Source organism: Corvus moneduloides, chromosome Z (assembly GCF_009650955.1).
Source record: "Corvus moneduloides isolate bCorMon1 chromosome Z, bCorMon1.pri, whole genome shotgun sequence".
In the NCBI taxonomy this organism is placed as follows: domain Eukaryota; kingdom Metazoa; phylum Chordata; class Aves; order Passeriformes; family Corvidae; genus Corvus; species Corvus moneduloides.
The window spans coordinates 6,926,138-6,998,226 of NC_045511.1; the positions used below are offsets into that span (position 1 = coordinate 6,926,138).

The 72,089-nt window shown below is 42.0% G+C and overlaps 1 long non-coding RNA gene across 1 annotated transcript; it reads right to left on the reverse strand.

The window, feature by feature from the left end:
• Positions 1 to 16,850: 16,850 nt before the first annotated feature.
• Positions 16,851 to 26,950, reverse strand: LOC116438537. Its single transcript, XR_004237798.1, has 3 exons — positions 26,839 to 26,950; positions 20,324 to 20,467; positions 16,851 to 20,229 (listed from the first exon to the last, which is right to left on the reverse strand). It is a non-coding gene; the product is annotated as an uncharacterized LOC116438537 (long non-coding RNA).
• Positions 26,951 to 72,089: the final 45,139 nt, after the last annotated feature.

Consider the following 72,089-nt stretch of genomic DNA (forward strand, 5'->3'; position numbering starts at 1 on the left):
ATGAGACTGAAGGGAGAATCACCCTAACATAAATCCTTAGGTACAGTATTCTATGTACTTACTTTCAAGAGCTTGTTTGCGCTTCAAAGTTCTTGCTTAGTAGTAAGAACCACAGCAGCCTAATGAGAATGGCTGTGTGGGACCTGGCTGCATGGATGGGCTGATGGGGTTTTCTGACGATGACAAGCAGAGGGGAGAGAATATCTGATTATGAGAAGTCTTCGTGTCTTTCCTTTATGTAAAAGGGTTCACTTATGGTTTGCAGAAGCGCAAACTCTGTTCAACACACATAAGGACCAGTTTTAAGCTGGGAGAAAGAGAAGGACAGTTGCAGTGGTCAAACTGTCATGTTGGCCAGAGTGTTTAGGTGCACACAGATGCAGAGAAAAAGAACAGCTTGTCCACGACCCTTCTTACCTACCCCATACTTACACCAAAATAACTTTGTGGAATTCTTGCTGATTTACAGCAGCTTTACAGAAACCAGCCCCCAGCTTGGGAATGCCAACCCACATCCCAGTGCCATGACTTTCAGGATTTCTAACAAAATGCAGTATATTCTCACTGGAAAAGTTGAGGGGCATTGTAAAAGAATCTGTAAACACATTAACTGAATCAGACATTAGCAGGAAAACTACTTGTCATGAAATAATTAATGTCATGTACAAAAACCACAGCATGCTTCATATTTTCCACCCAATTCTAATGCAGTTTGAAACACCTCATGTCCTAAGAAAATTGTGCTCTCACCAGCCAGCCTTTTGTGGATGTCACGCCCTTTAACACATGCAAACGCCTTATCAAGTTATCACAGCATATCCTTTCAAGGACTCGGAAGGCAGCTGCCACCCACGATGGCTCTCGCTGCCTGTAGCATTCCAGGCGCTTGCCCCTCACTTAATACAGTAACAAAGACAGCTTGGCTGCCATGCAGCCTACAGTGTGCTATTACAGCTGTGAAACAGCTAACTTTGGCAGCCATATATCATTAAGGCTTTGTTTCAGAAACTCTCAGAATAGATTTTTGCCATGAAGCCACCAGCATTAAGCCAGTAAACTGGCACAAATGATCAGAGTGCCTGGTGTATGGCTGAATGATAGACTTGGTTTTGCAGATGACGTAAGTAAGATGGAAACCAAACCACCACCAGGCAGATACACCAATAGCAGTCATTTAACAGCAGCTCCTCCTAGGATGTCAAAGTTTTTCAGCTCTTGTAAGTGACTGGACAAACCTAGTCTGGCTGCTACAAGTCACTAGGCTGAAAGAAAATGGTTCTGAAATGGAACAGAAGTAATGTATGTATAAACCATGATATATTCTCACAGAAAAAGGCTTTGATGTTTATTGCCTTCAGGATATTACAAGAAGAAAGAAAAAAAAAAAAAAGGGGGGATCCTTTTGCAGGGGTAAAGTAGATCGTCATCAGAAAGAAAATGGGTCAGATATCACAAAGCAGCCCCAACAAATAAAATGCCACCTGCACTGAGAATGCTGAAGAGGACAGGACTCAGAGCACAGGTGCATCCTTGTAGGCCAGGCTAATATTTCCTGTTAGTCCTTGTTCAGCCGCAAAGGCAAGAATAAGGGGTAAAGGCATTCCCTCCCCAGGGATGCACCTCTCCCTGCAGGGACAGCACTGTCATTGAGGAGTGAGCCTGTAGGAGGGGCTTTCCTCGGGACTTCCCTCTCCAAACATCGCACAGACACACAGTCTTAAGCATCCCACATACCTCAACAGCTGCCAGGCTGCAAAGAAGGGAGTAGAGTGAATAAGCTGTGATTTTTAGGACAAATTTAGCGGACTGATTTTTCAAATGGACTTAGCAATCTAGAGCTCTGTAGTGACTTTCAGACATGACCTGGACCAAAGAGAGTATGCACTGCATGTATCTGGTTTTGTATACATGTGTGTGTGTGTGTGCACATTCAGGAGACCAGAGTGCCTTGGCACAGGACAGCTGAGCCCTGCTACAGCTAGCCTGGGCAGAATAGCCCCAGGTGGCAGCGCACCATTTCCCTGTCCTAACCCCACTCTTGTTGCAGTGCAAGGCAGTGGCTGGGCAGAGGTCACATCTTCCCCAGCTCTCTGGACTGTGACTCACTCCACCACAGGCAGGAGAAAGTTCATCTCCTCTTCTAAACTTTTCTATACACTCTTGTATTCACCTATGAGTCATGCAGACTTTCATAATCCAATCCACACATTTTTATCAATAAAATTAGCATTAATCAAAACCAAAATAACTATCTTGTACTGGAGAATCCCTAAAATTGCAGTTTCTCCTGACTCAGAAAATAGTCTTGCCTCTACAGGCCTCAGAAGAAATGGTCTTTCTTTCTTGCTTTTAGGTTAATGCTCTTTTGCATTCACATTTCCTAATCCCTGATGGTGCGTGCAGAAAAGGCTAAAGCAGTAGGTGTTTCATGTGTACTCTCTCAGCATATGTTTTCTTAGTAACTTGTATGAAATACAAGTGAATGCTTAAAGAAAGATGAATTTATAAAATACAACACAGGTATTTTTGGAAATAAGCTTGCTTTCATGGTCTTAATGTGATCCCATTTGCTTTAGTCTTTAACCAATGATGATACTTCTGTTATTTTTCACAGGAACATTTTCCTAATAATCTCTAGCTGTCACTACACTTGAGGTTGGTGCTACAAAAGCGGCTTGGGAGTGCAGAGAGGATTAAGACTGAAAGAGAAAACTGAATTTGGGTCACAACTCCTAATGTCTGTTGTCTGACTTCTATTTCAGCACCACAGATTTTCTGGTAACCAGTTGTTCTGTGGAAAAACGAAGAGAAGCAACATCCCTGGCTCAGTACAGAGCATGTGGCATCTGGAATGTGGCATCTGGAATTGGTAAAATCCTGGCAGGGACATAACTCTGCCTAGTTTTAGGCATAGAGCAGAGGGTCAGAATGAGGAACTGGAGAACATGTGGATGTGGCACTGTCTCTTCTAGCTTCAGCCTGCTCTAAAGCTGTCTTGTGGTGATAGTGGGAGCATGTGTGAGAATAATTACAGGAGTGAATGTCTGGCACTTCTACATCCAGGCTCTGCCTCAAATCAGGCACCAGAAGTATAGAATGCACATCTAAAAACCACTTATACGAAGGTCAGAACAAGCGACTTGCTTGCATGAATTTTGAGGCTAAAGAGGAGCCCAGTTGCTAAAAAAAATATTTGGGCACATCAGCCTCAAGCACAGTGCAGTTCCCTGCCACATTTATTTTTATTGCAAGGAGTGAAGCAGATTGCTTGGTACAAGGAGTTCAAAGCTGTTTTGTGAACTCTATGCACGTTTTGCATGTCAGCTAAATTATAGGTACATTAAGGAGTCCATCAAATATCCATAGACCATAGGGGTTTATGTTATGATGTGCTCTCCCTAATTCATCAGATTTTAAAACCATTTGACTGTGGTATGAAAATCAAATCCATGCAAATACAGGAAACAACTAGCAAATGTATGTTTACAAAATGAAATTAGCAAAATATTACAGTCTTATCACAAAAATCTGCTGAAGATTTAATCTTCTAGAGCCAACTGCTAGAGCGGTTTCACTGATGAAGAAAAGAGATAATGCCCAAGAGGAGACATTGCCTCTTCACCTGTTGCTTCTGGTAGAGAAAGTAACATGCAAAACTCCTGCAGCATGTCAGCAATACCATTGGGCCAGGGTTATGGCAAAACTGAGTTTGAGATGCTCTATGCAATTTGATGAAATTTAACAACTTTACAGGTCAAGGATTTCACCCATCAACAGCACCAGGGTTGTTCTAGATTTTCATGCTGGATATCTGGAAGCTGGGAGCAACACAGAGTTATCTCCAAAGGTATGTACATTTTCATTAGATTTCTCTTGATTTAGGAAGTCACCTGTGCGCTTGTCCTTTGAGGACAGCACAAGTGCAAACAGTGAAATCAGAAAATTAACCTTCAGGAGGCAGGAGCTCTCTGGTGGACACAGTAGAGGTTAATTGCCTTCCTCTGTGATGCACTGCTCTTGAGTGCTCTGCACTAGCATCTTGCTCCCGCAGTGCACAATGAAGGCAGAAATTCGGAGGGGTGCCAGGCAGTAATGGACTGAGCTATATGAGTGTCTGTTTTACCATTCAGCAGACCCTGAGAGCAGGGCTGATCAGCAGAGCAGACCAGGAAATTGTGCATCATTGTAAATATTGAACTCATTCCCTACGTAATATTACCAGATAGTCTGATATGTGTTGCTGAGTAAAAATTCAAATAATAACTCCCTATGAATGTAAGTATTCAGAAAGAGATACAATTTTTGTTAGTTTAGATCAATGATTTTGGACCAAATAAATGTGGTCCAAATGAATTTATTTGAAATAACAGGTATCTGAAATAGTCCACAATTAAAAGAGGAATTTTGTTCCCAAAAGAGATTTGGTTACCAAATTTATCCTGAAAACATTTAACTGTCCTTTCTTCCTGAGAGTTTCATTACCTATTTGCACCAGATGCCGTGCAGGTACTCAGGGTCTCCTCTTGTAAAGAAGGCAACACCCTCCCCACTCAATTAATTTAGTTTCTTTGACTGTTAAAACATTTTCAAAATCCTAAAGCATGACCTTTTACTTGTCAGTTGTATTACCGAAAGCCCTGTGGTTGTGTCGGGGTGGATACGTGCAACCACTCTATGGTGACACGCATGAGGCAGGGACCCCCAGTTCAGATTTGTACTCAGTACTGTGCTCCTCCTTGGGCCTCTGACCTCAAACAGAGACTGGAGGAGGGGACAAACAAATCTATACCATTGCTCTTCAAGGAAGTACTAAAGTCTGCAAAACATTTGTCCCTGTATATTACAAGAATTGCACTGTAATCATTGAGTTCCCTTGAGCTGCCAGCTAGTATTACATATTTACAGATAATTGTGTCCTTCTCTGATCAGGCACTTCTGCTGCCTTTATATTTACTATGTTGGCCATGATTGAAGCACAGGTTTCACTTTTGTCTAATTCTTTGACTTCATTCCTTTATTTATTCCCCCCCTTTCTCAATGTTGTACCGGCAAGGATGTGTACACAGTAACCCAAAAAAATAACTGCCTCATCAAAGGGGGGATATTCCTGCTGCATTTAGATTTGATAAATGCTCCATTTTATCAAGTGTTAATTACAGGCCAGATAAAAGCTCAGAATCCATGTCCAAAGTGTTGCAGTTAATACACATCCCCTGGTGCCATCTCTTCTTGGGTCAACTCTGCCTACAGAAATGGCATGTCATTTTATAAAATAAAGCCTGAATTTCTAGAAATATCAGTGGCATATGGGTGGAGGGGAGAGGCCATGCTGCAAGTCTCTGCTCTGTCAGGATGTGGATGTCATACGTCCTGGCTGCAAAGGACTGAGGACCTGAATGTTGGTGCTTGGACTTCATGAAAGTAAAACATTGATGAGCATTCACTGATATGGAGGGGAGTATCTGCTTTTGCAGGGTTTTAACACATCTGAATTCAGAAACTTTGTAGCTTCAGCTGTCCAAAAGGTTTAAAAATACCTGCTGAAGAAAATCATAGGCTGGATCCCGACTCTCAGAGGTTGCAGCACTTGGCAGAATAGCAACATTTGTGGTGTTGTCAAAACTTTCTGCTTGAAGAAGCCAGATATCTATAGAGAGCACGCCCAGCAGCAAAGGCTGCTCTGTGGGGGAAGAAGGGAGGGAAGTTACTGGAGAATAAACCCCCTGCTCCCTTCCTGGCACAAGTAGGTGCAGGAGGGGAAGCAGAAGGAGTGTATCCCAGTGCCAAACTAAAACTTGAACTGAGGTTTATTCCATGTTATTCAGCAACTGCATTTGAGTGCTGCCCATACGTGTGCTGCTTAGAAAGAGTGGAGACACACTCGGGGGCCATGGAAAGAAGAGAGTTCATCTGCCTCTGCAAAACACAACCCCTTTTTTCTCTGCTGTTTTGCAGCCAGGACGAAGGATGAGGAGGCTGGACAATGCCAAAGGAATCTGTAGTTTGTAGGTCTTTTACTAAACGGCACACAAAGTGGAACACATCCTGACATAGATTTTCTTTTTTCTGTCCCACAGTTTGTTTTCCTTCACCAAATGTTAAAACTATGAAATCAATAACTGATGACAAGTGGGCTTAATGTGTAAAGTAAGAGGAATGTAAGTAGTAGTTTAAAATTAACAGTTACAGGCTGAGAACAGGATTTTGTTCATTTCAGAAACCACCTGGGGCCATTTGTTTTGCACTAATATATACAAAGATCTGGAATGTACCATGTTATTATCCTGATGATGATCAGTACATGCACAAATGTTCATATTTGGAGTAAATCCAGTTATGTCTGGATGCCTTTCTGCTCTGTTTTATGCAATTATTCTGTTTAGTCATGAGTCACAGACCTTCTAATTAAGGCTCAAGGTCAGGTAAAGTGGGATGGAAGGTGACCAGACTTCTGGCTAAAAGCCTCTAAAGCCATTGGTTGTTTACAGGAATTCCCGTGCACTTTAACCAAAGAATTAGATTGACAGATCTAGTATTAACAGACCAAAGTTTGTTCCTCTAATTTCTCCTGCATTCTTGCAGGCAGTTTCCTCTAACTGAGGAATTAAAGGTCACGCACCAGCTACCTCCTGTGCTACCCCAGCCATGCTTTACCAGCCATCAGCCCCAGGCTCCTCAGTGGGGGAAGTGACCAGATGTAGCACAAACAGTGTCTCTGAGAGCCAGCAGCTCTTTAGCACCTTGATATGTCCTTCAAAATGACACATTATATTTTCCTCATTTCATGTGACAGGGCTGGCATAGTACACAAAAAAAAAGGGGATATTGCCGGGAAATTCTTTGTTTCTTTATTCAGTTTCACATCTGAATAGCTTTCCCAGTGAATTTCAAATGCCTGCCACTGAGCTCCACCATCTCTCGTGACTGATGACTTCCCATAATTCCTGTGCCTCTTTGGGAGATCTATGGCAGATCTTTGGAGGAACCTTCTTGTCACAGTCCCTTGACCCCACAGTCTCCTGCATTTTAGCAGAGGCCAGACACAGGATCCCTTTGCCCTATTCTGCAATCTTCAGGAGCAGAACCTGCCTCTTTCTTTCACAGGTCTTTGGGCAAAGAGCATCTTAAGAAATACCATTGTTTTATGCATTGTGAGGGCTAAGGACTTTACTCCACAAAAGGCAGGAGCAGCCAGGCAACTAACGTAGTCCTATCACAGTGGTGGAATATGTAGGAGGAGAAAAGTAATACACTGATAGATGCTAGCAGGTGGGATTCTCCATCTGAATTGCCCTAAGGGGCTTCAGCATCTTCTTCCTAGGTTGCATGCATCACTGTGTCCTGCTTACTGATGCAAGATAATCTCAGTAACCCAATAAAGAGTTCATATAGAGAAACACTTTGTTCCTATTCTGTCATCTAGCACCAGCTCTCTCCTTTAATGGATCTCATAAGAAGAAGTTAAGGTAACTTTAGTGAGCAGGGATGAATTGTGCTACATCCTGGTGTTTGCTTTGAAGCCACGTTCTGCTGTGTGCACAGAGATTGGGTACCAAGGCATTCCCTGCTTCATCCTTCCAGCCAGCCAGGGCTATGAACACGAGCCAAGGAGCAGAGAAACCTGAGAAGAAGTTCCCATCTCTGTGTCTGCTGGAACACAGGGATTTTGCCACAACTGGATTTGGGATATCAGCTGACCAAGGGACTAGGCTGACCTCTCCTTCTTCTCCCCACCCAGTACTTTTGAATAACACTGGTACAGGTGGGGAAGAAAGTTTTATACCAGCGATTTTAACCAATTATGAACTGTAGAGGAAAAGAGGATATAGGTCAGCACAAGCTTTGGTTATAGTGAGAAGGTGGATGTGGAAAGGAATTAGCAAGAAAAGTGGGTTAGGAAATGCTAGGTCTCCCCAGTTCAATGCCCTACCAATTTACTTCTATTTTTTTTCAGAAGACATTTATATAATAACAAGAAGGGAATAGAATTGGTCTCGGCTGTGTTCCTTGTCTAGTCATAGGCCTCATCATGTCTAAATAAACTGGCAGCTGACATTTTAGGTGTTCTTAGCCATGGGGTTTCCAGAAAGCAAAACATTTTTTTTTCCACTTAGTGTGTGTCTGTGTGCTAGTGTCTCTTTTGGAAAAACTGTGAAGGTACTACAGAAACAAACAAAACTGTGCAAAACAAACTGAACTTGAGAATAACAGATCCATGGCTAAGGACAGCCAGTTTCCAAAGGGGAATATGTGATCAGGGGCTCAGTGGTTTATTTGCTGAGAAAACAACCTCCTCAATGTCACTGCTGTATCTAAGTTTCATGATAGATGCATTGCCTTTCACTGTCCCAGCCTTTTCTTTGTGATTTTGCTGGTGGTTTAGCTCAGATTAATTATTCTTTGGAATGGAGGTGCTATGTTTCTTCTTTCAAGTGAGATTGTCACAAGGAGAGGCTTGTGTGCCAAAGCCAAGGGCTAGAGCATTCTTTGCTTTTCACTCATCTTCCTCACTCTGGGACAGATCCTGCTCTCTGATGAGCGTGATACCATTGGCACAGCTGCACCCCAGGCAGATGAGCAGGAGAGTTCAGCTGGCACCTCAGTCAAACACATTTTTGTGCCCACAGCTGGATGTTTTTCACTCATGGGGAAGCCAGAGAACACCTGACCCACCAGCAGCACATCAGCTCCTGTGCTTCATGGTAAACAGCCAGCTGCCCAGCCCTGCTCACACCAGTTTCCAAAATGTCACGGTCTTTCTAGTAATTGCAGTGAGTTTCAGAGTCAAGCCTGCACCAGATCAAGACGACCTCTGGTGTCCTTCTGCCTTTGAACTGAGTTAGAGCTGCTACTCATAATGCCCCAAACACTTAAATGAGCACAGCTTTGCTCTTTGCAAATTTTGGAAGATAACTGAAGCACGAGATGATCTTTTCTTTCACAAGTTTTCTCAGGAATCTTAGACTTATTACCTTGCACCAAAAAAAAAAGTGTCAGTCTGTCTGTGGGACTTCTTTTAGTAAGTGAATCTACAAATGGGGCTTTATATCTTTGTCACTGACAAAATACTCTTATTCATCAAAAAAGGAAAATTAAAAAGCAAAAGGTATTTAAGTATTTTAAATGTGATTAATGGACTAGTCATCTGATGTAATGCCAAAATCTAGATTTCTCAGAACAAAATTTGGTGGCAAAAATAAATCTTGAATTGCTCACTTTGTCCCTCCCTTGCTTGTGATTACACTATATTGAAAGCAAGTTGTAGCTAACTCCAATCTGAATTTCTCTGTCCTTTAAAACTGTCATACTTTTTCATTGCCAGTTGCTGAGTCTAGAAAAATATTTGCTCTTTTCCTGTTAGAGCTGTGAGACATGTTCTTCTTGGTCAAAGCAAAAGGTTATTCCTAAATTTTTTTGCTGTTTTCTGATTCCCATCTTGCATGTCAATATTTGAATTAAGTTGTCTTTAAAGGAAATAATTTTTTTCTTCCTTTTTTCATGGATGAATTATAATAAGAGTGACCTGATGAAAAGCAGTAGAATGGAACAAGGGAAAACAGGTCTGGCAGGCAGAGTGTATGGAAAATAAACCTGACCTCTTGCTTAGTGGGGCCAAAGTTAATGGTTATAGACAGTCTTTGTTCATGGAACATGTTCTCCTCCTCTGAAGAAAGCAAGCAATTGTTCTGCTAAATTAAAACTTAATGTGAAATGAACAGCCTTTTTTATAGGAAGAGAGATCCCCATCCTGGAGAGTGCCTCCCATCAGTTAGGAATCACTTCATGCAGAAGTCTGACTCCTACAGACCTCATGTCCTGCTGGAGGATGAAATAAGGCTGTCTACGACACTTGCTGTGGGAAGAGGTGCTCATGATACCTAGTATAAAGTGAGAATTTTTTTTTTTCCTGAAGGAGGAGAGGGATGAATCCCACAGAAAAGGGGTCAGTGCCCACAGTACCCTCATTGCCTACTGCTTTGTCCATATTGTCTGTCAAAATTCTGGTCACAGAGTGACAGGACCGATCACTTCATCTCTCATCTGTGTTGGGACAATGTTGTAAAATGCTAACAGAAGCCAATGAGCCCTCCAGCTGATAAGACCTTTGATCTTTCTTTGGTGTTTTCTGGGAATGCTCACTTCTAAACCACAATCAAAGTGGGAGCAGCACTGGGGCACCTCTTCCTGAAGCACATTAACACGCTGACCTCAGCCTCTTTTCCTGGAGTCAGGAGAGTGATATGGCTAATGAGTGGGATCAGCAATAAAAATACTGGCCATGGGTTGGAATAAAGGACCAGCGTCATATTGCCGGTTTGATATTCCATGATATTGATGCTGGCAGGGCACTGGGGACGACCAGCTGTCATTTCAAAGGCAAGGTACAGCACTTCTGAGCTGTCTGCTTTGGATTTCTACTTTCTACACCTCATTTTGCCAGGAATTTCTGCCTGAAGAAATCTTCTTGAGGGGCTAAGATATGATGGAGCATTTACCACACATCTTAGTAAATTAATCCAAGAATATGTCAATCCTGGTATTAAAAATATACCTTTTATTTCCAGTGTAAGTCTGCTTAGCCTCAACACCTGGACATTAAATTTTAAGACTCACTCTGATTAAGTATCTCCATGGTATGTGATACCCTTTCTCTACACAGTGCCTTACAAACTGATCCACACACTTGTTAAAATTCTCTTCCACAAACTACATTAATTTAATTAGCTCTTCATAACTCTCTCTCACAGAGGTATTCACAGTTCTCTTGCAGATTTATCTAATTTTGTCTATTGTCCTTTAGAAGTGGACACAGGTACTGAATACAACTTTTGCAATGGGGTGGCCCCTTCCTGCACACGGGGAGCAGCTCTGTTTAGTCATGCTCTGCTCAGGTACTAACATCCTACACAAAAATACAGAGCTGCCTCGTGCTGGCAGGTGGATACTGTTGGCTCCAGTTAAGATGGGAGAAGGGTTTCTTTCTTTGAAAGGGATAAACAAGGGGCTGGGACAGAGGGGATTCATGCAGAGAAACCTTAGCCAAATTTGGAGAAAGAACTTTGGCTGAAGTTTGCTTTATTATTGTTTCTGTTTGAACTGCAAATAAAGGCCAGGAAGGAGGCATGTTTGGACTATGTACAGCATGTGAGTATTCTCTTAGAGCCAGTGGGAACTTTGCCTGCTCACCCACACACACAAATGAATGCACTCAAATCTCAGACTCCTCTATCCCTTCAAGAGATGAGTTTGATGAACTTGCAAGGTACAAGAGAAAACTCCAGCTGCAAAAAGAGAAATGCTGGTGACCAAATTACAGTCTTTAAATACAAAGGCACAGTTTGGTGATAAACAAGGGTTGTACTAAAGGCAGAATTACATGAGACACTGGAAGATGTCAGACTGGAATGTACAAATAGCATATAATGAGTGCTCCTTTTGCAAAACTCAGAGAACTACAATAAATGCATGAAACAGTGATGGCCAGACAATGCATGGTGGGGATTGCCTTCTTCTACTGATATATACAGCACTTATCTGTTGAGCTGAGTTGTCATAATCTTGATATCACTGAACAGCTTCACTGCATTAAGCACAGGCAGATGGTCATAAATATGCAACAAGAGCAGGATTAAGGAGAAGAAAAATCACATGTATTATCTTAAAACAGAATGACTGCTACCCAAATGCACACATATACACACGTGTATACACAAGCTTCTTAGTTTGCCAGTGCAACCAGAATCTGGGCAGTCCTATTCCACAGTAACCCCTATATAAGAAGTCATATGATGCAATATCAAAAACAAAATCTTCAGTTGTGTTTCAAAATAAGCAAGGATAAGTGAACCCTGTGAAGGAAAGCTAATACAGTATGAAAGAGTCAGAAGAGTGGGGGGTGTTTAATTTCCCAGGGCTTTGATGAGTGAATTTTCCAGTCACCACACCAGGTCAGAAACCCATGTCCATTCCAAAGTTAATGCTATTGTTTTCTGATCTTTGAACCCTAACACCTGCCAGTGTCACATTCCCAGAGGACAATACTGAGTCTGGCATTTCTTTTTAACAAAGAAAATATTTACAGGCTTATCACTCCCTGAACAACATCCATCCTGTTGGACTACTAGAAAAGTCGTTTAAATAAAACTGGAAGCTACTAGGGAAATGCTGTGAGTCTGAGTGTCATCAGACATGACTTTTCCTGTCACATTAGAGGTATCTGGAGTAACTGATTACACTGGCTAATTACTCTGGCTTTATGGGAGTAACTGAGAGAAGGATTTGGCCCCAGTAATTGGAAATGTAATCCAGTTCTTATTCAAGTTTCCAGAATCCATCTTTCATAAACAAGTTTCCACGACACCTTACACTCTCTATAATAACTCTCTGTTTGTATAGAATAAGGGCGAAATAGGAGCCTTTTATAAACAAGGAAGTGGTCTAACTCGCTCCCTTGTGCAGGAAAACCCAGAAACTGACAACTCTGAAATCAGTTGTTCCCTGGATTGGACCAAATATCCACCCCTTTTACAAAGCAAAACAGAGCCTTTGGCTCCCCTCTCCTGCAGATCTGCACGTGGTGTGGCAGATCCAGGAGCAGAGGGGAGCCCCGTGCTGATGTTCTGTCTCCCAGTCCCTCACAGCCTTCCCCAGCACCTGTCAAGCCCAAGTTCCCCTCCTTGAGAGCCCTGCTCCAGATGGGTGTCACAAGGGAGAGTCCTTTCCAGTGCCTGAGGAGTATGGTGCTGGATAAAACTGCAGGAAATGTGGACCAGAGCTTCTCCTTTTCAGGCTCTCACCCACAAAGCCTGCCTTCAAGTTTCAACTCCATGCAACATGAAGTCTCTCATCCTCCTCCACAGGAACTGTCCAAATGTTTTCAATGACCTGCAGGCACTCAGGTTAAAGGGCAGATTTTCATAGCTCCTACTGAACACCCCTTTCCCCAGGGTAGCAGCTAATGCCACCGGATCAATGTGCTCGAGGACAAAAAGGTTTTCTCTGATTACAGTGAGGTAACACTTTCTGGCCACGTCTGAGTGAGATTCAGGTTGCTTTCTCTGAGCTCTGAATTAGATACTTGATCTTGCTACTTTGACTTAAATAAAAGTCACATCTCAGAGAGCCTGAAGCTGAGGGAGGAATTTGGCTGCATAGCAGTTGAGCCAAGAGAGATTCACAATGACCTTCCACCCGCTAATGAAAAACTACCTCTGCTATATAATTTCTGTTGCTTCCTCATATGCAGCCAGAATAAAAACTCAATTAATAAAGAACAGTTGCAGTTTTCAATGCAGAGGTGCTATAGTGGGCTTGCAGTCGAAGAGCAGGGCTAAGACACGACTGCTGAGTAATAACCACAGCTCTGATTAGCTGGTGATGATCCACTCTGGGTTAGGTTTTGCCTAGCTGATGCTATACCTCAAGGTCAGCTTGCAATTAGAGAGCAGCTAGCCTGGAGGGAAAAGATAACTGCAGTGGTTCAATAACAGAGATTAGCATAGGTCAAATAACTTGCAGGAAATTATTAATCCTGCAAATGTTACCTTTCTGCACTGATAGTGATTTTCACTAATTCAATTGGTATTTAAATTACTGGCTAAGCAGTTTGTGGCAAATATCTGTGAAGTCATAGCTATTTCTGTAAGCTGCTCTCTGGGAGCACTGAAAGCAAGCTGTTTGGATCGCATGACCCTGCTGTACTCCCTGATTGGATAAACTGCAGTCTGACGACTGGGTTTCTGTAGCATGTTACTGTGACTCTTAGTCTGAAACCTCATTTCTGCAAATTATCTGACATATCCTCAGAAGGTGGGCTGTAGAGCAGAAATTGTAACATTTTTTTAACATAAAATATTTAAAGGATGGATGTATAAAAGTAACAGGCTCTTGCCTAGAAGAGGAAAGCAGAGTATCCTTGTTTAATGCAGAGAGCAGCAGGCTTCTCCACAGAACAACTTTCTGCCTTGCCAGCTTTTGTGGGACTACCCTGATGACTGGAGAGAGTTCACTCTCCAAGTCTGTTCAGTCTTTGGCTTCTCAAAAAGGCCTGTCAGCAAGGTGGCTCATTGATACAAGTTGTGGTGGGGGATTCATGGTCTGGCTGCCTCTGTGCAGGGATTTAGATGATGTTGACAGTATGAATCAGATGCTCAGTAGACAGTATGCTTGTCAGGTATTGTAGCTTTAGTGTGAGAATAACTGTGCTATCAACATCCAGGTTGGCCTGCTGGACATGCTATCTCTTTCATTTAGTCTCATGTCATATTAATTTTTCACAGACTGTAAGGCAAAGCAGAATTAGGGGATATTTCTGAGGATTTTTAAAATCTACTGATTGAACTAGATGCCTCTCTATGCATACAGTTATAAATATGTGTCTCTTCTTCAGTGATCCTAATATGCAAGCATTAAAAATTTTGGAATGGATAGTAAGTTATGGTATTTTTAAATATGATATTTCAACTTTTTGTTTGTTTGTTTTTCATCTTAAGCTTGACTTGAAACTAAAGATTATTAATTTTTTTTTTTAACAGTATATCAGGTTAAATATATTTAACCTAATCTATAGGTAGACATAAAAATGAAGCTTTATTTAATTTTTCTCTTCACCAAAAATCCTGGTGATGGTATACTAATATTTTTCTAGCCTTGCAACTAACTCTATGGCTCCGGTAACTGTCCTACCCTATAATATGTATAGAATCTCAGTCTTTTGCATTTGCAGGAGCAGCTTGCAAAAATAGCATCCTTTTAGGGAATAATTGGAAATTGTTACAATTAAAGTTTCTTTTCTGTAAACTCACAGCCTAGTATCAAGCTCAGCAGTGTTGCAGCAGACATGATGCTTGACAGATAAACCAGTAAAAGATGAAAATCTGCAGTAAAGATATTCTGATACAAAAATCAGTTTGGACAAAGTTGATGAGCCCTGTTTTGGAAAGAGGATGACAGAACAGGACAAGAATGAGGGGAGAGATTCTTTGGGAAGTCTTAATTTTGCTTTCCAACAAGCAGTCCAGCATAACGTGAACCATTCAAATTTGATGCATGACTGATTTAAAGATTAAAACTTAACCATGTGAATTTGGAGACCTTAATGTCTCTTTATAATGAAGAAAAAAATAGCCATTGTCTAACATTAGGTGCCCTCACCTGAGGTGGCATGATTTCAGACAGAAACATCCAAATACAAGGAAAACCCAATAGCAAAAGTGAGAGTTGTAGTGAGAGAAGAGTGTGGTATCTCTATTACTAGAAAATGTAACAGAAGAGGGAAGTATCTTTTTCTTTGTGTACATGCCAAACATTACACATGCATGATCTATTTACTTCCTATAGAGTATACAATAAAAGACTATTAAATTCTCCTCAAATTAGAGAGAAGTAACCAAAGATCCCAGGGGACTGACAGCATTAGGAGAAATGCTGGAGTGCATCTTTCAGTTTGGTTTTTAACAGAAGGGAACCTAGTTTTCTGTAGGTTGCTCTGTAGGTTGTCAACATGATCTAGGCAAGGATGGGGAACTGGGAAATTTCTTTTCAAAAATATCCTCTTAATCCAAACCTAAGATGTTACCCTGAGTGGGCATTCCTCCCCTGATTGCTCCAGTCCGGTTTCCAAAACTGGATGTCCAGCAGCGTCCATTCAGTTAGGGAGAGGTGCTCAGCTATGGTTGTGGTGCCAACACCCAGGTCCTTGCTCTGACTCCAGACCCAAAGCTTAGGTATCAACAGCCAACATAACAATGGAAAACCATTAGTAGCATGGAGAGGTGCCTCTGCTGAGCTTAGAACAAGTTCTGTTATTGGGTGTAGGCTGAGGTCATTGAGGCTGTGACTGCAAGACAAATATTATTTCTGGCCAACTGAATGACCCAGGGGAGGTGTTCCAGAAACACAACTTTAAAAAGAGATACTTACACATTGTATTTTGCCTTTTACAACATTTGCCTCGGACCCACATGTGACAGGAGATGCATCATGCTCTGCAGAGGTTGGTGCCCCAGCACACCCTACCCCACCAGCCAGCAGTGTGCAAACATTGGCATCCCAGCAGCTGTTCCCTGGCACCACATCAAGCACCCCAGAACAAGCATCTGCCAAAGCAGCACAGACACCGTTTGGAGGAGATATCCTCTGTTGCAGGAAGACTATGGACAGAATGACAGGACTACCACACAACCCTCATTTTCTGGGATAGCCAAGAACACCATTTGTTTTCTGCAGACACAGTCTCTGTGACAAACTCTACTCATTTGTAGGACTGCCCAGGAGCAGCAAGAGCAGGGCTGCTCCAGGACAAGGGCTGAGCATGACCCCTGTGCCATCCCTTACGCATCCCACAACATCCAAACATATTGGGCAGAGCTTGTTGTTGGTCACAGGGTCCATCCACAGTCCCAGGTGTTGCAGAGACCAGGTCCTGAGTCTGATATTTAAAGTGAGGTTAATAACTTTTGTCTCTCCCCTGAAAGCCTGTAACCTTAATTAATGTTTCCTTAACGCTTCATAAAAAGCTCTTAGGTGAAACACTCTGCGCCAGCACAAGATAATGTCATTCCCAAAGAGAGAGCCTAAAGGTTAGCTGAACTCATTCTAAGAGGTTGAAGATTCCTTTGCAACTTTTCCAAGAAAGTTAGCTAATTTTTCCTTCCATCAAAACAATATAACGTCAGAGGGATGGCATTTTTTTGCTGTTATAGACTAGCCAAGGTCACATTCCACTGCAAAGCGATTGTCTTTCAATGCATACCATTCCTTGGGATAGATAAATAATGAGTTAATGTTTACCGGGAATACTGTCAACAGAAAATAGTCTAAAAAGATATAATGTTTGTATTGATTTCACTTCATTGGGAAAAAAATACAGGGAAAACAGTAAATTTCATTTAGATTTCCATGCATAGGAACATATAAATCAGAAATTATTATCAGTATAGTTATGGTAACGTCACTAGCATTTTCTTCCAATATCAAGTTGATTTTCCTTTAAAGGGAACTCACACACAAAAGTATTACTTAACATTTTTTAAAGTGACAAAAGATATCCTACTTCTTTGAAGTTCATGGGAATGCATGATATTCTAAAATCAGGGCAAGACTTCCTACTTTGTGCTGTGACTAATGTCACAACCTAAGGCTTTCATTAATAGCAGATGTTGCTTTCATCATTGAACTACAAAACAAGGATTGACAAAGGTTGCACACTTCCCATAGGAATACTTGTACACCCCATGCAGACTTTCTGTTCTCATAATGAGACCTCACTGCAGTGTTGAACATCTACATGCTGATCTGGTAAAGAGCCTACAGTTAGGTCACCACAGATGAATTTAGTCCGTGGTCTGGTCCAAACATGGCCGGATCCATACACATCGCCATACCTGCAGTTTGCAGAACTTGATCCTCTAAGTGCACTCGAAAAAACATATTGTGCCTTCCAATTAGTAAGGATTACAAGACAAGACCTAGCAGCTCAATCAAACATCTGCACATTTATACTTATCCTTACAATAGCTTATTAACAGCTATTCACGTTCCTGTCTTCTTAAAACTAGAGAGAAAACGCCCTACTTCAGAAGAAATGGGTATGGTTTTTCAGGCTCGTTGGTCAGATTATTCAAACAGCAGTCACAGTGTGACTCAGGGCTTGCACTTATACCCAGAAACTACTGTTTGGACTGTGTTGGGAATGTACATTGCAAAACTTGCACTGATCATTGCTCCTGGTATGTGCCTGCAGTTAGTCTCTTCATGGAATCCCTCCAGGAGGAAATATTTTCTTTTTCAGCCATTTCTTTCCCTTTGCTGGGAGCAGCTCAAGTCCAGCAGCCCAAAGTTTGAGTCATTTGCTGTTTTGATTTGATCCAAGATCTCTAAGTCTGTGAATGGACAAGACAGAGAATTTCACACACGCGTTTCACCTTATCTTCCTGAAGCCTGAGAGTTACAAGAAGCAGCCTGCTATGATGAACTTGTCTGTGGAAGGCAAAGTTGTTATATAAATTAAAGAAACCTTAAGTGAAATCTATAAATAAAATAGAAAAAAAAATTCTTCTCCCCATGTGTCTGTGACTTCTTTTCTTTGTTGTCTTTATTTCTTCCCACTAATCTTCTCAAGAGAAGTTGCTGTTTTCTCCCTCATTGCCTTCATTCTTGCAGGTCAGTGGCACTCTGTGTTAGTGAAGTCCTGGAGTGACACCTGCATGGTGTGAAACTAGTCCCTCTCTGATATTGAGAGCTGGGTCGCTGTTGGGTTGCACCTAAAAGCCTTTCACACATCATGACTAAACCACTATTTTCTCCTCTCTTACAAATACTTCCTTTTGCCCTTGGGTTTAATCTTTTCCTTCTTGCCAGCTGTCTCTTTTTCTCTCTGTTTTTCAGAAATTGGTTATATAAACCCCTCTCCACACATTTGGGAAGACTCTGCCATAATTTGCTAATTTTCATTTAAAATCGTTTGCACATTTGATGCAATCCAGTTTGGCTGACAATACATTAGGCTGCTCGAAATGAACGATCCCAAGGGTAGGAGAGTGCCTCCAGGTGGGGACAGAGGGACAGGCTATGCCTGTGTTTGAGATGTCCCCCTCCTCCTGAGGTAGGTGCTGCAAAAAGCACAAAACAAACCAACCAAAGGAAATATCCACTACCTTTACATCTCAGACTGCCTTGGGCACAGGAGCTAAAATGGGTTAATGGCAGAAAGGCTTTTAGGCAAAAATGACCGCCCTTTCAAATGCGATTACTAGGAAAGTGATTTCGAAGCCAGTGGGACAGAGGCATGGAGTAAGCTGTCTCTCTGACACATATCAACAGAGACCTTCACACTGACTGATTATAATGAATACAAAGTTGACATTAGCAGAGACAAAAAGTTGCATGAGCACCACGCTGCCTTCAACAGTTCTCTTTGTCCTTGAAAACTTTCTCAGGATCAAAAGGCAGTAGTTTGGCTCACCCAGGGGCTGCACAGGTACATGTTTCTCTGGAAGTCAGAAGCATTTCACTCCCCAGAAAGAACATAAAACATCTCCAAGTGATGTACAACCATTCTTGCAGCTCTGTGGAAATGCAAAGGGGACTTTACATAAGGCTTGTGCAGCAATGCTGGGCCAGGTTCAGCCCTGGCACAGGCAGAGCAGGCTCTGCCAAGCCCGGTGGACAGGCTGCAGAGAGAAGTCACCTCACAGTGCTAAGGGTGGTTAGAGCATTTAATTTATTTAGGACTTCAATTTCTCTACGTAGTAGCTTGGAGACAAGGCACCTTACAGGATATTTTTGCAGAAGTAGCCTGTCCTGGGGAGGGCAGGAGAGCTGTGCCACACACCACTCTCCTCCTGATGCCCCGCCTGTCACACCCTGCACACCTCTACTCCAATTTGCTGCAGTGAGGGGAGCAGGGTTTGCATTTCTGACAGAAAGCTGCATGCTGTGGGCCAGTGCCTATCAGATGTCAGCCAGCCGTGATATTTAGATGTAAAGCATTGTGCTAGAGAAGTAGAGCCCTTTATAAACACCTTCAAAAGCTTGCACTTGCTGTGAGATACGGCACCAGCAACAGCAGAACACATCATCAGTTGTGCAGGTTTCTCAGCTGCTAAAGCAATTTGTTAGAGAAACTTATATAAAAAGAAAGTGGTCTTTTCGAGTGCAAGAAATATGTTTAAATGCTTGTCAGTGGCCAAGTCAGTACCCACAGTCCTTGTTCTGTATTTATTCAGGCTTTATTCCCAGCACATATTAACTACAAGTCTTTGGGAATTTTATTCACATAAAAAGAAAGTTAAAAAAAGAGAGTAAGTTGGCTCACAGTACCCTGGTGTTTTCTGTTACAGCAAACCTGTGAAGCTGGGCAACAGCCAAGCAGTTGGAATGGCTAAGTGAATTAGTAAGATCAATCAGAGTAAATTATGGGATATGTTACTCTGATAAGAATTGAGATTTCACAAATGCAAAAATGATTAATTCTTCCAAAGTAAGAAAAACAAGACAATTCACTGCGTTACATATGGAAGCTGATGTATGCTTTGAGAACACATGGGTTTTGGCTTGTTTTGCAAGATACCAGGTGCCTTAAGCTCCTCTGATTCTTTGCTGAATAGGGCTATCTCTCTGTACAAAACACGTGAAGACGACATGATCAGAGCACAAACTCTCAGACAATTTGTTTCCTGGTGAGCTTGCAATTATCTTCTGGAGCTAGCATCCATCTTTCTCACTTGTCTAAAAAAAAAAAAAAAAGGAAAAAATCAAAAAGCAAGAATTATTAACACAGCATCTGAAAAATAGAACAAAGAAGCTCCTGGGGAGTACTCACCTGATTTAAGAGTACTAGCAGGTAAAGAACTGCAATACTGCGTGCACTGACCATTATATGCCTCTGAGTACCCTCCATCTCATATCTGCAACTTAAAACAACAATATTCATCCCTTCGCCTCGAGGCACAAATTCTTAAAGCCCCTGTGCAAAAGTACATGATGACACACATGAGTGGAGGTTCCCTTAGAAACAAAAGCAAACAGGGCTTTTATTTTCTCACTGTCGGACCAACCCCACCCATAACATGCCCATGAACACACTTGCAGTGGATAGTGAAATTTTCTGATCCATCTGTTTTCTTGGGAGCAATTCATCCATAGTAGCCATTAATTCTGGAAATGTTTTTATTGCAGAGGAAGGGGGAAATTTATTAAAGAGATCAGGAATTTGTTGGACTTTTTTTGATTGGTCCTAATTATATTCCCAGTGACACATTTGAGAGAAAACACAAATCATGCTTTGCTTCCCTTAGTTTTTGTGTTTCATTTTTTCCCACCCAGTTAAGTTATCTCTTAATAAATGCAACATTATATGAGCCTAAGAGCTTTGTTCTTTTGACCTAGGTTTCAGTGATTTACTTTAAAACCTTATCAGGTCCAGAAAACCAAATTATGTAAAGCAGAAACTAGAAATACTAGAAACTTCTGAGAAACATAAAGATTGGTTTGAGAGAGAGAATGAACTAACTAGCTTGAATAGAATAACATTCAACATCAGCCTGCTCCATCTGTAACATTACACATTGGAGTAAAATTCAAGCTAAGTGTGCTGAGTGGGTAGACACTGATCCTGTGGTTGAGTGACATGCCTAGGTCATTAGTGGCACTCTTAAATTTGCCTTTTTTCTGACAAATTATGTTCCTTGAATGTGATCTTTTATTGCAAGCCTGTATTCTTTCTGTTCTTCTTTCTGTCTCTTGTGAAGGTCCCAGTCTAGATGTGGCATCAGCCCTGCTACTCAGGAGAAAAGCAAAATAAATTTTTAAAAGAAACCTAATGAAGTAAAGGGCCTGACAGCCATAAAACACTGACTTCTTGATATTTTTCTTATTGTGTCATTAGAAGTCCCATCTCTGCCTTTCCTATCCCATACAATTAAGAGTTCACTTTCCCCTATAACGGATATAACATATTAGTAATCCGCCAAATAGCAAGCAATCCATGGATGTTCAGCAACTCTTTCAGAGTTAGTGATCTTCTTCTGATCTGTTTGATTGTGAGTGAAGAGATTACTGTGTGTACTGTGATTTGAAGTTTCTTGGCATACATACTTAAAGGTATAAATAATATGAATAGCACCAAGGAGTAATTACCACCTGACATAGCACACCTTGTCCTTTGGACAGAATTCTATTGATTCCAGGCTGACTCAAATGAATGTAAATGGAAAAAAACTTTCAGGCTCAGTTTATCCTCCTGTCATCCCTATCCTTTTATAGTAATTTCTATGAACACGTTGTAAATAATTACCAAACTTTCTACTTTGTGACTCATACCTAACTAGCCTTGTTTCTGTCTGCAATACATGGTGCGTGTGGCTTATCAGGACCCTAGTGTGTTATGGACTTCACTTGAAAATCCTTGTTTTTTGGACATTGCAGTTGCACCCAATATATTACAGAGAGATTGAGGGAATCTCAGCCTCTGGATTAAAGCAGCAAAAGTTCAGGGAAATGTAGGTCTCAGGCGTATACCTATTAGCACTGTGAAAGTAATTGGTAATATTTTTTTCAAAAAATAAAAGCTTTTACATTAATTTAGGGCTCATTTTAATTTTTAAAAAGTCATCTAGAGCAGCGTGAAACAGGTTTACAGCATGAAAGCTCTCATCAAACATTTTAAAGATGAAGGGTTGATACATGTCCTATCTCGCCTTGACAGTTATTGCACACCATAATCTAGTGCTGCCAGTCAGATCCAAACAAAGGAAACAGCAGTTGTCTGACAGCGAATCACTTCTCACCTCAATTAATATAAATATTGAGTTTGCACAAGTAGACTTGACAGTTTGAGGCATGCCCAAATTTTCTGTGTAACTAGTACTTAATGACTGATACTCAATACTTGGACCTGGCCCTGGGGGTGAAGTCAACAGTTAAGAACTTTGTTTTGTGGAATTGACTGAAGGCTCAGCAGAAGGATTCAGTGGCCTTTGTAGAAGTTTTGGAAATAACATGTAGCTGTAGATAGAAAGGCTTCTGTGGGGGACACCTCCCTTGCATTTCTGAAGTGAATTCTCTTTCCTTCAACTCCATCTCATTCAAGTTTGCCTCATACAAATACTCTAATGAATACATCAATGCTAGTAAATGTTCCCCAGAGCACACGGTGCCTAAGCCACATCTATAGAGTGTGTGAGCAAAGCCAAATCTGAGTACATAAGTGAGTGTGTTTATAGAAGCAGGAATTGATTCTAAAAGTTGTGTTTATCCAGCAAAGAGAAGAAAGGTATTGCATTAGTAATACATCCAACAAAATCTTTCCTCTAATTTAACATGCCTTTAGATTATCTGCCATTCAGTTAGAACCAGTTAATTCAGATGAGAAACCAGGGACCAGGTCAAAAAAGCCCGCTTTGAAAAAACCTATTTTAAATAAAGTATCTGCCCAACTCCAACTCTAGATAATTAGTTCAAATCTTGCAAAGGCTGATCCCAGATACTGAAAGGCATGACCGTCTTTAGCATCTTATCAGACTTCCTAAAATGCTATGGTGGTCTCATTTAATTTCCTAGACAGTGGACAAATTACTCCCAGCAACAGCCCTAGTTAGTCACTTCACCTTCTGTCCAGGGTCTTAATCAACAAAGACACTAAAATGCCTTGTAATCCTTATTAAAGGGGCTCTTCTGGGTTAGGATTTGTTGACAAGGATGGGAAAGAAAGCTTTTAGTTTGGGTATCTGAATGTACAAGAGAAATACAGATTCTGAATGAAACAAGACTGGTTAGGACTGTTACATTGTCCTGGAAAGATATCTGTAACAGAGTTTCAGTGTCTTTAAAGTTCATCTCTCAAACCAATGCTGATAAACTTGAGTAGTTTGATTTTCAGCAATCCCAAATACCTGCTCTTGCTTTATTTGCAGGAGTAAACAGACATCGATTGCAAAAAATTGCACCACTTAATTATAGGTATAAACAAATGTTCGTATTTTTCTTCAGTGTGGTCTGATTAGGGGGAAACACCATTTCAACCTGGTGTCTGTAACCAAAATGAAAGATATGTGTGTACGTGTAACACAGAGAGAAAACCAGCAACAGACCATTTATGTGGTTGGTAAGACTGTGCTAGCAAGCATATTGGGTATTTTTCTTTTACGTTCCAGTTTGTGGTCATGGCACATACAGGTGTAAGTGGCTGTATGATAACATGTCACACACCAGCCTTTTTACCTTGCTCCATTTTTGCGGTCATGGCTTTATGCAAATACGTGTATCGAACTTTGGTGGTCACAAATGAACTCTGAGAGTCTTCAGAGAAATAGAAAAACAGTCTTACCATGACAGAAGAGTTGCACAAGTTTTATTCAGCTTATTGATCAGCAGGCCATGTGGTAACCTGACCTTTTTAAGTCTCTAAATACGAGTAGCATCTGCTGGCAGAAGCAACCTTAATGAGGTTGAGTAGAGGTCAGATAAAGCTGGATATACAGGAATAAAATGCAGATTTCTGGCCATTAAGACAATTAGCTTTTTGAGAAGCACAGAAAACAATGTAGTGGAATCTTTTTTTTTTTCCTAGAAAAAGGAGCAAAGGTGTTTTAGAGATAGACTGGACATATTTCTAATATATGGGTTTAATCAGTCACGAATGATGGGGCTCAGTGAGAAACCCAAGAAGGGATATTCAGTAGCCTTTGCCATGTTCAAGGTCCAAGTTAAGGGCCACAACTAGCCATTCAGAGCATTTTGGACTTGGGGGATTCTACCACGATTCTCACGAACTGAAGGTTTCACAGACAAAGCCAAGGCCTGGAAGTAAACAGCTGTATTGTAGTCCCACTTTCTTTCTTTTCTTTCTACATGTGTTTTTCTTGCCTACACTCTTAGAACCACCACACTCTAGAGATGGGGAACTGGAAGAAAGCAGGTTATTTCCACAGGTCAGGGGAGCAGGATTACACTACAGACTGCATGATATGTCCAGATGTTTGCCTGATGGGTTCTTAAAAAATTCCTGTGCAGGAGAACTCCAGGCTTCTGAGAAGTTGCTTCCAATGTTACGCTACATTTACAATCAGACTGTTTTTCCTAAGATTTACTCTAAATTTAAGTGGTGAATCAGGCAAGTACTTGAAGAGACAAATGAAATATTCTATAAACAGCTGCAAGAAGTCTCAAAATGCCTAGCCCTTGTTCTTGTGGGGGGCTTCAGCTCAGCACATGTCTGCTGGAAATTCAATACAGTAGAGAGGGAACAGCCTAGGAAGTTTCTGAAGTGTGTGGAAGGCAACTTCCTCACACAGCTGGTGTGAGCAAGCGAGGGAGGATGCTGCTTAACAGCAGCTGAACATGAGCCAGGGTGTGCCCAGGTGGCCAAGAAGGCCAAGGGCATCCTGGCCTGGATCAGCAATAGTGTGGCCAGCAGGACCAGGGCAGGGATTGTCCCCCTGTACTGGGCACTGGTGAGGCCACACCTCGAGTGCTGTGTCCAGTTCTGGGCCCCTCATTGCAAGAAAGACATTGAGGTGCTGGAGGGAGTCCAGAGAAGGGCAATGGAGCTGGAGAAGGGTCTGGAGCACAAGTCCTGTGAGGAGCAGCTGAGGGAGCTGGGGGTGTTTAGCCTGGAGAAAAGGAGGCTCAGGGGTGACCTAATCACTCTCTACAACTGCCTGAAAGGAGGCTGTAGCCAGGTGGGGGTTGGCCTCTTCTTCCAGGCAAGCACTGACAGGACAAGAGGACATGGCCTCAAGCTGCACCAGAAGGTGTTTAGATCGGATATTCAGAAAGATCCCTTTGTCAAAAGGATTGCTGAACATTGGACCAGGCTGCCCGGTAGTGCGGCAGAGTCACAATCCCTGGAGGCATTTAAAACACATGTAGATCTGCACTTGCCACATGCTTTAGTGGTGGACTTGTCAGTTCTGGGTTAATGGTTGGAGTTAATGATCTCAGAGGTCTTCTACAATTTAAACAATTCTATAATTCTATGGCTTCATGTCCTACCCTTTGTGGAAAAGAGTACAACTTATTTCTGCCTTCTTTAAAATAAATTCTATGTGTTTGCAAAGTGTTAACATCTTCCTTCTGTCTCTACTTCCTAGATTAAACAATCCCAATTCTCTTAACCTTTCTCAGAGGTTCATGTTTTCTAAACCCCTTATCATCTTGTTCCAGTTATCACAAAATGTAGCACCCAAATCTGGATGCAATACTTCAGCTGAGGTTGCACCAGTGCCAAGTAGAGCAGAATAATTACCTCTGTTGTCTTATACCCAGCACCCCTGCTAATACATCTCAGAGCAACATTTGTATCTCTGCAAGAGCATCACATTGTTGTGAAGAGAGGCTTGAAAATGTGACCCCAGAAGTTTCAGAATCAAAAAGGCACATAAAAAGAAGCAGGAGGGTAGGGTGGGGGGTGGGTAAGGGCATGGGGATGGGTGCAGGGAGCTTGTCACATTTCAGTCACACAAAATAGAGGCCTGGTTCAATATCCTCAAATGTCTTTTACTGGCAGTTCTGACTAAAAATCAATTAACCTCTATAGACAAACCTCATTTAATTTGCACCACTGAGTGAGAAAGCTCTAGCAAACTTTCTGCAAATTGACAGATGAACTAGCAAACACTGGAAAAATCATTGAATGGCAGAACAAACAGTGATAATTTACCTGCAAAATGTTACCAATTTTGTAAAGCTCTTGAAGTAGGTGAGCCCTTGCTGAGGAAGCTCTATGCAATACTGTAAATCTGGGGGAAACTTTTAGAATTGGGATCTGGAGGGAGGCACAATGTACAATTTATATGGCATGCCAACTGATACCCTGCAAATTGGAGAGGTAACCATTTATTGTAACTGTCTTTATAGGGCTACTAGCCACCTTTTAATCTGTGGCCCAGTTAGTCATGGGTTTCTGCAAACTGTGAGAGCTTTTTTTAATTGCCTGGGCCCCCCCAAAGCATGATGCTTAATTATATCAGTCATCTCAAATACTCCTCTACCTGAGTTTAACACATTGTAACAATGACTTTTCACCTTAGTAAAATCAGAAAGGTCTGACTTAAGAAAATGTAGGATGTGAAATACAGCCGGGAGGGTAAATAGACTGCCAGTCATTTATGGACTATTTACAAATATTTCTCTCCATTTGAAGATTTATAATTCCAGTGTAACCCACTTTCTTTCAACAATAAACAACAAGCAGAAAGAGCCTCCTCAGCTCCCCCTCCCAGGACCCTGACAGGCTGGGAAAATTTCTCCTTTAGGCCACTTGCCTATTTAAAGTGTAAGTCTGATTGATTTTACAAGAGAGAAAGAAAGAGTGAGGGTGTCATTGTGTTTCAGAACCTTCATCAGGATTTTGGCCAGGACTGTCACGGGTAATTTGCTTGTTAGCTTGATGAGAAACCTCACGAGCGTTGTGATACAGGGGCTGTATAAGATGTCTGGAGTGTCTAATGATCTGCAGCAGAGAGAGAGGGTACATGTTAGAAAAAGAAGCAGGAAGACTTGATATAATTCTCCAGTTCCTTCCCTTTCAGAGGAGATCTGAAGGTAGAACTTATACCTGCACACCCCATTTCTGAGGTGGGAGAGCTGCTGTTCTCACCAAACACGTTAATATTAAAGTACCATCTCAAGGCAGTGCAGCTGAAGCAGACACTTAGAGCTGGGCTCCAGAGGATGTGCAGCAAGCAGCTGCACAGTCCCTCTCACAGAGCAAATGCGCTCTGAATAAAGACTCAGGAAGAGGAAGTGCCGTCTTTCCTTACAGCTGAGGCTATCAGATGCACTGAAGTGACATGTGTTCCCCTACACCATACAGTCTGCAGCAGAGCCCAGCTCAGCCCTGGGCAGAGTTTGTGGCTACTCCACACTATAGTATCGTGTAGCATTTCATTAACAGACGTTTCATCCTGAAGGCCAGCCTTTACCAGCTAACAAACAGCTCACAAAATCTGTGTACAGTGAAAAAACATTCCCTATTTCATGTATTATTTCATAAAACATTCCCATGGACCTGGCCCAGGTGAGTAAGTGGGAGCCACTGAGTGAGGCTAGAGTTATCTTCCCATGCAGAGGCACACTGTTCTAACAAACAACAAATCTATACAAATATTACCCACTGACACTTTTATGCTTTTCCCTCAAAACATGCATTCTTGGGCCATGCTAGCAATTTTATTACTGCTGAGCAAACGAACAGGAAGATGGAGCTATCTTAAATGCTTGTGTTTCTTTCCCATGGAAGTTTTATGGAGGTTAGAGTCAGGCTTTAACCTTCCCAACTATGCTGTATGAAGATGGTAAGAAGAAGACTTCCTTCTTCTCCACCTCTTTTTCTTTTTTTGGTACTAATAAAAAGCCCTTTCTAGTACTTGTTGTGCATCTTTACCTTATGGATAATAGTATTGTCTCAAATTGACATGCATTCAGCAAAACTTCTATGAGTTATCATTTGCGTACTCTCCACTCTATATAGAACTGTAATGTTAGAAGAAATTCACTGTGTTCAAAGGTTAGAAAATGTGGATTATTTCAGAGCTGAGTGCATTTGCACCAGATGAACTGAATTTTAGAGCAAAGTTTGGGTGATTTTTTTTGCAACATGTTTTTTGTATCAGTAATGCATTCATTTAGATTATGCTCTAGCAAACCCAAGACACAGGATCAGGCACAGCCCTGCAGGCATTTTTACAGATTGGTTGTTAGCACATTCTCTGCCATGCATTTGACCCACATTGGATAGACCAGGTGACTTTCAGACTGCATGTAAAAAATCCACATCGAGTTCTGCCAAAATAACCCTTTGGTTGTACAGACACTTCCTGGGGTCAGACACGCTGGTTCTGTGTTTGCACGAGTTAAACTGCACTGCAGAAGGGGGAGGGGGTGCCTTCCTCCTCCTGAAAAATGCCCTGTAGAGGCCACATGTGAGATTTTCATCCTTCCAGATGGAAAAAATAAAGAGAGGAAAGTGGCAAAACTTCCTCTATGAGCAGACATCTGCTGCGTTTTTCTTTCTATTAATTGAGCCTGTTTCTGAGACAGAATTTTGAACCTCAACTTCCCCTGCTGCAGGGCATGCTGCTCAATAGCCAGCAGTGTTTGTTGAATTTGCAACATGTTTATTTCTCCATTCAAATTCATATTCTAGATCTAGGACGGTTTCCAAGTAGTGAACAGCACTTGCAGGTGGGCCAGCGACTGCTGGCTGGCCACAAAATGCAGATTGCACCTAGTACCTCAGGTGAAAAATCAGGATGACATGAGAATTATGCCTTGAACTTTACCTCTTACTGTGCCTGACCTGGACGATGCTCCAAGTGCCGATGTGCCAAGTCTCAGCCCAGGGAACCAGAAAAGGAAGGGGGTGGGAATCAGCTTGTGAGCAAGCAGCTCTTATGCCCACGTCCCTCTCAAGCAGATCACCCTCAAACAGGACATCTGAGAAAGAGGTTTCGTTAGCTATGATCAAAAATACTGGCCTTCCTTTTTAATACAAATCTGCTTAAGAACCGTAATTCAGCCTAAGGTCAACAAACCTCTGCCACCAAATGCATCTCCTGGCAGTGGGACCCAGCAACATTTCTAGTGGCAGTAGCTCTCAGCTCCCTGTGAAGCCACAGACAGTCTTACAGGTGTTTAAATATCATTGCTTATCATATATTGGGACAATAATCCAACTACAGACCTCACAGACCTGCTTTGAAAAATTCTGATCCTGTTTTCAATCACTGCACAGCCACAGTGGCACCTCTGACACAGTGCCTTCCTTGGCAAATAACTCAGCCACTTTAATTTAAACATCATTTTCCTCATCATAACAATAAGGACAATTATATACCAACTTAAGACATTATACTGACTTAAGACATATATGCATGCTATTTAGAGTTCATACGTCCTGCCTGTACCCAATCCTGACTTGCTTGTTCTCTAGTTCTTTTTGGCTTGTAAGGTCCTGAATCAGGACTCACATACAGCACCTCATAAAATTAGGTCCTGCCCTAGGCTCTTGGTTCTGTACCAGCACAAACTTTAACAGCTGTAAATGCTGAAAGGACTAAGTGGAAGCACTCTTGGATCGTTTAGAGAAGGTATGCAGCTTTTAGAAGCAATAGAGTGGGTATACAGTACCAACAAATCTGAGATGGCAGTATTTTACACTATGCAGCAAATATGGAAAGGGCCATCTGCGGTGCAAGGCAGGGGAAAGCCTGGCCTGACGCTCGCTTACTGCTGTCAACCTGTACAGCAGGAGTGAGATGTAACAGCCTGGGTGCTACAGAGCAAACATAACTCGAGTGTAGGAAAAGTGAGCACAGACGCAGTGTGATTCAAAGCAGGCAAGTGAGCTGCTGCATTAACTCCTCTGAATGAAGTTTCCTGGAAGGACCCCTGAGCATAACCCTCAAGCACAAGTCTCTGGGTTTTTGCCAAATTTATTTGAGAAGGAAGGAGGGCGGGAGGCATGTTTTCTCGAGGGGAAAAAAACCTCACCCCGTTAAAGCTTTCTGTTGCCAGGGAAGGTCAGGGAAAATTCAGGAAAACTCCTTTTTATGTTCTTTATGATGTTTACTCTGTTGCGCAGAGCCAAGAAGGGATGAGAAAGGCTGCAGCATGATGCAGGGCTGCAAAAGCTGTGTGTATTTAATAGGGTGACATAAATGGTGTGTTTCTCTTTGCCGTCTGCCGAGTGCTGCGGGGAAAATCTGTCCTAAATAGCCAAACGAGAAGCCATGAGAGCGTCTGCTGGCTCTCGTCAGCCGGCCGTCCCCTGGGCCAACCCGCGGCCCCGACGGGAAGTACACAGCGGATGTTTAATGAAAGGGCTGCTGCGGCTTATCTCCGCGAGCAGGGGACTGCTTTGTGAACTCGCTTGCTTTGAAAGATATGTGGCCCACTATGCTGGTATTGTTGGCTCTCGCTTTAAGCACAGCCACATGATTCACATAGGAGCTGTGCGCTGCGTCTGCCAAGGAAAGCTTCCCCCAGCCCTTCCCTGGTTAGGAGTAAACTCGGCAGAGGGTCATCGAGGTCACAAGATCTGCCTGTTATTGCATTTTACAGGAAGGAAGATACGTTGTCTTAAGATCAGTTTATCAGCTGACTTTCCTGTGAAGAAGACTGAGGCTATTTTCCTGTGTACCACCACCCCCGTAATTCCCAAACGAGTGTGCTCTGTTTGCATCTCCTGTCAGCTCAGCTGTGTGCGTTTCTGAAACAGCCCAGTATTAAGCAAACAAATAAAAAAGCTATTGTGAGACATCGCAGAGTCCACATCCCTTATCAAACTGCCTGACAGGCCGGGATAAATCTCTTCCTCGAGGCTGCCTGTCATCTCCCTCCCTCCCTCTCAGCGTCAATGCACAATCAAATCCGTTGTGGTGAAATAGACTCAGCTGATAATTGTGGAGAGAGTTACTTACACGGATGCTGAGAGCAGCAAAGAGCCTAGCAGACTCCTCTGCTTTCGAGGCGGTTTCTTTTGAGCCTGCTTCTTTGAAGAACCACAAGTATTTGGTTTTGTTGGATTTGGGGTTTTCTGGTTTTGTCTTTTAAAGTCCCAGGTTTCTAAGGCGTTTTTTTTAAATAAGATCTGCTTTTTCTGTGCAAGGGGGCAAGCAGCAAGCAGAGCTGTCTCCCTCCCCGCCCAGCCTCCTTTGAGAGGTCCCTGCTTTCATAAGGTTTTCAGCTGGGGAATGGTTGCCTGTTTCCTCCCTGTGCTCACTGTGACAAATGCATTTTTGTGACCAGGAAACTGCAGATGTTACAGATGCACTAAGGCATATCTTATTAGCTAATGATTCTTAATCTCTGAAGAATTACACATATTGAACAATGCCATTCATTGAGTAACAGTTGAAGGGAAACATCCTGACTCCAAAGTATGTATGGTGGCAGCTTTAATTGTGTTCTCTTTTTCTACATGTGTAAAGCTAAAATAACCTTCCAATGCTCCCCTCATCTAAAGAGCGCTGTTTAACCTAGCAAGAAACAGCATGTGCCAGAATAAATTTGCTGGTTTTCAAATGACCCTGTTTTCTGGACTGCAAAGCTGCATTAACAGGAAAAACAGCCACTAATATTTAATAATATCCACTAAATTTTGCAATATTCATCTGGTTAGATTTCTCATCTGGTTTTGCATGCCTTTACCTTTGTCGTCTAGTACCAGGGGTCTTCACACTCCCGTAATAATACAGAGAGCAGAAGGATCTGAAAACAATGTCATTGAAGATCCAATTTCATTTACAAGCCTGTTGAAGTTACAGTTTTAAGGCAGGATCACAACTCGCATCACTATTCCCACAGCATTTTCACTACCTGTGAGATGAATCTATCTTTTCTAGTTTTTCAAAGTCAATGTTTCTCTGAAAGTAATTCAAATCCTGATGTTAAATCCTACATCCAGGACCACAGCTGCTGTTCACAGTTATGGAAGGCAAAACAATAAGCTTCATGTGATAGCTTTGGTATATTTTTATGCATTAAGTGCTCTTACATATTTTAATCGTTGTGCAACACAAAAAAGAGAGATATAGAGATATGTGGAAGTATTACAGATACACCATGTTTATTCTCAAACAATGTTGCTTTATTGAATCCTGGCAGCTGAATCTGTACTGGACCTTGTCAGTATCTAACTGGATATTCCCCACAATAGCTCAGAAACTGAACTCTTACAATTTTCAGTAAGTGTTTATAAAACCCCTTCATGACTGTCAGAGTATAGCCCTAAAACATGAAGATGGCATTTTATAATACAAAGGGTATATGATTGTTCTGGCAGTGAAAAAAAACCAAAACAAAAAAAACCAACCAACCAACCAACCAACCAAAAAAAAAAAACCAAAACAAAAAAAAAAAAAAAAAACACAAAAAAAAAACCAACCCCACCAAACAAAAAAAAACCCGAACCAACTTGTACTGCTCTGTTAATTACACAATATTTGGAAAAGCCATAGTAATATTAAATTTAAGAGACAATTATAAAAAAGCTGAAATGGGAGGCAAAAGAAGAAGCAGAATCCTTCTGAGGTTTGTTATTACACAAATGGGGTTTGGTTTGAACTCTTTAATTTGCCACTTGCCAGCCTACATCTAAGAAGCAACCTTTCAACAAAGAATCTCATTCTTTTTTTCAGTAAAAAGACCTGGCAATAATTCTGTTGGCACTAGATGAAGAGTTTGCTTATTCCACTGGTGATGGTTTCTTTTGTTGTTATCTAGTTTAATGAAAACTTCATAAAAAAAGACTCTGGAACTTTATAGATAAAGCTTATGTACATTTGTTCAGGTCATATGCCAAGGGGTCACTTCTTATTGCAGAAGTCATCACACCAGGGAGAAATGTGGTTAATAGTAGCACTTTTTGCAAGCAGCAGTCTTTATTCAGAAGCAGGAACAAGTGAAGCAAACCACAGAGCCTGAGGCAGGCATGTGAACACCATTTTGACTTTATAGTAATTCACTGCTACTATTATCTTAGCAACCTTTCAGTAAAGTCCTACAAAATCCAACAGGGAGGGAATGCCTTTGCTCTTGAAAGTCAAGCAAGTCCTAAACAGCTGTGTCTTTGTACAGGTTTTAGGGGGTTTTTTATTCATTCCAAATCCTGTAAAACAGAAATCTTTCTCTAATTAACTGTGTATCCCTTTAGGAATATGGATTTTTTTGTTGTTGTTTGTTTGTTTGTTTTGTCAGTAGTACTGGCCAAAGATTTTTGAATTTTGCAACACTTTAACAAAATGTGGTGCCATTTTTTCCAGCATGTCTGCCACTTGTCATGTTCTATGGTTTGTTGCTGCTTCTTAATACACAGCTTTAAATTCAAGGCTCTTAAAAGAACACATAGAGCACAATGTCAAACCGAGTGTCTCTTCACAGCAAAGGTTATTGTTGAATATGTTTCTCAGCCGTCAGTTGTCAATACATCCCACTCACACCCGGAGAGGCACAGATGGAGGGAACGTCCTTGCTGGGATGTGTGCTGACCTTTCAGCAAGCTGGCTGGAGAGCCAGAGGATGCGGCTGCTGCTGGGCCGTGGGAGGGAAAGGCTTGTGGGAGAACCAGCTCCTCTGTGTGCTGTGGGACACTGCCAGCAGGGAGCAGAGCCCCGTCTGTCCCAGCCACGATGAGGGCTCAGTCATATCTGTGCACTTTGCCAAGTCAGTGGTGTTTGGGCTGCAGGGGAACAGCCATGGGTGTACACACACAGGCAGTGCAGGGCTGCCCATGTGGCATTTTATCTTTCATCCATTATGAAAACTGGATTTATGGCTCCTGGGTAAGCCTTTACTTTCACATGTTTCTCTGTGAAACAACAAGCTTCCCACTTCCCTGCTATATAACACTAGTCTAAAGCCCTTTCTGGCAGCACTTCACAGAGGCTGATGAAGCAGCACCAGAAACAAATTTGGCCTTGCATTTGAAATTTTGACATAAGGTCATTCTGTAAATCCTACAAATTAGAGCTAAATGTACTTCCTCTCCACAGTCTTCCCCTCCCTTATCTTGCTTCTCCTCCCTTTCTCTGATCTCCTTTCCTCTGCTAGGAAAACATCTCAAGGGTGGACTTTTTTTGCTTATTTATTTTGTCATCTCCTGCAAAAGGAGAGAGAAAACCAGATAACTGTATTTATTTCACTAATGAACATAGTGTAGTAGTTTGATTAAATTACAAAACAGATTAATCCCGGACAGTCTCCAGATCAGTACGTGAGCAAATTCATATTGAACTGAATGAAAAAATCTTGAGGTCTCACAACATATTTTGCTAAAGTTAATTAACTTCTGCTAAATAGTGGCAAATTAGGTTAACATTAATTGTGTGAAGTGAAGTGAAGTGAAGTGAAGTGAAGTGAAGCAAAATGTAAAACTGCCCACCAGGCAGCTGAGAGCTCAATGGGTTGTCAGATCCCAGGAGATCCTCTTTCTAAGACCCATTCTTGGGTCTCTTGTTGTAGTCATGCATATTGGAAGCTTACTTTTAGGAGAGAGATAGTTTTCCAACACAAATGTTTTGCACTTCAGAAAATTCAAAAAAGAGGTAGATCCTTAAACACTAGCAAGAATGTGAAATATTCTAATAAAATATCCTTTACAGAAGGGCTGTGACTGCTCACATCTCAGACCTGACCAGCCTCTGTTAAGATTAGAGGACTTCCAAGACTGATTTTTCTCCACCTGGCCTGGGGGGTTTCTATACCTTCTTCTCCTGACCTCATTGGAGACAGGGCAAGATGTGATAATGTGTGTATTTGGTAGTACTCAGCATGGTCCAGTTCTCAACAACCCAGCTCTTGCTCTGCCATAGCGTTCAAAAGCTCATCTTTCAGGACTGCACACTCTGGTCTGCTGGGTCTCTCAGCTGGGCAGTCGATACCCTCAGTTTCACCAGGAAGGCAAGATACTCTATGCTAATCCCTCAGCTGATACGAAATTGGATGAACCCTCAGAATCTGGCAACTGACACTCAGTCCTCACACCCTGAAGAACTGTGTATGTACACAGGGATATAAAGTAATATCATTTTGCTGGATGACTTCTACAAACAGGGTTGTGCTGATTGGGCTGTGAGAAAGAGCTCTGAGACTGGAATGTTAGAGATTGTTCTCTCTATTTTATATCTCTCTATATATCTATCAGCATATCTAAAATATATAATTCAATGTTAGAGATTGATGCTCTACAGGTGTATTTGTCAGTCAATGCAAAATCAAGCCAAACAGGAAGATAGCAAAACCAAAAGCATAGCTTGAAGTCTTGATTTTCCTTATCTTTGTCTACAGGAACCTTCTTTCATCTCCTGCATGCGTATGAGCTGTGTGAATCATGTCAGGATGACATCTCAAGGATGCGTAGGGGAAGGACCCAGCAGAAAGAGCAAAGAGAGGCTGGGAGAATCAGGGTGGTCTGTGTGGGAGGTCGGGAAAGTTGAAAGAGCTGGGGGATAAGTGAGCAGCTGCAGTCCACCAGGCAATTACAGCCCTCAAGAAGACAGAACATGGACTTTGTCTCTCTGTCTTCAGAGAACCCATATATTGGACCATAAATTTTGCTGAAGGATCAGTTTTTAGGATGAGGACTTTAATGAAAAGAACCACAGTTACATAATATTATTAACTTTTTTATTACTCACAAGTGCTTGAAAGTACTTAGGAAGTTTGCTGGGTTAAAGACCCTAAGCAAAACAAAAAAGTGATCTGATGGAAGTAAAAACACCACCTCCAAATCTGTTTGTGTTTGCATGCATGTCAATTCTCAACATCACTGCACTGTCATTTTTCTTCTTTTTCAGATGTTTAAATTTGCCCATTGATTCAGTTCACTGCTGTCTTAATGTTATGTCACTATAAATAAACATACATCAGGGTCTTGGGTACATCTGGCATCTAAAAAGTCTTTAGCATGAGTACTCTTCTACAGATGGGACAAGGCTCAAGGCAAAGATACTATTTTCATTTCACCATCTCACTCACCCTTGACTTATTACTGGATTCATCACTGTTTTCTCATTTGGAGGAAACAGAGCTGTAAGAGACACAGAAGACCACCCTTTCCAGGATAGACAATGCTTTTCATCCTACAATGCACTTGCCAAAACGTTTCGTAGTTAGAACATAAGGATGTCCAGGACTTTGCTCAGGGAGCTTGGGGCGTGGGGTGACAGACACCTGGGAGTTTACTGCAGAAAACCAGATGGCCTTGGATGGGTCCAGCCAGGTTGGTCTGATCAGCACTGAACCTTTGGTTCCCTTACTCCTGGAGTTAGCCCAGATCCCCTGGGCTAACTGGGCTCCCCGCTGCCGATCCCGTGAAGTGGCAGGGCAGTCCTGCTTGAATTCTTACCAGCAACTTAAGCACAGGAGCTGTGACTGGTCACTCCCGATATTCCGGCTTTCTCAAGGGCACCCTTCCCACATACATGTTCCCAATGACCATGCTGATTTCATCCTAAATGACTTGAGCAAAGAGGGCTTCCCCAGGGAATCCCAGAGATGGGAGAGATGTCTCTGGACTTGGATTAACTTCTGCTTTGGATGCTTTAATTTATGTGCCTAGCCTTTCAGTTTCTGAAGAGAATTATCCTTCTAACGTACTTTCTTGCTTTCAAAATCTCTTTGAAACCCACAGAATTAATTCCTCTTACCCTCTTTATCCCAGACAATGGATGTGCCTACTGTCTTCTCTTGATCTCTCATTCAAAAGAAGAAATGGCCTTAAATTGCAACAGTAGAGGTTTAGATTGGCTATTACAAAAAATTTCTTCACCAAAAGAGTTGTCAAGTATTGTACCAGGTTTCCAAGGGCAGTAAGAGGTTGAGCCACCATCCCTGGAGGTATTTAAAAGAAGTATAGGTGAGGCACTTGAGGACATGATTTAGTGGTGGACTTGGCATTGCTAGGTTAAAAGTTGGCCTCGATAATCTTAGAGGCCCTTTCCAATCTAAATGGTTCTATGATTCTTATGTATCATTACTTCTACTTTCTTGCTTCTGAATTCTGTCTATCTTTTCTCTGGTTTACCTCCAATTTATAAACACAGCATTTCAGGCCCAGCCAAACCTGCGTATAAAGCAGCGATCTCCAGCCCTGCCTATTTACAACAACGACACTCTGGACTAAAAACATTTGGAGTCAGTTCTAAAATATTATGCTCTGGGTTGTTATTGCATCTAATCTGCATGCAACTCATGCCAGATATGTCCTTGCCATTGATTGCCTGTATGGCAGCACGGAATGGCTGAGGTTGCCTGCTCTGGTCCCACAGGTTGCTGTAGTGATGTGCTATCAGCCTCCAGGCTGACACCTGCTGCCGTGCGGATCCCTGCCAGACCGTGGTGTGTGATGCACTCACCAGCCCTCATTGCAAACAGCAAGGAAAACTCAGCCTGAGATTTTCTAGAGCCAAACTCAAGACTGTAAAAAAAAAATTAATTTTCTGCAAAGAGCAAATGTTGGCAGTACCACAGTCATCTAAAATCAGGCAATCATACACTCCCATCTTTACACCCTTTCTCTGAGAAATGTTTATGGCTTTGTAGCTGTACCTGATCCAGGTACATATTTATGTGGGTAGAGGAAAGGGAGAAGACAAAATGGCTCACATTTGGAATTGTCCATACTGCATAGAAAATCCCACCACTTGTGTGACACCACAACTGCCTCAATCTACACTCTTTTCTCAGACCAGGATCTGTCACAATCATGATAGTCCTGGCTGCTCCTTTTCATCTACAGAGTTCAGAAAGAAGGAAAAAAGGGAAGGGTGCAATGCTCTTGTTTCTTTTCTTTTGCATCTGTTGGTTGTTTCTGCTACTCTCGTGGTGCTCTCCTGGCCCCTTTGTAACACATGCAAGTGTTTCAACAATTACTTTTTAATAAAAAACCAGCAGATTTGCAGGGCAGCTGGGAGATTTTCTTAGGGGTAGAACGACAGACTTTGCAGTGTAATAACATACAGATGTGACACAGCTTGCTATAGGCATAACCCGAAGTAGGAGAATTCCCACTTAAAGACACTAATCTAATTCTCTGCCAGCATTTCTTCTTTCCCAGCTGCAGAGACAGTGTGGAAATGCCTTGAAGCTTCATTGGAAGAGGGAAGATAATGAACAGTGAGGAGTGAAAGGCAGGAATGGAGATAAAGGTCTGCATACTGAAATAGCAGTAACACACTGGAGTACATCCTGTTGTGATGTACATACTTTTTGCTCTAATTCCTCCCTTGGGCAGTTTGAGAATGGAAATGTTTTTCTCGGAGGAAGTATTCTTGCTACTGATTTTATGGAGGAGCAGCAATTTCCGTAAATGGGATAATACTGGAGAGTAGTTAGAGATCCCTTTGTCAGATATGAACCCACACTGTTAAATGCTGGCACTATCTAGAGTGAAGCATTGATAGAAGCACGAAGATTATAAGAAATTCCATGTGCACTTAAAGAAAAAAAAAAGTTAAGGGCTAAATACTAATTCCTGTAATGTCAGGACGAGCCCTCATTAGGTCAGCACCAAAGGATGCAGGTGTTTTTACAGCTTCAGCTTGCCCCTATGCTTAAAATCTTTTTAATAATATATTTCATTATTTTTCAAGGGGTCATTAACCCACAGCTTCAGGTGCAGATTATAACATGCTTATCAATGGTGCACTATGCAGCTCTGGTGTTGCTGTTCAATTTAACATGAGTGCCCTGCAGAGGTCCTGACTCAGCCCTGGATACCCTGACTGGGGGACTAAAAGAGGTAGCAACATACTGTATCTGCTGGGGAAGATCTTCAGCATCTCCACTAGGAGCCTGCAAATCAGTAGGAAGCCCCAACAACCAGCAATCTTCTTTAAAATCCTATCAGACCCTTACCTGCAAGGTAGGAATCCCGTGACTGTATTCATGGTATTTTTTTAAATTGAAACTGCAAGTTTTTATAGACAGTTTCATATGAAAAAATCAGTTTCCCAGGGCACAACGGCCAGATGGACAGCTTTATTTTTATCTGCCAATAACATGACAGGAAGAGGAATATCATGATCCAGCTGTATGGGACAAGGAGCTATGTGCCTCCCAAGAACTGTGAGGAAGAGGGTGTACTGCTATTGTCATGAATCTCTATAGCACTATGAGCAGTGTGAAGAGACTGTATCTAATATCTAAGGATGCAAGTGCATAGCAGCTTCATTAGCTCCAGTAGATTTTCTCATTTGTGCCACTAGAGATTTGGTCCTATGTATATTTTATCCAGTACACAGAAAATAATGGTGGTGGTTTTATTTTTTATTGGTTCTTAAACACTTGTGCACAACTGCCAAACTTCCTTTATACATTCATTTGCTTGAAATTTGCCGTATCTAAATATTTCAGGAAAAAAATGGCCCTATGTCAAATATAATAGTTCGGGGTTTTTTTCTTCCCAGAAAAAAACTTGGCATCCTGAAAGTTAAGAATGTCTCCAGATTCTGGGTGTTTATGGAGCATTTCCATCAGGGTGCTTGTTTATTCTGGATTCAGTCCAGGACACAAGGCCGGTCCTAGATGGCTGCTGTTGACAAGAGAGCAATGTATGACTGATCATGTGAGATTATTCTGATCACAAAGCACCTACACAGTTTATTTGTGCACTGGGGCAACACAGAAGCACATATAAAAAGTCCTCTACGTTGAAACATCTTGCTTTTTCCATAGAGAAGAATATAAACAGCTACCAAGGGGGCAAACAGAAACATTAGGCTGTGAGGCAATACTTGACTTTTTCAGAAAGTTCAAAAGGTTACAGAGAGCTGTTCCCTTTCTCAACCTGTCTGCGTGGCAGCGATTTAGGTTTCAGCCCTTGGTGCCACCCACAGAGTTTGATAAGCCTCTCTGAATTTCATACTTGACTCTTTCTGGCCAAAAAAACTCATAATGGGAAATGTGTCATCAGACCCAAGCAGAAGGTGCACAGAGCACACGTTGGTCTTCATCAGGAAGCGGCAGGGTCTTTGTTGCAACACAGTCGGGATTGCTGATGTGAGTGACAATAATCAGGATATTACTCATGAGATTGCTAGTGATGGGCATCAGAACTGTGCCTGCTCAGTACTTGCAAAGGATTTGAACTTGTAACCTTTGCTCACATTTCAGTATCAGTTTCTCAGAAGCACTTTAAGGATTTAAATATCCAGTTTGTATTATGGTCAGTGGGACTGAACTGTGTAACCCCTCATGTAACCAGTCATGGAAATTTCACCATCAGTATCCAATTTTTGCAGCACTCAAAGGGATTATCCACAATGCAAAAATCTGAGATGGAGAAGATCCAAAAAACATGGCTCAGAGTTGTGTTTTCCTGCTTTCTCATCTCCCACCTAGAGGGTTCTTTCTCTGTGAGTGGAGCTTAGAGGTGCTTGTCCAGAATTTCCACTGTAAACCTTAATCTTCTCCTTGTACAAAATCCTCTGGTCTGAAATTTAGTTTTGGGTATGTCTAAAATTAGTAGAAACAAATTTTAAATTAAATTAACAACATAGGAATTAAATGAAACCTCCAAATTATTGGAGCTCAGACCTTGATTTGTGACCTCTTCTTGCCCTGAACTGGAATTATTTACAATGTTCTATCTCTAAGGTAGCCTTAAACATCTGATCACTGTTAAAAATAAAAATCTTTGGTTATATCCACATTAAAAATGTGATTGTGCTTGGAAAGTAGCTTTTCCCCCCTAAGAGACAGCAGCATATATATACATGCCTTTCATAGGAATGCAGATTAAGGAAGATCTATTTTCCAATGTCATACTCAAAGTACACAAATATATGTAAGCACTTCAGAGGAGACAAAAGCCTGTTCTACTATTAATCCTTGGGGTAAGAAAAAGTCACTGTACTGTGGGGTTATGTGCTCAACTATATCAATGCCTAAGGATTCTGACTTCTTGTGACTTACAATGAATAACAAGGTGTATAAAATAGTAAATTTTTATGCACTAGCTAATGGTTATGTTTTTCAACAACAAACAAGCCCAAAAAACCCAACCGAACAAAAACTCCACACCAGAATCATCAGCAGTACGGGTTTATCGCTAGGTATAGACAACTCATGGGGGAGATTTTCCCAGAGCTTTTCTTTTCCCATCAGACTCTCCACTTTCGCATCTTATTTTATGCAGCATGGATATAGCTACAACCTGTAATGACAATTCTTCTGAGAGAAGTTTACTTTGTAAGTTTTACTGTGAATGAAATACGGTACAACCTACTGCCAAAGTTCTCCATCTGACATCAAAGATTACTTTAAACACCTAAGTGCTTTTAGAGAAGTTCATCACAACTCAAGTTCTTATGGGCTACACATCACAACATTAAGTAAAATAAATAAAATTAAGTAAATTAATTTATTTAAATTAAATTAAGTAAAATTTTTAATTAAATAAATTAAGTAAAAAAATTGCAGTAGCAAAAAATTCTTATAAACCATTTACTGCCAGAATCAGTATACATCTGTGGTCAGGAGACCTCAATTCAGAGACTACCTGAGCTCACATGCACTTGTTTCAGAAAGTGGGATTATGATATACCTCTAATGAGCCCAAACACAAACTGCCTATCTGGAGAATGGGAATAAAAAAGTATTCAATTAGCAATAAAGATGGGAATGGGTAAATGGAACAATAAATGTGTTTAATCTGTCTGGGTCATATCTGATAAAGCATATACCTTGGAGTGTAATATCAACAGGAAAATGTTTTGCTGTTAGATAATTTGGAATGTGCTGGTAAAAACTGTTTTCAGAGAAACTTCACAGAAATTCTCTGGTCTTTCAATGTCCGAGTTCACAATGAGGTTTTGCAGCCATTTTCCTTTCTTCTGGGTCCTGCCTGTGTGTAGTACAGGGTCATTCTTTCTGCATGAAAGCAAAAGGCAGCAAAATTGGTATCTTTTAGGTGCAAAATCTAGTTTTTGATTCACTAATCTGGACCTCAAATACTTCAATTCAATTAGTTGTTTACAAAAGGTTTTTTTCTTACTTTCTTTGTGGCTTTTGTGGGTTGAAGACTAAGCCAATTGCTGGAAGACAAGCTCAGGGGTCGGACACATTGCAAGGCTCTAAAATTTTCCAGGTCAAGAGAAAAGAAAATAGCTAAAAAAAGGAAAAGGGGGTTACAGAGTTCATATCATAGTGGTCATCAGCTGTGTATGAACCTCAGCCCCTCCAGCTCTGGGGGTTTCCTGCTGTGATAGGACCAGTGATAGCAGCAGTGCAGCCAGCTGTTGAGCCCAGGAGGTCTGTCACTTTGTGCCTGCAGGCAACATGCTTGGGAGATGCAGAAATCTGGGTCCAAAATCAGCACACCTTCAAGCCCTGCATCGCAGGAAGCAGGGTACAAAAATGTTTATGCTTCTCCCAATTCTCCTCTATCTGGCAACTCTGCACACATCTCCACCAGGAGCTTCCAGCATGTCAGTAACATGGTGGGTTCTGAATATATTTTATGCCTCACAGTGTCAGATTAAACTCTATTATTAATCATGACAGCTCACTATGTTTCATCCTTGCCAGGAGTCTTGGCTGGCATATCCTTGTAACCCTGTAACCAGCCCAGTATAACCTCTTTTTGTGTGTGTGTGGGCAAGGGCCCCCAACAGTGCCTGTGTCATCAGTTTTGCTGGTCCCCTTTCCTTCCCACTGCCTGCATGCTGGGGCGCCCCAGAGTGCTTTGCCTTCTCCACCACACCACTCCCAAGGCACATTCCCAGGGGATATACCAACCTTCCCACGGCACCAGCATGGGACAATTTTTGCAGATCACCCAGAATGCATCAATGTAAATGCAGTTGCTCAAAGTCATGGGGAGATGTGAATGTAAATGTACATTTTTGCCAGTGGAAAAATTTTATTGCAAAGGAGTACACTGACACTTGTTTTATTCTAAAACTGTTTGTGTTTCTTTCACCTACCAAGTTAAAAAAATGATGGTAATGATTCAGCCTGTCCTGCTCGTACACATCTTAGATGCTCATTATTAAGACATGCAAAATTTGTCAAGGCACTGTAAAATTATTTTGCTTCGCTTCAGAAGTCTCACTTCCCATATTTAATTTTAAGAGAATGTTGGTTATTTCCTTTGTCTAAATAGCACAGAGTAACACCCATGCTCATTGAGTTGACACAACAGCTGCCTCTCCTGCAGCTGCATGATACCAGACATGGGACTCCCAGAAAAAAAGCCTGCTATGTTCCACAGAGCATCCTGCAGAGATTTCTGGGAGCTCAAGGGGCTGGGAGGCAAGGGATGGCAAACCTCTGTGCGGCATATCAGCTCAAGCCTGAGAGGGCTGTTATAACATCCATGCAGTATTGTCCTGTCTGTCCATGGGACTTGTTAGTGATAGCAGCCTTCACTGGTGACTGCACTGCTTCCAGGCTTGAACGGGCTCACCCAAAGGCATCTCACCAGCCTCTGACCCTGCCCACATGCTCTGTCAGCTTGGCTGCCTCTTCCACTAGGAGCTCCCCAGCAAAGCAGAGATGAAACTTTGCAGAACACCACCTCAGCACCAATCTGTCCTCACCTAACATGCCTTGGCTGCTGGCTACCGCTTCCTCCTCAAATGTTACCTCTTATGGTACTGGTGACATTGTCATCAGCTTGAGGAATACCAACAGCACTCAGTGCTGTTATGTCCTTTCTTTAGAGGAACCCATATCTTATGCTGGCAAGAACAATGATAAACCCTGCTGCGAAGCCCTTATCCCAAACAAGTCTGAGAAAACACTTATGCCAAAACTGCTACATAAAAAAAGAAAATAACATGCAAGATCACCGTTTTCACCATCCTGAATAATAGAAAAAACAGTCTATCTAATCCATCTAGTCTGAAGCGTCTTTGTGCAGCTCTGGACAAGACGGAAAAAAGAAGAAGCCTGCTAGCAGCAGCAGCGGCAGCTCAAACAACACAACTCAGACACTGAGCCCCCAAAACATGACAAAAGACCCAATTGTACCAGCAGTGTAACCTAAACCAAACAGCACTGCATGGCAGTGTTTCCATGACACTGAAGTCATGTCATGCCATTTGCACTCCTGTATTGCCCAAGCAAAGTTTGTCATGAACCCGATGACCAGTGCTCGTCAGATTGTCTTCCCCTGGTTAAAATATCTCCCAATCCGTCCCTCAGTAAAAAATGGAGCTGCCAACAGAGCTTGCAGTGCAACTCACTTCATTCAGCACAAGTGGTGCTGCAGCTCTCCCCACAGCCCGTTCTCCCATGAAATGCAGTGTTGGCATCACCACAGCAGCAGGGACTAACTTCTTGGCCACACAGCTGACTGGACATATGGACATCCAAGAAATGCTCCTCACTTTGTCAGAGGCTTCCATGTGACACAAACAAAAGCTTTCATCTTTTCCAGCCGTGTCTCTGCCATGCATCTGGCATGAAACTGAATCTGGATCTGAATCGCATTTCCTTGGTATCCATTTCTCTCCCGGTTAAAGAGTGAACCCCTGAAGGCTGTATCTCTTACTCAGTGTTTTTACAACACCTACCAAAACAGGGATATGATCTCAGCTGAGGATTTCAGGCCCTATTATCATAATAATGCAATGCAGCATGTTCTTCTTAGTGTCTGAGGTTTTCCTTCACCATACTTTTCTTCCACTATTGCTAAAATAGGAATGGTTTTCTGCCCAGGGTAGGTTCTGAGCTGTCACCCAAAAGTGGAAGAAATTGTTAATTTTGTACCTTTGCCTCCACAAGCCTCTGGAGCAACAGGATCCAGATTAAATGTATTGACTTGCCTATTGCAAGAGGAAATTCCAGTGAGAAACCTGTTTCTACTGGTTCCAGGTGGCTGGCACAGGCATAGATCTTCATGCAGTCTGTTGTTTTCTGGAGCAAATAGTCTTTCTTATGAAATCAAAAGAGGCTGATTCAAAATTATAGAAATCAGAAGAAGTCAAAGATAAAGAACATTAATTAAAGGTTAGTAAAGCATGCATAAATTTGGCTTCTTGACATCAAAATGAAAGATAGCCATCAAAATTTAAGGGGCCCTAAATAGTTATTGGCTCTGATGGAGTAAGAAAGGTAAAACACCCTGAATTCATGCAACCACACAAATCTGTCTTTACCCAAAAGTACATCTAACACATAATAGGGGCACTTCCCCCATTTAATCAGATGATGCAGGCCAAATCCAGCTTAAAAGATCCGCTATCACTTCATTAAATTTGGCAGATGGCTGAACAAAGCACATTGTACCATTCTCAGCTCTCAGTTACATCATTGCCAGTGCAACGAAAAATGCAGTAGTGTGTCACTAGGAGATGCATTTCCCATGTTACTTGTGTGAAGGAAATAGCTGTGCCCTGCTCCTGAAGAGAAGTGAGTGAAAAACTTGTCTCTTTATATCTGCCTGTGACTTACCTATGCACCACTTCCTCATCACTTCTGTGAATGTAAAAGACTAGACTCCTGTCTCAATATTATGATCAATGCAGCCATTGTCAGGCTAACATAATTTGTTCCAAAAAGTTTCCATTTACAAGTTGAGTGTTGCTGTATGGGCTTTCTGTACTCATAAAGACCGCATCAAAAAGAATTGGCACAGTAAGCTATCTTGAAAATAGGGAGATGTTGTGTATTAGGCAGCTGAATAATGCACAACAAGCATGTTAAGTCACCTATTTAACTCTTTCAGCAAAAATAAGCAATTACATGCAACTTCCCTTCCTCAGGAAACAAAATCTAAGAGGAAATTATTAATGGTAAAGACTACATTTGTGCCTGTGGCACACATGTCTCTTGAAGTGTTCCAAAATAAGGAAGAGTCCAGTTGGCAGCAGAGGGTTCAGGATTACCGATGGAAGGTCATCTTTTAAAAACTAGTTTTTATATAAGTGACCCCTAGCTTCTTACAGAGCTATCTTATGTTCCCCCATCCTTTACATTTTTCCCAACTCCAAACTCTTAGTAGGGAAGGCATCATACATCACAGCTAAAAAAAAAATTAATTACTCTTTTGCTGTCATTCAAATGAAGCCTTGTATTTTGACGAAGTTCATGAAGAGTGGCTATTTCCACTGCATATGGAGGTTTAGCTTTCCAGCACCAGATCACTGAATGGTATTACACACCTGGATGTCTTGTTTTGTTGTCCTCTGCCCTCGAACACCATTAGAGATGCTGGCCTAGCTGAATGTAATTCGACCAGAGGTGAGCAGACTTACACTGCCTATATGAAGAGACATATCAGGTGTTCTTCTGGCATTTAAGAAAATACTTCATCTCCCACATGCTTAAATTATGGGCAAGTTGAAAGGGATTTTTATTTTGTGCATGTGCCATTTTAGTGAACTCATTAAACATAATGGTGGTTTCTGTCACACCATTTTCCTACCCAACCATAAATTTCCTTTTAAAAATAGAAGTGTATGAAGGAGATACTGAAAGCATTTTCTAGGATATTACTCAATATGTTCAGTGTTGTGGCCTGGAATATTATATGACCTGAAGGAAGGAGAATTAACAGTATGTCACAGTGATTTTGATTAAAAAATATGTTCAGATTTATGAGAATGGCATGGCTGAATTGCTCAGAGCTCCATAGAAGGTTACGATGAGTTTAGGAATTGAAAAAACAAACCAGATTTTTTATGAGTTCCCAGTCATGCCATCAAACAATTTAATTGGAAGGAGTCAAGACAATATTTAATATCTATCTCAAAATGTCCTTTGAAGTGATTTCTTTTTGGCATAGCATCATAGTACAGTATTTGATAAATAGATCAGGTAACTTAGCACCATTACTATACTGGGGAGGAGAGAGAAAGAAGGGAGGAGGAGGGAAGAAAAGAAAAAAACACATCAAGATATTTACACACTCTAACACTTTCAAGCAAACAGGGAAATTGCAAGTCATCATACCAATCCTGGGCTGCCTTTACCTCATCCTCAGAAAATGAGGGCGAGATTCACATATCTCCCAAGCTAACAAAATCCCAGTATGCAGCAGCTTCTCATAGAGTTAGCAGGACGAGGAAGAAATACCCCAAAGTTAGCAAAACTGTGTCAGCTCCCACTGGACAAAAGAAAACTCAGACCTTGTCTGCACACACAGCAACAGGCAGTGACCTGTGTTTCCTGTCTCACCCCACGCTGTCTGCTCACAGACGAGGTGACTTTGCAGTGACTTCTCATTTCCCAGCCTCCAAAGAGCTACAGAAATTCGTGTGTTACAGAATGTAATTAAGGGGGTGATAGGCAAACCGAAGGCTGGGTACAATTAAATGCTGAAAGGGAGGGGAGCAGATCTAGATAAGGCCACTACATGATGAGACTGTGTTTATCTGTCACATCATTTACAGTGCTCAGGCACTTAAAGGAAATAAATTATGACAGAGTCCTTAATCCTTAATGTTAACCTCTGAATAGCCAACCCCAAAAGTTTTATCAAGTAAGAAGAAAGATGTATTTCATCACAATCATGTTTTCACACTCACCTGGACTTAGAGAAGTGTAATTACATACTATTTCTGGGGTTTGGTACCTTAGGGACTTGTCAAACAGGAAATAATCTAATTGCAAACTTCAAGAAACAAATTTTGCAAAGCTGCTCAGAATTGCTATTCCTTCAGAGCAGAATGCAGTTCAATAGAAAAGTACTGCTGTTGTAAGTCTTTTAAAGAATCCTATGTGAGCTCACATGTGCAAGAGATAAAAGGTACAATTAAAACTGATTCTTCAATTTTATTAATAATGGAACTATAGAACAAACAGACAGATGGAAGGAAAGTCAAATAGGCACATAGAGTGAAGCATTCTGCCACCACTGTACACCACAGCAATATTCCCACTAATACAGAGGGGATGGAAACGATCCTGTCTTCCTGTGAGAGATCCTCACATATAAAGAGTACCTGTCATTTCAAAGAGTCTAGAAGTTTGAAGAGTATCTAGTGAGAGTCTTTTTCCAAAAGCAAAGAGCTCCAAACAGTTCAAAATAATGATTTCCAGCTTCACAGTGTCAACAGGCACAGGAATGGTGGAAAAATTTGTAGAATAATATCTTAAAACCTAAAATTGACTTATGGATTGCATGTAAGCCAGAAGATGAAAGCAGTGGGACATACTTCATTCCAGTTTTGCAGAAAAAGTCCCATGGGGATTAAATCTGACAACACCAAATCCATTTTCCATGGCAGGGTTATGAAAATGGGAGCACACAGCCAGGACTTTCCTAGGGAAGCTGGTTGCAGCCTTCACTGGGGAGGGTCCTTGTGGAAATGGAACAAGGCATTCCAAGGTGGAGGTGGGGCAGGCTGTTCTCCTTGCTACAGAGCTGCATATTTCCACACCCAGAGATGATGTTTAGGCTTGGCTCTGACTCCAACCATTCAGTTTGTTTTGGGGAATGCCTCAGGAGAGTAAGGGGGCTCCTAGCACAGCAACAGCCATGCAGATTCCCAGCTCATTCCCAGGTACATGCTGCATGCATCTCCAAAGGGACCTGCATGCAAAGAGCCAGGAGCCCTGGCAGGGCTACGAGACCATGTAACACATCTCTGAGAAAGGTTAGAGTTTAAAAGGAAATAGCAATTTGGTGTGTAATCAGGCTGAGATCCTTAATTTTTGCCCACAAAAGGGCTAATCACCATCATAACTGAACCAGAGGACACTTTCAGTGGCAACTCTGCATGGGAGAAGAGTGCCACCTTCCTGTTCCTAAACCAGACCCTCCCAGCTACACTTCACCAGCAGCCTGCCCTCCTTTTGCAGTTTTTAATACATCCAGCCCACAACCCTACTCTTTTACAGTTTTAATAGACAAGTTATCATCGAGATATAAATGAAAAGTAGGAGAAAACTACAGAAAGAGCATGGATCTGACTCCACTAAAAGAGAAGTACTGTGTTAATTTGCCGGAAATTCCATTTTCTCCCGTCTCTCTCAAAACCGTGTACAAATTAGACATTTACATGATAGATGAGTATGTTCCTTTCTTAGGGAAAGTACTCTGCTGGAACTCAGAGCTCGGATAAGTTCCATGTAATGTGGCTGTTGCCAAGGAAACTACTTGTTCTTAATTGAATAGTAGAGAAAATATTTGTGTAACTTATTGGCACATAAATTAAGGTTGCCCTTGAGCAGCCTTAAACTCACACAACCTTTTTCTTCTTGTTGGAGCAAATTGTCCTAGTTTCTTAGATTTTCTTCTAATGTGCAAATATCATGGAAGAGTCACACCATGTAGGTGGCCTCTTCTCTGACTCTGATCACTGTTAAAGTTGCACAGTGCTTAACTTCAGGACCTAAGAGAGAAAAATGTTGATTATTACAGAGGCAATGACAATACAATGCAAAGCAAGTATGGGCTAGGCAGGAAAAAGGTAATAAAATAAGCTCTTGCAAATAAGTCTTCTCCCAAAAAGACTGCCATGTACTCAGTGATAACAGTGATGATAACCTCAGATTGTCCACACTGGTGCAGCTCCACTGAAATCAGTAGATTCATGCTGATTTAGACCTGCTGAGCCTTTTACTTATTTTTTGTCTTTGCTCTGCCACTGGTTTTTACTATCTATTCAAATTACTATTGGTTTCTAAAGGACAAAAGAAGTGGGTTTCCAGAACAAGCGTTTACTTGCGTGCCAAATCTGAGAGTCAGGACAGGCTAGTTAAGTTAAGCCATACTCCGCTGCTACTGGTGTGAAGGATCCACAGGCTTTGCACAGCCTCTTAGCAAAGGAAAATTGGGACAGACATGGACTACATAACCCTACCCTTAACTTTCATTCCTTGGATGCTGCTGGGAAACAGGGGATATAACTATATATAACAGGCTATACCAGATGTTGAAGGTGAATTCTCAGTTAAGTACTTCTTTTTCTGTTATTTCTGCCAGGAAAAGGAAAAGGTCTTAATATCTTGCTCTTTAACAGGAATTGTCAGGAGGGAAGCATCCGATAACCAAATAGATTATACTGCTTGAAAAATATGCATTTTTACTTTCTCTCTCCCATACATAGGACGCTCATAAAGTACCATCTATAATATTTTGAAACATTCACAACTAATTTAATTGAAGCTTCTCTGGAATGGTCTCATTAAATGTGTAACAAAAAAGAAGGTAATAAAATAAGGGTGGTTAGATTTGGATCTTTTAAAAAACCAATTAACACCAGCAAACATTAAACTAAACTATTTAGCTTTCTCTTGATAAATTGTCTTCTCTTAAACCACTGTCTTAGTATTTCAGAGATGAGGAATGGTTCTTCCATTTGTCAGGCTCTTCAGAACACCAATCATCATCCTGGATTGCAGCATCCCTACAACAAAGCTGCTATATTAGAAGTCTGCAAAATGCCTTTAAGTAATGGACCAGTGAAATACCTCATGTAGTCCCTTGCCACTCATTCATTTCATTTGCTTAATAAAATGTGACTTTCTGAAGTCACAAAAAAGAATCTGAAAACAGATTCTTTTCCAAGTGATTCCTCTTTCCACTAAAGATGAGGGAGAATAGTGATGAGTGTGGTGTCCTTTCACTCAGCCACTGCAGAGTCCATAAAATTAGGCAACTGAGGATAAAGTTTGCTTAATTCAGGGTTATGTGCTTGTCAGAAAAACCCACTGAATAAAATGTAGCAAAATGGTATCTGACCAGGGCAGGGAGCCCAAACAGCATCATATAGGTGACCCTGTCATTTAAGTTGAACTTGTATTAATAATGGTCCTTAACAAGCTGTCAATCTCTAAGGAGAGCCTTTTGTGCCTTTTCCCTGATGCTTTTGTGTTCGCTTACTTGATGGCCACAAATCAGCCCTAGCTGACTTGCGGTCAGTCCTAGGGCAGCTTGGGAAAAACGAAGCTTCTTTCTCCTTGTCTTCCCTGTGCTCTTGCTTTTCTCCCCTTTCTTTGCCTTTCACTGCCACACAAATCATAAAAATTGGAGGCTGGGGGTCAAGCTGTGTAAAACAAGCAGATACGAGTTTTGTCTTTGTTTCAGTGCAGAGCACAGATGGGAGGAGGGAAACTGCTGCTCCACTGAGATAACTGCCAGATAGAAAATCTGAAAGTATCCCGATGACACTGGGAAACAGGGTGTTTTTCAGTCAGTAGGAAATCCAAATGGATTTTTTTAATACCTGCTGAACAGTAATAGCAAACAACTCATTGAGTACTTAAGCTCTGCTCCACTTCTCCCACTTTTCTTGTTAAATACTAAAAAACTTTTTAAAAAACTAAAAACCACAAACCAAACTGAAAAAACAAAAACAAAAATCACCATACTGAGGACAAGAAAATAATCTGAAGGTTTGGACAGGCTACGAGAAAGCCTAGGACTTTCAAAATCGTGCAGCAATCGGTGATCTTCCATCACTCATTCATTCTGCTGGTGGCCTGCTCCTGGACTCCAAGCAACTGAAGTGCAAAGTGAGAAATGCCAAGTTTAACCTAAACAGAGACACTGGTATCAGCTGAACTTTTGCAGCCGTGTTCTCAGTTACTTCAACATACAGGGACACAAAGCAAATTTCTCACTTGGCACATTAGACGTGCTGTGAGGCTTGTCTCAACACTGGGCTTGCTCACTGTAATCCATCTCTTCAGACAAAATATAAGAGTTCACCATGGTGTAAATTCTAGCAGGCTCTGGAGACAGTGAACCGCAGCATTTCCTGCAACCTGTAGGCTCCGACCTGCCTCTTCACACAATCTGTGTGGATTCAAGGCACAGCCAAACACACCCCACCCCTGCAGGCTTTGAGCCCTGCCTGCGCCCTGACTGTAAGCAGTAATGTGGACACACAGCATGGGAGTTGGGGAGGGCATAACTCTGGCCTGGGGATGCCCCTTCCCCAGCCCAGCTCACAGCATGGTGCCATGTGACGTGTGCTGCCTGATTGTTCTTGCTGGGCTTGGTTGCACCCTGTGCTCCAGCATCACGATCAAAGCAGCACACAATAATGAGGGTGTTTGCAGAAAGGCTTCTGCTCAGTCTACCCAGTCTCACTAGATTAAGTCCTTTGGGGTATGTTCAGTTTACCTTGATTTGCATTGAAAGACACAGTTTATCCAGTGACTGCAATACTGGTTATGGCTGTGACAACTCTTTTGACATTTCACTAGTCTAAAATCCCAGTTGTAGAGGATTTTAAGCACTTGGGCAGCTGGCAATTCCCATGAGAGGTAGGGGTGGATGGAAGAAAAGGAGGAGAGAGAAAATATGCCTTTTCTTTCAAGTAGCTTCTTAGGCAGCTTGCATGCAGCTACACCAAATGACCAGGAGCATGGCTGTCCTGGTTTATTAGAAAATGATGCACTTGTCTCTTCGATATGGAAATTCAGATTATTTTTGTTAGCCACCAGTATTTTTGGTTTTTCTCCCACCCTTGAGTATGCATGTTTCCTGTTTGGAAAGGAGACATTTCCTATGAAAATTGTGTTTGCCCTTGAATACTCAACATCACAAAAATAACTTAAAAACCACAACTGGTATAACGGTTGAGACAGGAAAAAAGCTAAGTACCATCTCAGCACTGACAGCAGTGCTGAGGACAGCACTGACAGAGGACAGCAGATTTGCAAATGAACCACATTTGGTTTGTGCAGCAACTTGTGCCCAGATTATGTTTCCTTTTTTTTGTCACCAGCATGAACAAACCATTTTCTCACTCTGATCCTATGTTCTGATTTCACTGCCATTAGGATCATAACCCATACCTTCATTTTGGTATAGTGAGAAGCATTCAATTTCTGCAAAGTGCTTTGGCATCTCAGATGAAAGGGCACTTAGAAGTGGAAAGTGTTTTATTACCATTGTTATTGACTTGTTTGAAAGGCAAACCTCAGCCTGTCAAGACTCTGCTAAACAAACACCACCCGGTGCTTGAGAGGCAGCAAAGCCCAATTCAATTACAGAAACCACCTACCTCTACAAACTTGGGGAACTGAACAAACTACTAAGATCCAAATTCCACCTTTCATTGTTAACAAGCTTAGTGAAGTGATGAAAGTCTTCTTTTCCCTTGCTTGCTTTAGCTACATGTAGATTTTTTCATAGTCAAGCTTGTTTTCTTTTCAGCTCATTTCTTTCATGTATTTCTTATAACATGATTTTTGAAAACTAAGTGGAAGCAGCTAGCTGTAGTTATCGCATAGCAGTGTAACCAAAATAAAAAGCTGACCGAGGAGTCTTCTCAGCAACTTTGTTTGCCAGTGATGTGCATTCTCATTCTTACTCCTTGAGCTACACTTTGCCACACGAAAAGCAACTTCTGTTTGAAAAGATGCATGGGAAAGAGTTGCTTCCCTAATTTCTAGCTCTCATTCTTCTACAGCTTTACACAAAAAAAAAAAAAAAAAAAAAAATTGTGCTTCTTTACCTCATTCTAACAGCTGATAGATTGAAGAAAGCTAGTGGCTATTTATTGATTACACTCACACCTTGGACCAGCCAAGGATCAGCTGTCTGATCTAACTGCTGGTAGCAGCCACCTTCATGGCAGCAGTGCGAGGCTCTCCCTTCCACCGTGGCTTCACAGGACTGAGCCACTGCTCAGCCTGAGGAGGGCAAGCAAAAGCATTAAGCAAAACAGTGGAAGGGGATTGATGCAAAACCTTTGAGGACTACTGGCTTACAAGAAAATCACTCAAATTGTGACCTATATTGCATTTGACACCAGATATTCAAGGTTAAAAATAAAAAGGCCCATCAGTTGCTATTAACAGACACCATTATCTAATGAAATGAGAGTAATAGTTCTCTTGATTTGTTTTATCTATCGATAAGGCATTAGACATTTATTACAAAAAAGGAATAAAGACTCAAACAGGTTCATCCTGCTACATGCTGAACTGGATAATTTAGTCTGTTATCTGGTTTTGGCTTTGGTATTGAAGAGTATGTTCTATTTACTAATGGGGTTAAATGGAAGCAGAATTAGGTCTTTCAGACCAGGATGATTATTACGGCTTTTTATGTCCCATCAATACATCAGTATTCACAGTCTCTACTTTATTTTCCAAACTCAGATTGAAATTATGTTAAACCTAGGAAGGGAAGCATATAATGTATAGAACTTCTATATATAGAAAGCATTTGTTATAATGAATCTCTTTTCACATGGTAAGTCATACTCAGAACAAATGCAGGACTCATAGCTTGGCAGAAATTGCACTGCTGTTTCTCAAAACTAGGAACCAGGTTTTAATTTGCTGATTGTAAAATGTGAAATGGCCTGTAGGTAGGATGCTGAAGAATGCAGATTTTATTATGGAGATGCTGGACTTTGATTAAATTTATAAAGAAAGTGCAGTTGATGGGTTTTAGCAGCTGAAGTAAAAAACTTTCTTATTCATTCTTCTTGCATATGCCAGAAGAGAGGTCACAGAAAGGCAGTCTTTCAACAGCAGGCCTTGGCAGGGATCTAAAGGCTAACTAACAACAGTTGGAAGTGGGGCTTTTATCAGCAGTTCAGGTAAATACCACTCTTAGCAAATTACATGAGGAAATCTGCCAAGGCTGCAGGGTCTGCAGGTCATCTGGAGGAGATGTTTGAAGTGTTATCTATTTAAATAAAAAATATAAAAAATCAGAATGCCCTTTTCACATATTAAAGCCCAGTGAAAGGGCACTATCACAAGCAAATTTTCTGATAATGGGTAGGCACAGGTGGCTTGCATTAGTTAAAAGCATCTTGGAAATATAGAGAAGGTAAAATCAATGGGCATACAGGTTTCTTTTTTGGGAGTATTTTAGAGTGATGTTGCCCTTTTGTGCATTCATCATGCACCAACATCATATTAATCACAGAGCAGGTGGAACAAGGACTCTGCAACATTTTCCAGCATCAAACCCCATTCACATAAAACTTCTCCCATCTGCTTCAGACAGCTTGGAGATTGCTACACCTACAGCCATCAGCTATTATCTAGACTGATCACATGAAGTTCATACTCAGTTTGAAAAGCCAGGCCTGAAATAGGAACTAGGAGAAATAAGCTGCCAATTTCCACTAGGCAAGGACACTTAAGACACACAGCCAAGACAAAACTTTGCAGGTAACAAATTCTGGGTGCAACTGATGTCTTTCACCAAACTGACTTTGACCCAAAATTAAACATAGACCCTGTATGGTACATTGTCAAATGAATATCAGGTGGTGCTGGTCCAGTGCAGGAGGAGGAGGACACTGCTACAGATGGCAGCAGGGAAGCCCAGAGAGTTCTCCCATATATGTGTATGTGCAAATTTGCCTCCAAGCCTGATTTTGTGAAGGAATCAGAGAGCCATAGAGACGACAGTTACACCTGTGGCAGGCCTCTAGTTTGATCGCCATCTCAAAGAGGCCTATCACCAGCATGAGATCAGGACAACTGCAGCTTTATGTGGAAACCTTCAAGGGTGGTGATTGAAAACCTTCCCAGGTAACCTGCTCCAGTGTGGCAAAACTTCCTGGTGAAAGTGCTTTTCTTAATGCTCATCCTGGACAATCTGTGCTACAGGTTGTTACCCTTGCCCTTTTTCTTACCACCTGTAACACCTAGGAAAAAAATTGGATTTATAGTCTTACTAACTCCCTTCAATTCATCATCTCGTTAACTGCTTTTTAAGAACTTGTAGGCTGCTATAAGGTAAGTTCTTCACCTCCTTTTCATCAGATTAAACAAGCCCAGTTCCCTCAGTCCCTCTTTACAGGTTCTGCACTTTAGGTTCCAAGATCTTGGAGCCATCCACTGAGTTTTCTCCAGTTTTTCTACTTCACCTTGAACAAAAGGTCCAGCTTGCCTTATCCATGACAGGAGCACATCTGGCTGCTGTTGTCTCTGGCATTCACCCAAACGTCTTGTTTCTTTTCATCCTGGTGTTGTTCAGCCTGTCACTGCCCTGTACAGCCTGTACTGACACATCAGATTATTCCACCCCATCTCCAGAACTTTGTTCTTCTCCTTGCTGAATTCACAAGGTTGCAGTGTATCCAGTGGAACATTCATCCACATGTCTCTGGGTTCTGTCTCTCAGAATTTCAGCCATACTCCAAGACTTAGTGTCATCTCCAGTTTGCAGAGGAAATGCTCAGTATCATTTCCCAGGTCGCTGATAAAGACACTGAACAATAACGGTCCCAGTATCAACCTTCAGGGTACCCTGCTTGCAACAATCTGCCAAGCCATTGTTTATCACCCTTTGGCAAGGAGGAACAGCCATTGGATGTACTGAATGTAGATAACACATCCCAGAGAGCCAGAAGCAATTCTATTATACATGGTCACCTAAGCTGGCTTTTATCAGCAGGTTTGGGAAAAGTTGTGATTTCAGCAGTTGCTCCGTAGAGACAAACCAAAACCCTACAACAGAGCATGGGTGAATTGTGTGCTGAGGTTGGGCATTCTCCCTTCAGATTAAACCATATTAACCAAATTGAGCTAGAGGGAAATGACAGATACCACGAGCCCCAGCAATAGCTGTGTTCTTCATTTCAGCAAAATTAATGGAGAGAAGTTGAATGGTATGGTCACTGGCTGAGACAGATGGGTGGTGGACCGGACTTAGATTCCTCTCAGACCTGTGGGCATCAGTGTCTAAATCTGTTTGCTCTTGTGTTAGAGACTGGCAGCAAAGGAGCAGGAAGTGGAAATGAGGCAGTGGAGACTGTAGCAATAGGAAGAATCTACATGTTTTCCACTTTACCAAAATTCTTCCTAATCCTACACTTCCCTGAGCATTAGCTGTTTTTCCCCAAGTATTTACTAACCCAGTGAAGAAGCTCAAAGTAACACTTGTTCTTTACCAGCTGCTTTCAGAAATGGAAACAGGACCCATGGGGTTAATTACATTAGTTATAAATCTCTAAGTGTCCTTTGAAGATATATTTTCATGGAGAAGGGCTTTGATCAAATTTACTTCTACCAAGGAAAATGTCTGTTGTGTCATAGAATCTCCCTTGCAACTCTGATCCCATCACACCAACTAATTTCCCTTCAGGCAAGAGTGTAAGACTGCACAGGAAATACAGTGTGGCAAGAGAGGCAAGGCTGTAAAAGCAAAGGGGAATATAAGATTCATTTTCCAAGACTGTTGGAGTGAAAGCTCCTCTGGACTCAGGCCCAGAGGGAAGTCAAAGCACAGGGGCTGAATTAAAACCTTTGGACAAACTGAGATACATGAAGCCACACCAAAGTGAAATAGAAATACAGATTTTTAAACTTTTAGTAGAAATATATGCTAAGTGCCTTAAACATTAAAAAGCTGCAGCAGAGACCTTAAACACAGTTCTTACTGCAGCAGTGTTACCTTTTCACAGAATTCTTTACTTCAGACAAAATACAGATAGAACTATACTGTTCACATTTTTTAGATAGAGTTCACATAAACAATAAGAATTGATAGAAACTGTACACCCAAATCTGTGTGATACCTGTGTAACACTTGTGTAAAACTTACGATTGTTAGAATTAGACCAGGACAGGCTAAAAGAAAAGAAAAACTAGAATCGTGTGTTAACCTTATTGGTCAATTAACAAATACAATCCACACTTCTGTAGGAAAGAATATAGAGTGTAGAGTGTATAGTGTATAGAGTATATATGGAGCATATAGAGCATACAGAAGAAGCTGGTTCTGCCTGCTGTTGCTGTTTGCCTTTATCATGTAACCCCCTTCGAACTCTGCCTTCAAGAAAGCTGTGAGACTATGAAATAAAGAACTTAGAACAGCAGCCTCCTCTGCTCTTTTACCCTGGTCTGAGAAGGAAGGGTACCCCATCAAAAGCTCAACACAAGACAAATAATTTCATGTCAGCCAAAAAATGTCAGTATTCACATTGAGAAAGAGAACAGCAAAATACTTACTCTTCCATTAGCATGTAAAGTGAAGAAAATCTGAACAACACAAAAAAAGACCTAGGGTAATTGTCGTTTCATAGGCATCACTGATCATGGATTTCACCAACTCATCTAGTTAATAAAGGCCTTCCTTCAGGCCTTTCCATTAGGAAAAGTGTGAGCAGGTGGTTTCCAAACTTGCTTGAAGGCTTCTGGATATTTTGTCCCAGATTACAGAGGACTTGGACTTGCCTTCCATAAACTGCAGAAATGCAGGCACCTCACACCTCTGAGTTCTGTTATCTAGGGGTATTTACACTGACAAGTTACACTTAATTTAATAGGAGTGGGGGGGAAACTTCAACTGTTAAAGCATTTAGGAATTTCAGACTAAGGACTTCACAGCAGTGTGATTGAAACTGCTTTTGGAGGCAGTGGCAGGATGGGCGCCTTGATGAGAGGATTGCAAGAAAACTTGTGAGAGCTGGAATGGGTGCTGGAGCATCAGAGAGTTTCCCAGGGATAAGGAGGGGGGAAAAAACACAGTAGTGATCTGGAACATGTGTGAGGACATGAGAAAAGCTAAGATGGGTCAGTGACCGTGTCAAAGAAGGGCTCTTTGCTGGACAGGAAGCTGGCCCAGAGTGGTCAGCCCGACCTCAGAGAGTGCAGGGGAAAACAGCATGTCCCTCCTCCTCCCTTTAGCATCCTTTCTCCTCCCAGGCCTGAGAAAGCTCTAAGGAACACAAGCCCTCTACTGTCAGAACACACTGCTTCGAGACCCATACACAAATGTCCCATGAGCTGTACTGAACAGTTTCCCTGCTTACATGGAAACAACAAGCAGTGTGAAAACTTCAGACAAGAGTTCACTACTTTGTTTCACTAAATAAGTCGTTCAGAGAGAGGAAAAAACCAACAAAACCCCAAAGAGTGTGTGTCATAGAAAAGACTATATTTAGTCAAATGTTAAAAAGAAGCATGGGCTTGGACTGCCAACACATCTGAAAATATTGCAGTCCATTCCTGGTGCAAATGTGCCAGAAGGGAGGGACAAAAAATTTATTGAACAGCTACGTGATGGGATTTGAGCTGGGAGGTTACTCTACCATGTACTCACTCATGCAGCTTCTCTCAATGCAGGGAAGTAACATATGCCATGGCAGGGCATGCTCTATTTCTTTCTGAGCCTCTCTCAAAGCACCATGCTAAGCTGAATTAATTCCTCTATGCAAACTATTTCTGAGACATCCCACCCAGAGGTATTTGCCTTATTTAACAAGAGAAGGAAGTGATTCTGGGTGCAGAATTTCTATGTAATGTTTTCTATAATATCACTGAGAAACAGCCAAGTCTCCAACCACATGCCCACATTACTGAGAAGTCCAAGCAGTGCAGGTCAGGGTCCCTGGCAGCATCAGAGGGCTGTGTCCCATAGGTGTGGTAGCCCTGACACCATGGTCCATAAACACAGTGCTCTGTTCTGGTGGGAAGCTTTAGCTCAAGGCTGCAGAACAATTTTCAAGTGGCCACCTGGGCAGACCACCAAACTTTTTGGCTACTGCAGTTACCCCCGCTGAGTCTTCACCTCATTGCGGAGTGGCAGGGCACCACCGAGGAGCTCTGCACTGCTCCCAAAGGGTGACGGGCTCTCGGTGGGGTGTGAAGCAAGAAGAGCTTGCAATCTGATTGTAAAGAATGCAAAGCACTTTTGGATTCTTCTGGATGAATGACAAATAAATGACAACAGTGAAGTTATTAACTGGCTGACATAACTGGCTCATTCAGACTCCCAGCTCTGCTCAGTATCTGCATGACCTCACCTCTGCTTGGGAGACAAAGTTTTTACTTATTGGTTGGCCAAATCTGAAAATTAAAAAAAAAAGTATTTTTCTGGCAAGAGGGATGAGCAATGACAGCAGCCTGGGCAGGGCAGTTCACTGGCCAGCTTTGTCAGCTCAGGAGGTGACTTCAGCTGGAATTAGCAGAGGGAATACCACCCAGAGACCAAGCTAAGCAAACAAGAGCGACCAGCGGGGAGGGCACCAGCCTTCCCTCCTGGGAGAGGGGACAAACAGGGCTGTGCAAGGTTTCTGTGCATGGAAATGGCTGACTGAACACCACACTGCCGCCTTCCACTGTGGGAAGAAGCAATTGCATATGGTCTCCCAAGCAAACCTTGCTCAGTGCAGGTTGGATTTCAAGTGAAGCACAATGTAAGAGAGAACTGGTTTCTCACTAATTTCCCTAATTTGCAGCTACAGCTGCATTATTGTGTTTACATTTCATATGACAGGCTGTTATATCACAGGGCCTAGGAGATGACCAAAACAAACTGTACACAAAGAGCAAATAACTGGCTAGGCTTCACAATGACAATCAGCAAAATAAAGATAACTCATTAAATTGGAGGAAAGGGTGTTTCCTTTAAAACCTGTGCCATGAGTGCACAGGCAACTGCCTCACAGTCAACAAGCACCCAGCACTGCTGCAAATCCTTCATCACACATAACAGGCAAGAGGTGCACTGGCAGACACTTTGGAGACACCCACGTGTCCAGCTGCAGGGTCCCTTCCAGGCACACACCTCCTGCAGGGGAGCAGCAGACAGTGGCTCTGGAGGACTGGTGATGAGGCACCTGCTGTGCCCACGAGGTCAGCCCATCTGGAATGAGCCAAAAGCCCTTGTCATCCTGTCCAAGCCCCTCTTTTGGGGTACACAAGGAGATTGCCTGGGGTAACCAGGGAAGAGAGACCATGGAAACAGCAAGAGAAAACTTTGGGTTCTGATAAGAGGCATTCGGGCACCTCACTCCACACATATGAGAAGGAAGTAGGGACCTAAGCAGCTTTACAAAGCTTGCACATACCCATCGGGTGAGGAATTTTGTCATTTCAGGTTATTATTCTGTTATAGTCAGCAACAAAACCCAGATTAAAAATAGGAAGCAGTCGCAGAGAAGAAAGGGGAACAGGACGAGTTTTCTGTTTGCTTTACACAGGAACTTGGCAGTCTTGTCTCTGCTGACTGCAGTGCTGCACATCATTCCTGCATCCCCAACAGTCCTCTTCAACACTGGACAACCCCATACCATCACCTGCCTCAGAGCCATCACCTGGGTGTAAGCTGCAAGGAAGCATTTTTTTCTGATATGCAATGTCATGTTCAGAAGGTTTGCTGGAATCCCAACACGACAGCCCCATTTTCCTTTCTAGTACCTAATTTTGAAAGTATTGATGGCTTCACTGTTGGTACTGTCTTGCCAGTACAGTTGTATCATATTCATGCTGAAATTTGATTAATTTTCCCCATGTTACAAAACAAATGGCTCAACAAAGAAAAGGTCTTTATTCATATACATGCTGGATCTCTTATTTACCCTGCCTTGCTTACAGAGGTATTTTAATGGACAGATGAGATAATTTGTTACTCAGAGCTAGACCTGGTTTTCAATTTTGATTCAAATATAGAACTCAACTTTCACCAGATTAAAGATTTTTCCTTTTAAATCAATTTTTCTATTAACAAAACTTTAAAGTACACTACTCAACTAGATATTTGCACATTCTCAAAGATCTATAATACGAACAAGGCTCATCCGTAGTGTCCTAAATGGTCTCCTGGATTTTTGCCTGGGATTAAATGCATCAGATGATGCATTGGATCATTGGCACTCTGCTTTGCTAGTATTTTATTCTGAAAAATAAATGAACAGAAGAAGGCATTATGGTAGTTACATTCGTCCACTACAGGGCATTTGTTAAGTCAAAACCCAATATAATTCAACTATTAGCATCACTTTATAAGATCTTCTTTCTCTGAAGAAAATACGTAATGTGCATTAATATTTCATTATTTGTTATGTGATTTCTCAGTTTCTGTTTCGGCTTGGAAGATTTACAGTGGAGCACTTAAAATCTAAAATATGTGGTCAGAGGCCTGACTTGACTTTGGCTTGAGAGGACAGTTACTTCTCTGGTCAAATTCTGTGCTCATTTAGAATGAGAATGGGACAGCCTCTGAATACATATAAAACCCCACTGTAATAAACAGAACACTGCATTCCATGTTATCCAGGTTGTGTCTGTCCATGTTCTATGTGGTCATGCTCCAAATAATATCACTTTTTAATTCCAAAAAGTATTTTCTTCATGATTAATAGCGAATGCCACCAAGCAGCATGCAGCTGTGTAAAACAGTGCAAAAGTGCAGTCACATCTTGGCAGAGCCCGGAGGCAGACCTCAGAGCAAACCCCTCTAAGTGTGAGTGCTGAACCCACCCCCACACATGAGCACTTCCACCTGACCACAGCACAGGGCTGTGTAAGGCATGATGTGTGCTGTGACTCTGGGCTGGGCACAGCTGCACTGGAGCATGCCTAACATTACTGCCCCTGCACACCGCAGAGGGCTTGGGCTGCACTGGGGGCTGCAACTCCAGGAAATTCTGACTTCTGTTCTCTCCTTAACTGCAGCTGCATCTGCAAAATATCTCACCCATCTTATAATTTAGGGCACAAGTTTAAACTTGAGTAACTTCTGCAGTGTCTTCCTCTTCTATCATAACTTTTCAAGCTCCCACCAGGAGTGGGCATCCCTTTATTGTGCACTTCTGCTTTGTTCTCCTTGCTTTCTTCTGGATGCCGTCAAGAATGTTTTGCCCATAAAGCTTTACCACTCGGCCATGAGTGTCTTTGCCACAATCAGCATCCCTCCACTAAGGGAGAAAGCTCCTTGAGAAGGGCAAAGCTGTCTTAGGGGGCAGGAAGAGGCTTCCTGCTTCTCTGCAAGTCAGCAGCCAGCGTGGCTGCCCTGTGGTCTGCCCTCCCTGGGGACACTCCTCATGTTTGACAAACTGGTCTATCTCCAACAGTACTGACAACTGTGTTTCTTTGGACTTGTTTGACTAGAGTTTCAACTGATTTTTATTTAGTTTTGACTTGTCAGCAGACTGTGTCTGTGATTAATACTCCTTATGAATGGAAATACCATAGGCTTTTTGCAAATATGGTTTCTGTTTCTGTGTTATTTCTTGTGTCAAATTATATCAAGTGATTTTCCCTGGCTGCATTCTTAACACTGCAAGAGGATCTCTTACATTTCAGGATCAAGAAGTTCCTGTCTCTTGACTTGTTATGCCCTTGAGACAGAGCAATATGCCATGTGTGACAAGAGAGCAACTTCAGAGACTTTGCCCAGAAGTGACAGTAGAGAGGTGGAATCTTAACTGTCCTAGTAGCTCTTTCCCCTATGCATTAAGTCCTAACGTGTTCTTTATTTGGGACAAATTACAAACCACAGACTTTCCATAGTTTTCTCCCTATGCTCATCCTCATTTTATATTCTGTTAAGCAAACCTGCTTGCTGTAAATATTGCTCGGGACCACTCAGAGAGGCTTTTGCAGCTACACAGAATTTTTCATCTCTTGGGACTCCAGAAGCTGAAAAGATCAACACTTTAACGTGTTGGTATCTTTCACATATTTTTGTTTTCCATTTTCATCAATAAGTCATGTCCCCTACTAACAGAAGAGTAAGCAGAATTCACAATGAACTTTAAAAATCAAGGCTTCTCTTGAGTAATACATACAAATCATAGAATCACAGAAACATTAAGGTTGCAAAAGACCTCCAGGACCATTGACTCCAGCCTTTCATAACCACCTTGTCAACTAGACCACAGTACTAAGTGCCCCATGTCCTGCCATTTCTTGAACACTTCCAGGGATGGTGACTCCAGAACTTCTGTGGACAAACCATTTCGATGCTTCACCACTCTTTTAGTGAAAAAACTCTTTTTGATTCTGTCCAATCCAAACCTCATCTGCCACAGCTTGAGGCCACTTCCTCTTATCCTATCACTTGCTGCCTAAGAGAAGAGGCCAAGCCTCACCTTGCTACATCATCCTTTCAGGCAGGCAGTTGTAGAGATCAAGGTCTCCCCTGAAACCATCCCCTGAAATCCATAGATCCTATTTATATGTACATAATATAAGGATGTATTATATATTATATACCATATAGTGTGTGCGCGCGTGCGCGTGTGTGTGTGTTTTACATATAATTACTATAAATTAATAATGCATTATGGTGAAACTAATCCAGGTAAAAGAGAATTTATTCCTGCTCTGTTTCTCAGTAAAGAAAGGCAGGAGCCGTGCTGTGCCTGCCGTTCATGTTCCCTATCTGACAGAGGCTGAGCTATGAGGCAACAGCAGGTGGGCTCACAGCACCCTGTAGTGCTCTACCTGAAAACTGAACATTTTTCAAAGGTCAGCAACACTTACACATCGCAGTATTGCAGCCTGACTGAGAGTGATTTCAAGTTACCAAGTGCCATAAAGCTAAGCTCTTTCATGTGGAAGAGGCTGAGCAACTGGCTGAGCAGCTTTGAAATTTGCTCCCAAGTGCCACTGCCCTTCCCTGAGAAGTAATGAGCCATTTGGAGGCTAGATGTTGGATCTGTGATAACTGCCTAGACCTCCCCTGTAGCAGATAGAGACCTTGGAAAACAGCCAATATTAAAATGGGGATGTGAATCCTATATCTGAGCCCTTGTACTTTTCTTTCAGTGTCCCTTAATGGTGTTTCTACATTTTCTACATTTGGCTCTGTCTCTGTATTTGTCCTCTTCCTCCATTTTGCTCTTTCTCATTTGTGTTCCTCCTGACACTTTCCATTCCACTTTATTCATGCAGTTGCCTTGTGACCCCTCTCCCAGGAAGCACCATTTTGGCTTGCTGCACTCTTTGCCACCAAGATGAACTTCAATACCTGCCCCTGGCTGGCACCACTAAAGCTCCATGACAGCCTGTCTTCTCTGTGCATGCCTGCACAGTTTTACCACTTTAGAAATATCCATGGACTTTTTAAAGAGAAATTGCACACTATATTAACCCTGAGTGTAATAGGAAAATGGAGTAACACAGCCAAGATTTTAATGAGTTCTGTAATATTGCTGATATTTTTGCCCCAGAGAGACAAACACTGTCAGCAAGCTTCCTCTGCCAGAGCTCAGAAGAGACTCAAAAATATCTCAAAGTCTCATTAAATGAAGGCAGCATACATCTCTCTGCAAGGAATGCGAAGGCAAGCATTTAAAACCTGTAGCTTCACACCCCAGGGACAGGAACGAGACACGCAACCCTTCTGTTTGACTGAGGCGTAATACAGAGTGTTGATGCATAAACATTTTCAAATGAAAGGCAATGCTAAAGCCTCAGGAGGAAGCAGACTGCAAGCTGCAGTAGTGTGAGCTGCAGATTTGGTTAGTTTCTTCAAACTTCCAGCTCTGAGGTGTGTTTTATCCATCTCCCTCCCCCACACTGCTGAAACCCTGCAAATCTGGTGTGACTGGCACCTTCTTGTAACCTGGATTTCTGTAGCAGTGGTGCATCCTAATCAGATGCATTTGTCCTGCTTTATGGTTCCAAGAAAATCATGCATCGTTTGGGTATGTGCACAGACCTTTCACCATTGCCTTCAGACACTGAAAGAGGGCAACCCCACTGGCTGGGCTCAGCAAAGGTTATGATGGAATTGTGAGTCCTACTATGTTCTCTGTCTTTACAGTCAAGCAGGATAACACATGTCCGATCCTAGAGTGCACTTCCATTAACAGGAAAGTCAAAGACCTGAGGTGATCAGAGTGCTACAGAGAGGTTCATCCTTATGCACTGCCCCTCCAAAGCAAGCAGACCCAAGGAAGGAGCCACAAGTCCCTGGGAAACCCACCAGCCCCTCTGTAGAAATCACACATTCCCTCACACACACACACACACACACACACACACTGGAGACCCTGACACCAGAGGCACACCAGAGGGGATGGGGGCTGATAATGTAGCCAACTCTCATGACTTTATCATGAGTCTTGTAATGGCCAATGTTTATTTTAAAGTTCCCGGAGTCATAGTTTCATAGAGCTAGGAATAACATCATCCTGGGAGCTGATGCTTAGTGATTATCCACTATTTCCCTGAATATATTCCAGTGGTGTGCCTTTCCTTCTATATTCTTCAGCTTTCCCACAGCAATTCTGTCTTTTGTCATATTATCAAGCACTGGAACAGGCTACCCAGGGAAGTGGATGAGTCACCATCCCTGGAGGTATTTAAAAGACAAGTAGATGTGGGACGTGATTTAGGGGTGGACTTCACAGGGCTGGGTTAAAGATTGGCCTTGATGATCTTAAAGATCTTTTCCAACTTAAAGAATTCTATGACTCCATGACTAAAGCACATATTGCCCAGACAGACTCACATAGCTAGTCAATCCATCTCGTCTGCATGTGTGATCTGTTTGTCTCACAATGTTACCTTCATAAGGCTACAAGTCTCATCAACATGATAATTGTTACAGGAAAGGGACCCTGGTGGCCGACATTAATTGCACTGCCCTCAATTTCTGGTTGCTCCCACATCTGCTTTCTGGTGCCTGGCCTGTGTCTGTGTATGATTATGTGGGAACCATAGCATATATTTAAGACAAAATAAATATTTGGTCCTTGTAGTTTCAAGGCAAAAGCTAAAACCCCAAAAGCTTATTAAAAATCCCATGGCTTATAACTCAGTATAATCTTATGGTTTTTAAGTTGCTTTTGTGAATTTCTGGAGCCTGCTTTCATGAACCAGCAATAAAGTTCTGGGGGAAACCATGGGAGTGGGCAGAGAATGGCTGGGGAATGGCATTGAGCCCCAAAAAGGCAACTTGGGGAAGGTTCCTGAGCTGTCCTCAGCTCTGGCTGAGATGACTCCCAGCCTGCCTGGTAGCGTCAAAGCTGAGGAAATGGCTAAGAATGTAGCTAAATAATAGCTAAACCTGTGATAGGAGCACACACACAGCTTGCAGGACTGGATGTGCAGCTGTATGGCACTACAAAAGAGAGGACGGACCACAGCAGCTCAGCTTGATTCTGCCCCATCCTCATCACTCTGGGCAGCACCAGCCAGGAGTTACACTCCTGTGAACCTCTCCCCACAAACTTGCCAGCTTCTTTTAGTTAACTGCACTTACTCTGTGTGTAGATTCCCAGATTAGTGAATAAAAAATACAGGCTTTCTGCTGACTACCAAGGGGTGGGAATGTGCATTAAAGTAAGTGAACTGAAAGCCTGTGCCAGAGGAAGAGTCGCTGCCGCTCCTGCAGTGGTGACCAAATGGTGAGCAGGACCTGCACACCAGTAACAGCTGGGATCATGCCTGGGTGTAGGACCTTTTTCAGCCTCCAGGCCCCTCATGCCCTATGAGTATACTACAACAAAAGCAGAGTTAGGAGAACTGAAAATATCTGAGACTGATCCTTGTTGTGTGAATATATAGACTCCCCAAGTTAGATCCCATCATCTTCAGGGAGTGAAATCTGTAATACCTCACATACCATTGATGCATATAGAAACCTCAAAAAAGAAGCAACTGTCAGGGGGAAAATGCTTTCCCTGGGGAGGCTCCTGGCATATAGGAATGCAGCATAAGGGAGAATTCACAGGAAACTTAGTCAGAACCGGAATCTCCTGTTAAACTTAAATGTGTGTCAGTTCCTGTTTAAACAAAATGTATAGTCCCCAAATAGCCACAGTGGTTAGTTAATCTCTGTGTTTTGTTACTACTCAAAACCCTGAGCAAGCCTGGACTTTTGTGGTATGTGTGGTACAGGGACGGGACAAGGCTAAAATAATCTAAAGACAAACAAAAGAGAAAAGGAAGCAAAAATGAAAGGTTACAAATTTTGCAACAGGTCGTTGAGCCACAGTGCAGTGTCCAAGTGTAGACATCAGTGCATCTAATATCCGGTCCAGCGTCTGTTTCCCATTAGCTTAGCAAGCTCCTGAGAGAGAGCACAACTACTGTATCACCCACAAAGGAGTTGGATAAAATAAACATATGCACCTATACAACATATAGGATTTTTATGTTATACAAGAAGACCAATTTGAGTAACCCTTAAAAAGCTTGGATACTCAAAGAGATTGTCTTTCTTTCAGTTTTTTTGAGATGTCCTGAAATTCATCAGAAAGCTGCTCAGTGGCAGAAGCTGGTCAATGAGAACAGTGGCAGTGTTCTAGTGGCTAGTTTCTGGAGTCAAGCAAAGTAACTAGGAAAAAAACTCCTGCCACAGAGACAATTCAAGACAAAAGTTTTTTCTTCATCTGAATTGCTTTTAGAGACAAACCTCCAGATTTTTAAAACCAGCTCAGACCAATCACCCCCTAACACAGGTCCAATCCAAACCAAGAAATCTGAGAAATACTGATGCAAACATCTCTACCGTGAAGACCCTATGAAACTGCAGCTTTATGGGAAGAAGATCACAGCAAGAAGACATTAATTTCTCTTCCCAGATGCCACCTCTTCTTCCATTCATAGTGATACATCGTCAGTATAGGATGTTTTTATATGTTGTCTTTCTTGCTTGCTTTTCTACTACAAGTCAATCAGCAAAAAACTTTCCTGCAGTTGCTATTCTCCTGTTACATCAGTAACCTCTGTAAGAAATCCTTCCTCTTTTTTAAGCTGTAGAGTTAAAAAATAAAAGAAACATTAACTGAGGTGAAATCTTTACAAAGTGAACTGATACACGTAAAATTGCCCGTTGAGACTTGCAAGTGTAAAAGAGAGCTAGGTCTGGTTGCTCTCAAGTGCAAAACTTCCAAGCTATCTTACTCATGTAACTTTCCAGACAAAGTTGCAAAATAAGTAGGGCCAATTGCTACTGCGGCCACATGCAATACTTTTAGAGAAATGCAAGCATAAAGGAAAAAAATATTAGAAGTCTGTACAGGAAATGCTTGCTTAAAATTCAGCTTCTTTGCTTGCAAAATTTGAATAATTCTAAATTCCCTATGCTCCCTAAAGCAATAGGCTGCGCTTTTGCCAATGACACTGACCACAGTGAGCAGAAGTTCCATCAGCTGGGACACAAAGAGTATCCTTGGGGTGTGCATAACACTGCCACACTGATGTCAAGGGAGATGAGGGACACACCTCTGCCATAAATGAAGAGGGAAAAATAAACCAACAGTTAGTATTAGAGCACTTCATAAAATAGATCTTTCCATTCTGTCAGCAGAAGCAAAGCAGACCTGTCCCACACCCCTGGCTAGTTTTGCTCTCCTCACTTGTCACAGAGTGTCATTTTTTTGGCTCCTGACCAGCCCATTCAGGGCTTTGAAGGTGCTTAAACTCACAAGAAAAATCAACAGCTATTTGCCTAACATTGTTCTTATCCACACTGCTGTATTCTGTTTCCATGAAATTAAGCTTCTTTATTACTATTCATAACATTCCTGCTTTTTTAGTATTTAGACAAACCTTTCAACGCAAGAGTCTTAGGTGGAAAAAAGAAAGCAAAACCAACTTTTCAATTTTCTGGTTCCATTTGTTCTGAGCTGGATTAGCTACAAGCACCCTTTGCCCAAATTGCATAGTACTACCTGCTTGGTTTTGCAAGAAAATAGAGTGTTTCTTGAATAGAATAGGCCACTCTGAGCTTCTAGGGCTTTTTCCGTGTTCCATCTCTATAGATCTACTTTCAGCTTCTTTGGCTTGTTGCTATGGAAATCCAATCTGGTCAAGTCCATTGGGACATGAGCAGGAATTGACAGGTATTTTAATATATGTCATTAAAACAGGCCCTGCAACCACAAACCAAGTAATTTCAAGACTGTTACAATGCTTTCCATATGGGAAAGCAGATGTACGGAGAGGTGATAGAGAAATAATCTGACCACAGAAATGCAAGCAAGAGCCTGCACTCTCTGAACATCAATCTAATGCACTCTGCATGGGACTAAAGCACTTCTTTACACTGCATAACCCCAAAATGTCTCTGAAGCAGTGATAATTCTCATACCAGAAAATGAGTTTGTATTTTATTATGGACCAGATTATAAATAACCAAATGGCAAAGGAAAGCACCCAGAAGGCAGTCATTGGTCTCTGTGTGGTCTATGTGTGTGCCAGACACACATAGGAGAGCGCTGAAGTGACTGGTCCCCGTGGGGTCCCCATGCCCATTCAGTGCAGAGGAAGGACCAGGCTTGTAGAATGAATGGCTGTGTTACATCTCACTGCTGACAGTGTGTGGCCCTGTGGTGCAGAGGAGTCCCTGGCATAGTGTGCAAGTGCTGTTCTGACAACAGGCTCACTAATTCACTGCTGTGGCACTCACACCTTCATCTCAACACACAAGTGTTGAGTCATTCACCCCTGCCACACTGTGAGAAAGGGGCTGATCTCTTGCTCATGGTTGGGGCACTGCAGCACAGTGATGTGCGCTGCGGACAGCAAGCTGCAGGCACAGTGGCAGCTCCACTGCCTTGAGTTGCCACAGCATCTTCTACGGTCTCCTGCAAATTAGACACAGCTGTCTCAGGAAACAGAAAGAAAGAGGAACCTACAGAGTTTCCACATGTTTTAAGTGGTTTTCCCAGCAATTAAAATGCTGCAGCATGATCGTGGACAAAATCCAATTCTCCAGGGCAGTATTTAAATCACCCTCACCATGAGGCCATCTCTTCTCTCCTGCGCCTCTTGTCCTGACCATCGCAAGCTTTCAGAAGTGATGGTGCGTCTTATGGGATGGTGGAACCAGGCCCTTCAGGCTCAATCTCCCAACAGGCTTCTTTACCCACTGGATGTCTCCAGACACCAGAGCTCCTTACCTTCTTTCACATCCAGCACTGCCTTTCCCTTCATGCCTGGCCTTTTTATAAAAGAGTTCTCCAAAATAATCAGGGTTGCTAGGTCTGTGTCCCTTTCCCTAAACTTCCCAACAGGGAGGGCCTTTATTTCTGAACTGTGGTAGGCTTGACCCTAGCATGGAGTGGCAGTAAAGGCACTCTTTCCAAAAACCTTCCCATGGCAGCAGTTGTAATTAGCACTACTCAACCACTATGCAACATCTGCACTAACGAGGGAGGGACTATACCACAAAATAGTAGTGCTCAGACACAACCATGGCACACAGGACAGGGGCTGAATTACAGTTCTACTGCTGTTTCTTGGCATTTGAGTGTTCAACTGAAAATTCAACACCTCTCACAGACTTTCTGTCATAATGTATGCACACACTGAGGTTTTAAGAACCATGTATAGGAATTTGAAGTCTTTCATCTATCAGAGTGGATGCAGGGGCCCTGCCAATGCCCATAAGCAGTGGGATTTCTAAAGCCATCTTTGCTTTGAAAACAGTCAGACAATGTATACTGCTCACCCATCATCACTCTGTAATTACTCAGTCAGAATGGTTTAGTCTGAGGTGATCTTGCCTAACCATGTTCTCCTCCTGCCTTTAAATGCTGTACATTCTGCTTCATTCTTACTGCTGCTATCACAGCATCTCTGGGCTTTGGAAGAGATTAGGGTTTCATTGTGCAGGATGCTGCTCTGCCACTGAGGAGAGAGTGTCTGCCACTAAGCACTTAAGTCTAAATCGACTGGACAGATAAAGGGGTCCAGAAGGGGTGTACCACTGTCTCCCTTTAGTAGAATAAGAAAGAAATATAAGCACAGACATTACCATAAAATCACGCAAGAGGTCTCTAACAGAAACAGATTTGTATCCTCAGCTTTTCTTTCACCATTTTAGCAAGAAACCATCCTTTTGTTGTTTGCTCTCAGTCTAGAAACAATGCTTGGGGGAACTTTTTTTGGGTGTGGAGTTTCTTTCTTTTTTTTTTTTTTTCCTGTTTCCAAAAATACAGTTGCTACATGTGATTTAATACTGAATTTTGAAAACAGGTTTGCACTGCTGTTCTGTTAAAACACCTTTCTGGCATGCTTTGGATTCTTGCATGCTTGCGCTTGTCAGCTTTTACATAAAACATGCACAGCTTTCAAACATGATGTGAAGAGCTCAGCTACAGCTTCTGCAGAGATCTCCTCAGGGATCAGGCTGACCCTGAGACAGTGCTCTGATTATTTTGATTGCCTAGAGGTCTCCATCAACCTACAGGGAACAGGCCACAGTGGTTTTGGGTTTTTTCCACTCTAAATAGCTGTTTGAACTCAATAGAACCAAAATAATTAGGTTGGAAATAACTATTAATAAAGAAGCATAATTTTCACTTAGAAAAGAAAAATATTAAAAAGCTCATAAAATGCTGGTTACTGCATTTATTGGAAGAGATACTAGCCCCTCTCTCTTATCCACATGAAAGCTATCTTCAAAAAGCCATGATATTACTCCCAAAAAAGGAAGTTCATGTTTTCATTTGTGTGGTTACAGCACAGCTGTGGGATGTACTCTACTTTGTGAACTGAAAACCAGATCTGGTGCATGGCTT